Source organism: Pinus tabuliformis, chromosome J, assembly GCF_031772625.1.
Source record: "Pinus tabuliformis cultivar Carrire ecotype Pingquan chromosome J, CPIR1, whole genome shotgun sequence".
Lineage (NCBI taxonomy): Eukaryota > Viridiplantae > Streptophyta > Pinopsida > Pinales > Pinaceae > Pinus > Pinus tabuliformis.
Genome location: NC_142295.1, coordinates 51,338,397 through 51,410,485, shown reverse-complemented (window position 1 = coordinate 51,410,485; position 72,089 = coordinate 51,338,397). Strand labels below are relative to the sequence as shown.

Genomic DNA, 72,089 nt, shown 5'->3' with positions numbered 1-72,089 from the left:
TGTAATTTTAATAAATTAAGTTGAAAAGATTAAAATTACAATAAGATGAATGCATGAAAATGGATTACATTTTTGGGTCAAATATGACAATGAAATTTCAAAATTTTACTATTTTATAGAATTGAAGCTCTCAAAATACATATAAGCACTGTGAATTTTGATTCGGAGTAAAAAAATAATTTTTGGAGAATTATGTTGTTGTACTAATGATATTTTTTTCAAAATATTTTATTTCCGTATAATCTATTAATTTTCCATTAAATGAAATGTTTGTCCTTTCAAATTTTGGCACATCTTAAGAGGTATGTGTGTGTTCGCATAGCATAACTTAGTCTAAAATGTGTAATTTTTAATATATATATATATATATATATATATATAGATATAGATATAGATATAGATATAGATATATGATCTACACGGAGAGAACTAATTTTTTCATATTAAAAATTTATTTTTTATGCAAAATTATATTTTTTAATTATTTTTCGAAGTTGGCAAAGTAATATTTCAATTGCATTTTGTAGAAACGTGTTTGCATAAGATTTTTTTCTACACTTTAAATAAATTCAAAAATCAAGAGTACCTTTTGTATTCTTTAAATAAATTCAAAAACCAAGTGTATGCTTTTGAAGAGGACTCATAAACGAAGATATTTGTATTTTTTGAAATTTTGTCATTTTGTATATTTTGATGTTATTATTTTTTTTATTCATCCCCTTTGAAACTGTCCAAAAAAATTTCAAACATTATGTTTAAAGGAAATTAGATGAAAAATATCATATGAATTCGAAAATGTCAAACTCATATGTCATTGGATAGATGATTCCTTCATGAATCCAACATGATCAGCTTTTCCAAATAAGGAAAACTTATGTTTGAAACCCGCTAGGGTATAAAATGGTGTTGCAGAGAAATCTACAAAAAGGGAGCTAAAACTCCATTTTTAGGCCCTCAAGAGCTCGATTGAGCACTTAAAAAGCTCGATCGAGCACTTATGGTAAAATTTGAAATAACTCGATCGAGCCCTTTAAACCATAACATACCTAGTCTTTTATATATTAACACAGCCTTTTTAATAAGAAAATAGGAATGCCAAAGTAAATTTGGGGATGGTCATCTATGACATGGAAAATAACAATGTATCTTCAGGGCGAATGTAAGTTGATGATGGTCTCTCATGTCTAGTGACTCATTAGTGTTAATGAAAACATAAATAGCAATGTATTAACTTGGAGGAATGATTCTAGTTACTTTCACAATTAATTTGAATATGGTGTGAAAAAATGAAAAATAGGAAAAAGAATTAACTTTATGAATATTTATTTTTTATTTATATAAATCATGTTTTACAATGTGAAATTTGCGTTTTTCTAACATTAATATGTTATTTTTCATGCAAAATATAATACATATGCTTCTACAATTGTTAATATTGAGTATCTAAATAATAGATTTCCCTATAAAATTTTGTAGAATTGTCGAGAATAGATTGTCCTTGTGTACAATTTTTTCAAAATTTATAATCTTTTATATATATATATATATATATAAATTAATTATGAAACACATTATATAATTGAAATTAAAAGGCCTTCTTCTGCTAATGATAAGTAAAAAGTTCTTAACATTATCAAACATTTTTTTAGATTGTAGATTTCAATTTATGGTACTATGTATATATATATATATATATATTCTAAAAATGGCTAAAATAAAAGGAAAATATTATTGCAAAAACAAAAGATATATTTTAATATTTTGATATATTCCAAGAAAAAAATATATTAAGCATCATAAACAATATCATTTTTTAAAATAACTTATATATTTGGATGCACAATCGACTTTTATGTGTCTATAGTTTCATGGATTTGTCTAGCCTATAAAAACATAATGGAAAAATTATAGATATCGAGCGTTATGAAAAATGGATTTTTTCATGTATTTGCAACCCAAACCACTAGGTTTGTCATCTCAAACCTATATTTCTGGAAACCAACTTAGGAAACATGTTTGCGAGAGTTTTCTCTCATGCCCAAAATGAAATTGAATTTAAAATACCATGCATTCCCTCAAGGCATGCACACTCACTCTTGGAATGTGGCAAAATTAGGGAGAGGGGGGAGAGAGAGGATTAGAGAGAGAAGGAGAAAGAGAGAGCGGGAGAGAGAGGAGGAAGGCAAGGAGAGAGTGTATGAGTGAGAGGGAGAGAGAGTGAAGGGTTAGAGAGATAGGTAAATAGGTAAAGTGGGTGGGGGATAGAGGGGGAGGGAGAGTGGGGTAGTGGGGAAAAATGGGGAAGAGAGAGAAAAATGGAGAGAGGAGAAGAGAGGGATGGAGGAGATAGAGAGAGAGAAAGAGAATCAGGGAGATGGAATGAGGTTTAGAGAGAGGGGGATATAGGAGGGAGAAAAGAGAGAGATGGTGGGAAGGAGAGATGGGAAGATGTAGAGAGAGAGAAGAATAGAAGGGTATAGTTGAGAGAGAGGGCATAGATAGAGGGATGGATCGAGGGAGAAAAAGAGAGATGGAGACAGAGAGATCAAGAGAGAGGTGGAATGTGAGAGGGAAGAGAGATATACAGTGGAATGGAGGGAGAGGGAGAGTAGGTGAAGGAGAGGGGAAGATGGAGAGAGAAGGGGGGAAAGCGAGGGAGAGAGATATAAGGATACTGGAAGAGGGGTTATTGTCAAGGAGGGATTGAGAGAGAGAGAGAGAGAGAGAGAGAGAGAGAGAGAGAAGAGAAAGACAGACAGAGAAATATATGGATGGAGGGAGGGATAAAGGGGAAATAGGAGAGAGAGGGAGAGATCTAGGGTAGAGGAGAATGAGGGTGAGCGAGTAAGTGAGTGACTGGGGGGTGGAGTTAGGGGTAGAGAGATGGGTGAGGGTGAGAGATAGGTGAAGGAAGGGTGAGTGAGAGTGGGGAGAGAGGGTAAGAGAGTAAGTGAGTATGTGTGTGTGCTTATGAAAGAGAGGGGAATGGATAGTGGAAATGTGGATGGTGGGAGAGAGTATTAGGGTGCAGGGAGAGATGGGGAAATGGGTGTAGAGTGAGAGTGGGGGGAGATAGGTGTAGAGAGATATGAGAGAGGGAGGGAGGGATATAGGGGTATAGGGATGGAGGAATGTGGGGAGAAAGAGATATGTCAGGTAATATTAAGAGATGGAGAGAGGGAGAGGGAGTGAGTGAATGAGAGGGGGAGAGTGGGGAAAAGGATGGGGTTATATTAAGGAAAGGTGAGAGAGGGAGAGTGGGGATGAGAGAGAGAGGAAAGGGAAGAGAAGGGTAGAGAGTGAGGGAGTGTATTTGTGTGTGTGTGTGGGAGAGAGAGAGAGAGAGAGGAAAAGGAAGAGAAGGGTAGAGAGTGAGGGAGTGTATTTGTGTGTGTGTGTGTGAGAGAGAGAGAGAGAGAGAGATGTAGGGAGCAAGGAAGGAAAGCCTAGAGGAAGACATAAAGGAAGGTTTAGATGGGGGGTAGAGGAGAGAGAGTTGGAGGAGGGATAGAAAGGGAGAGAGTGATGGGGGTAGAGAGAGAGAGGAAACAAATGTATGGAGAGAGAGGTGGAGAGTGAGGGGTAGAGAGATGAAGACAGAAAGAGAGTGGACATATTGGGAACAAGAAAGTGAATGAGTGGGAGAGAGGGATAGAGTGTGGGGAGGGGGAGGGAGAGAAGAAGAGGGGAAGAGAATGGGTGAGCATGAGAAAGAGAGAGAGAGGGAGAAAGTAATGGGGGATATAGGGAAAAAATTATATGGGGTGAAGATGGGGAGAGAGAATGGGAGAGGTTGGGAAGTGAAATAGGGATGGATAGAGGGATAGATGGGTATATGGACATAAAGATATGAGTAGAGAGGTATATAGGGAAGAGTTTGTGAGAGAGAGTGAGAAAGAGAAATAGGAGTGGGGAGATAGGGTAAGAAAGGGAGGGAAGGATAGATGGAAAGAGAGAGAAAGGGGAGTGGAATAGACTAAGAGGGGGAGGATTATAGGGAGAGAGAGTGAGTGAGTGATAGGAAAAGAGTGAGAGGAGGGGGTGGGGGGAAAGAGAGAGGGAGAGAGGGAAAGGGTGGGGATATTAGGGAAGGGGGAGAAAGAGATATTGGGGGAAAAAATGAGAGAGAAATAGCAAGAGGGGAAGAAAGGGAGAGAGTGAGGGAGCATGTTTGTATGTGTATAAGAGAGAGAGAGACTTGTGAGGAAAGGGAGGGATGCTTAGAGAGAGAGAGACTTGGGAGGATATGGAGGGAAGTTTAGGGAGAGAGGAGAGGGGTAGAGATTGGGATAGAGGTGGAGAGTGAGAGGGAGAGATAATTATGGGTGTATAGAGAGATAAAGAATAGTGCACGTGAAAGAGACAAAGACAAAGAGGGGGGTAGAGAAAGAGGGGGTAGGATAGAGGGGAAGATATATAGAGAGAGAGCGAGGTGGGAGAGATAAATCTAAGGGGGTATTTTTAAAGGGGGGAGATAGATCAAGAGGATATGGAGAGAGAGAGAGAGAGAGAGAGAGAGAGAGAGAGTGAATGAGAGGTGGAGAGTGAGGGGGCTGAGGGAGAGGGAGTGTTATACGAAATCTATGATTGTGGACACAAGTATCTTCCCTAGACCTAGTGGCCTGGTTTAGAACAACAAAAGGAAAATACTATAAATTTCTCCTTAGAGAAATTGGAGAATGGAAAGGTGCTTACTTGTGATACATTGCAAGCTCTTCTCTCTTTTTGGCTTGTAAGCTCCAACCATAGCTTTGATTACTATAATTAGAACCTGCACAAACGACCAACACAAGACAAAGATCTATGACATCTATGTAGCATTATCCAATCACTCTATTCAATGATTAGCATAGCATTGAAATATATGCATGTAAATATAACATAATGCATATAAGAAAATCGTATACTCTTTGTATTAATATGAAAGGGAGAGATTTTACAACCAAAAGTGGAAGTTGATCTTGTAGAGATCTCCCCAAGTTGACTTGTCCTTCCTTGTCACAATGCGCACCTCAAGGTCACCCTAATGCATGGAAATGATATCTGATCAAAGCAACATCATAAGGGTATGATTAATATTGAAAATCCAACCCTAATGTTGTAAATGGATGTAGATTTATAGAAGAGTGTGGTAGTTTAGGAATGCTTATCCATTTACCGATATAGGCTTGAGATCCACTTAGGAGGGGAGGATGAACTCATGGGATAAGAGGTGAAATATCCAAGGTAGGATCAAATAGGATTCAAAGTTCTTATCCAAGGTAAATGGTTGTAACAACTCCTAGAAGATCTGGAAGAGGAAGTTTCTATATACTTTTATTTTTCCTAAATTTACAGAATTAGCACACACCAACAAGAGACGACCTACTACTGATCAGAGCAAGTGCATAACTGAGCAACTTGTTGCTGAATGTAGGTCCCTAAAGGGCCAAGGTGTGTTATGCCTTAAAGACACCGAAATGAGGTAGTCAAGTTCAGAAACTCGGGGATTTGGGAGAGTCATTCTTAAGGATTTGTGTAGGCATGATGGCAAAGTCTTCATGGGTGTTGATTGATCTAGTTTGTAGGCCTATTGAATGGATGCAACAAAATGGCCTATAACAGAGAGGAAAAGAGAAAGGTAAGGATGGAAATAGGAGGGGATATCGAGGAAGGGAGAGAGAGGGAGAGTGGGGGAGAGTAGGGAGGAGGGTATAGTGAGGGAGAGAGAAGAAGAGAGAGAGGGGAGAGAGTGAGCAAGTGAGAAAGAATGCATTAGAGAGGGGGAGATAGGGAAGGACAGAGGAAGGATAGAGTGATAGAAATGAAGGGTCAAAGAGAGAGGTGGGGAAGAGATAAATAGGGAGTGAAGGAGAGAATTGAAGTGAGAGAGAGGAAGGCTTAGAAAGAGGGGAAGAGTTGAGGGGAAAGAGAGAGAGAGAGAGAGTGGGGGGGGGGGAATGAGTGATAAAGATAGGGAAAGAAGGGAAATAAATTGTGAGAGAGGTGGAGAGTGAGAGGGGGGAGAGAGAGACAAACAGGGAGGGGAGGGGAGAGAGAAAGAGTGGGGAAGGATAGAGGAGAAGATGGAGAGATAAGGGAGAGAGAAAGGAGGGAGAAGTGAGAGGGGAATATGGAGAGCGAGAGAGAGGGAGTGAAGGGAAGAGAGAAATGGAGTGAGGTAGGTAGGGGAAGAATTAGGGGAGGGAGGGAGGTAGATATGTATCTTGGGGGTGTTATTGTGTAAGGATGATTAAAGGAGGGACGTAGGGAGAGATGGATAGATAAAGAGAGGAAAGGAAGGGTAGAATGGTGGAGAGAGAGAGATAGATAGAGAGAGAGAGAGAATGGCATATGGAAGAGAGGGAGAGATATGGGGGAGGGAGAGAAGGGGTTGAGAGAGATTCATTAGAGAGAGGGGAGGAAAGAGAGCTAGGGGATAAGAGAAGGGAGGTTGAGATAGATAAGAAGGAGAAGAGGAGGGAGAGAGAGATAAATAGAGGAAATGGGAGGGAGTAATGTGGAGAGCGAGAGGGAGAGAGGTTGGGAAGATATAGAGATGGAGTGATAAAGAGAGAGGTAGATGGACACATGAAAAAATAGAGTGGGGGAGAGAGAGAGATGGGGACTAGGGAGTGAGGGAGATAGAGGTGTAGAGGTGAGAGATGTAGAGAAAGAGAGAGACAAAGGAGGTGGAAAGAGAAAGAGAGGGTGAGATAGAGAGGAGGAGGATCGGGAAAGGGAGAGGGGGAGAGAGAGAAATAAAAGGAAAGGAGAGAGAGTGTGTGTGAAGGGAAAGATAAAGGAGATATGCAGGGAGAGAGGGAGGAAGGTTGAGACAAAGTAGGAGAGAGGGGGAGGAAGGAAGGTGGAGAGGTGGGGAAGAGAGAGAGTGGGCATGAAGGAGAGAGAGGAAAATTGACACACACACACACACACACAGGTGGAAAATAGAGGGGGGGAGCAAGGGATGGAGGGGTAAAGGAAAAGAGAAAGAAGTGGGACATAGTGTGAGAGGGGAAGGGAGGAATATAGAAAGTGACAAAGGCAAATAGAAGTAAAGAGAGGGAGTAGGGAAGAGAGGAAGGGGAAAGGAGAGAGGGGAAGATGGATATAGAGAGTGTGTGAAGGATAGAGAAAGAGAGGAAGGGAGAGGGAGAAGGTGAAACATTAATGAAAGTTACAAAATTTACTCACAAAAGTGCACATGTATTCTTAAGAAGATGTGAAACTTTTTGTCAATAATATGTGGATATTGTTTATAGTAATTTTACAAACAACTATCATGCTTTCCATTCACCCAACATTAAAACAACAATATAATAAACATGATCATAACAATGACAACACATAATTGATATGAAATTTTGTGTAATTAGAAAACATGATTTTGTCTTCTTATCTAAATGGGAAACAAGTTTTTGTCTTTTTTGTAATTGGAGGAATTTTTTTGCATTTTCTTGTAATTGGAAGACAATTTTTGTGTCCTCGTATAATTGGAAGGCAATTTCCTTTTTTTTTGTAATTGGAATTTTTTTTCTTTTACTTGTTGGAAGTATCTTTAAATATGTGGATTCAACATATTTAAAAAATAATGCATCTAAGGAAAAATGGCCCATGGTAACTGTCATTAAAGAAAGAGAAAATTCATGGCTAGGTATGACAAGATCTAGGCCTTTTCCCAACCAAAACATGTACTAAAATTGAGAAGAGATTCTATGATCTATGGAACCCACATTAAACATATTAAGAAATGTAACTCTTGGTAGGATAGAATTGTAACACCCTCCTCCCACATTTACCCAAGTTAACAGGTCCGCTAGGGTAAACATGTGATGAGAGGCTACTACAGTCTGATTCAACTCCCCATGTACAGTAAAGGAAGTGGAACTGACACAACACAACCAATTTGACCTTCTGCACATACCACAAAACCTACAAGAGCCAACCAACCCTTCCAGGGGATCAACACCTATGACAACTTGACACTTCATTTCCCTGTAGCCTTAGTCTCTCCCATGACATGGTTATGCATGTGATTGGGGGCCTCCAGTCACTCTCATAGCATGGGCATGCAAATGTCTGGGGTCCTTTTTAGCTAGTTTTGAGACTGCGACCCCATATTTTGTGCCACTTTTTCAGTTCCAGGACTTAGACGACTGGCCATAACTTCATGAAACTTTTAGGAATGAAAAGTAACATAGAAACAATCATAGAAATGCAAATACTTAAACAAATACTTGGCTACACCCCTACTAGACATGACAGGAATTTCGTTAAACCTGTCATAAATATGCATTATACAGGTCATAAAAACATATTTGAGCATAGGGGTCTCATACTTATCTGAGAATCGCTAAGAAGCATTGATGCATTATCACATTAGCTACATTATCATCTATTAGGTCATATATTCATTGTACATTCATTTACAAATCAAAACATGATGAGAGCCATAAATCATCACTCTCATAAAACATGCTCATAACCAACATATAACCAATAGAAATAACGTACATCAGTCATAAATGCCTCATATGAACCAGTACATTTTCTCATAAAATACCAAAGAGAAATGATTTTGATTAATGAATGATTAAGCCAACCAGGTTCGGTACTTCCACATACCACCGGACCATATATTGGTTGTAATAAATCTTTCTTTTAGACAATCACCCCTATGCCATATTCCAAGCATGAATGTGAGACTTATAACCAAAATCAACCAAGGCTTCTTGAGGCTACACCAACTCACCCTCAACAATAGAATCAGGCTTTACCATAATCCTCACTGGATCACTAGGAAAAAAAAAGCATGGATTCCACTGGATCTCTCCACCTACATCGTGAAGAATTTTTCCGTCCCAACCTCTCAGATTTACCGTGTATCCCGCTATTACCAGTCAAGGGATTACTAGGCCTACGAAGTCTCAATCGTCTAGGCTTCACCGTGTATCCCATCCAGGTATTCCTAGGCCCAATCAAGGGTACTCACCACTGAGCTTTACCGTGTATCCCTCCATTCACTAGTCAAGGGATTCCTAGGCTCAATCATGGTGTTCAAATTCAAGCTTTATCATGTATCCCATACGAGGATTCCTAGACCTTGTGAATAATCTTGGGACCACCCCACTCAACTTTGAGTCCATCCTGTAATCCATCTCAACCACATACAAAGAACCCACCATGCCATGGCTATCTGAAAATGGAAAGGCTAGGCTGAAAAACACTATCACACCTGGCAAAATTCATGTCCATGACAACAAGAGAACTAAGAACACACATGCATAACCATGCATGTCAAATCTAGCAAAGGAATCACACATGGACATCAATACCTACAAATAATCATGTTGTAGTTGCTAGATCCTTCTCTTCCTTTCTTGATATTTACTTCCTCTTGCCTTCTTCGTCTCTCTGATCCAATGCTGAAGTGATTTAAGAAAACTCTAAGTGTCCAAGAGTGAGAAAGAGAGAATAGAGAGAGAACTCCAAAAATGAATTGACAAAAGGTATCAACTAATCCTCAGAAGCATTTTTATTAATGAGCCCTCTATTTTCTTCATTTTCCATTATTTTCCTTCATTTTCCTCCTCACATGCAACCTATGACCTTTCACCTTCCTTTTCTCCTAATTTCCATTATTTTTATAAATAAAATGTCAATTAATGCCATTTTCTCTTTCCAAATCCTTTTCCATTTCCTTTGCCAATTTCCTTACCCATAATAAAGCAAATGAACATCCACACTAGGATGTCTTGCCCAATATTCAGTATGGAATAAGTGCCCCATAACTATGGTTATTATTGTGCCTTTATTAACTTTTATTACATTAAATTTTTACCAGGGATGTTACAGAACCCTCCCCCTTGGGGAAACATCGTCTTCGGGGTTCAATGACACCTATAACCAACAAAATTGTTGAAAGCAAAACATACTACCCATGGAGCTTTATAACTTAGCTCGTTGCAAAATTTACAATGATCAACCTACTAAAACGAAAACCAACATGACAACATAACAACATAAGAACCATAATGATATGACACCCATAACACTTATTGGAGCTTTATAACATAGCTCATAGCGGTATTTATATTCATATACATATACATACACATACCAAAAACATCATACCAAGCATATACCAAAAACCTTCGCTCAATCATCGAATAGAGAAGGAGACATAGCCTGCATTTGATAAGAAATCTCCCATGTAGCTTCATCAGGGAAAAAGTGCTTCCACTGCACTTTAACCTACTCGATTTATCAATTCTGGAGCATGAGTGTCTTTCTATAAAATATATAGTGCGATTCCGTTGGAATTCTCCTTCTAACTCCACCTGTAATATAAACTAGACAATTACTTGATCAAAATCTTTAACATACTTCTTAAGAAATGACACATGGAAAAATCATGGACTTTCACTGTCAGAGGCAGTGCAAGTCGATAGGCTACTGGTCTGATCCTTACAAGTATCTTTAAAGGTCAAAAAAACTGAGGTGTCAGCTTGGCACATGATCCAATCCGCAAGGAGCTCTTCTTGGGCTTGATGCACAAGTACATCCATTCCCTAACCTGAAACTCCTTAAACAACATGTTCTAACCTGCATAAATTTTATGTTTTTCATGTGTTGTCTTCAGATTCTTCTTGATTACCTGCATTTCATGTTCCATATCTACCAACATATTCGGTTCAATCAACACCCTGTTCACTGGATCACTCCAACTAATGGGAGTATTGCAACTCCACCCATAGGGTGTCTCAAACAAACTCATCCTCAAAGAATTTTGGAAACCATTATTATAAGCAAACTCGACCAACAAAAGATACTCCTCCCGTCTCCTCTGTTGGTGCATCACATACATCCTCAACATGTCCTCCAATATCCTGTTGATGCTCTATTTTCGTCCATCTGTCTGCAGATGATAAGTTGTGTTGAAGGTCAACTCGGTACCCAAACCTGCAAACAACTCTTTCCATAATCTAAAAGTGAACTTAGCATCCTTGTTTAACACTTCGAAACACCATGCAATCTGACCGCATCTCTGATGAATACTTGTGCTACATCACTGGATGAATAAGTGGACTTCACTAGAATGAAGTGTGTTGCCTTTGTTAACATGTCCACCACAACCATGATGGAATCATGTTGTCTAGATTTCCTCATAAAAACTTTAATGAAATCCATGGAAATGACCTCCTATTTCCACTCTGGAATCAGAATCGGTTGTAGGATTCCACCTGGGTGCTTACACTCTACCTTCACCTATTGGAAATCCAAGTACATAGCCACAAAATCTGCCACATCCTTCTTCAGATTTGGCCAATAATAGAGCTTCTTCATTGTTGTCAATGTCTTTTGATATCTTGGGTGACCTGAATATGGTTTCGCATGAAACTCTCGCAAGATAATCTTCTTGAGCTCACTATTGTTTGGCCCATATATCCTGTCCTTGAATTTGATCAAGCCATTTGCTGAGATATGATAGTCCACATCTTGTGCACCTGTACCACTACTTGTACATGTACCTGTACTATGTTGTAGCCTGTACATGCCTGTAATATCTAATCCTACAGATCTGTCCCATAAGAACTCATAGCTGCAATGTGATTTACATGTACCCGCCTGCTAAGAGAATCTGCAACCATGTTCTCTTTACCCTTGATGTACCTAATCTCAAATTAAAACTCACTAATCGTGGCCAACCATCTAGCTTGCCTAGCATTTAGATTCAGTTGGTTAAATAGGTACCTCAACCCACTATGATCACTCATCAATACAAACCTCCTACCACGCACATAGTGCCTCCACATATTCAACGCATGAATGATCGCTACTAACTCAAGATCATGATTTGGATAGTTATACTCATGCTCATTCAGTTTCTGTGACTCGTAGCAGACTACTTGTCCCTCCTGCATAAGGAATCCACCAAGTCCTCTCTTGCAAGCATGTGTACATACCACAAACTCTTTGTTCGGATCTGTAATCTTTAAGACTGGAGTATTTGTCAATAACTTCTTTAACTTCTTAAAAAAAGTTACATATTCCTATGTCCATTCAAATTTCTTACGTTGCTTCTGCAGTGACATAATAGAATATGTAATCCAAGAGAATTTCCTAATGAACCTCGTATAATAAATAACCTTCTAACCCCATAAATGATCTTACCTCTTCCATATTTCTAGGAGCTTCCCACTTGAAGATAACTCTTATCTTCTTTGGATCTACTGTTATGCCTTCCTTAGAGACCACATGTCCCAAGTAATGCACCTTTATCTGAAAGAAACCACATTTACTGAGCTTCGCATATGACTGATGCTCTCTCAACAATCTCAATACTGCGACTAAATGATCGGCATGCTCTTCCTCATCCTTAGAATATATCAAGAAGTCATCAATGAATATAATAAGAAACTTGTCTAGATAAGGACGCAACACACTATTCATCAAGCACATAAAGGTAGTTAGAGAATTAGTAAAACCAAATGGAACTACAACAAACTCATAATGCCCATACCTGATCTGGAAAGTTGTCTTGTAGATGTCATGTTCTTTAATTCGCACCTAATGATATCCAGATTTCAGATCAATCTTTGAGAACACTGCTACTCCCTTCAAATGATTGAACAAGTCATCAATCCTTGGAAATAGATACATGTTCTTGGTGGTCACCTTATTCAACTACATGTAATCAATGTGTAACTTGAGAGTACCATTCTTCTTCTTCAAAACTAATATCGGTGCACCCCAAGGTGATATACTTGGCCTAATGTATCCCTTGTTAAGCATTTCCTTGAACTGCAACTTCAACTCTACTAACTCTAGAGTGTTCATCCTGTAAGGTGTCTTTGATGTTGGTGTTACCCCTCGTACCAACTCAATAGAAAAGTCCATTTCTCTGTGAGGTGGAAACTTTGAAACCTCTGTTGGAAACACATCCTGGAACTGTTGTAAAACTGGGTATCTCGCTCAATACCTCTGCATCTTCATCATGCTTACCTTTGTCACTAGAGATATGTATTGCAAATAATACACACCCTTTTCTGTGACTGCACTTTTTCTGCATAGTTGTTACCATCCTAACCAATGTCGCTTTCTTCTTACCCTACAATATTCTCTGCTCCCCATTGTCATCCAGTCACTCAATGAATTTTTCCTAAAATTCCACTTTGGTCCTATGAATATATAACCAGTCCATACACAAAAGCATACTATATGATTCCAATGGAAATACATTCAAATGTGTTGATGTAGGCATACTGTTCAACTCAAATGCACAAACTATTACCTAATGATGAACTCTCTTCTTTGTACCTGTTGCCAACTGTACTAACCAAGATTTTGCATGCACTTCTTTATTCAAACCACACTTATCTACCAATTCAGGACTAATATAACTATACTTAAGATCCACGGTCAATAAAAATATAAACAACTTGATCACAAATCTTACCATCCATCTCAATGATAGATGTCTGGTGATCTGCTTGCTTGTTATCCAGCACTGCATAGATACAAGGGATTCTCTGCCCGACGTCCCCAATAGTTTGTGCCTCCTATGCACTATAAATATGAGGCCTACCACCTTGATACCGCAGAAAATCTCTCTTGAGATTCTCTTTAGCACATATCCAAGACTCCAACCATTTGTTACCATCACCTTTATTCTGTTGCTGTGACCCATGTTCCAGTCTAACTACATTGAACTTCTTGTGTGGTGCACCATTCTCTTTCACTTTTTCATTTTCAAGCCTTGTTCTTTTCATATGCCATTTACCTTTAACTTTGGCTCTCCCTTTCCAACCTTGCTGAGATTATGTCTTACGTTTTGACTGCTCATAATAGTGTTTTAGCTTCCCAATAACTTCCTCCAATGACCGAGGCTCATCATACTCAATCTGATCCTTAAATGCTAATGGAAATCCACTAACAAATCTCTGACATTTAGCCTTTTCATCTTTAATATATGGTGCATACCTCAATAGCTCCAGGAACTTAATCATATACACATCATCTGTCATCGATCCCATTTTTACCTCATAGAATTCCTTGGCTTTTTTGTCAATGTACCTCTCTGACATGTACTTATTCCTTAAAACTCTCTTGAATTCATGCCAACCCATCTCTTTTGTCCTAATGTCTTTGACTTGCCTCACATCTTCCCACTAGATGTGCGATTTACCTTTCAGGATGAAGATAACTACTATGGCCTTCATATTATCTGTGTAATTATGCAACTCAAATAATGTCTTGATCCCAAGTAACCAAGCCTATCCATCCTCCGACTTCTTCAAATCTCCATCAAAGGTAGGTGGCTTAGATTTCTTAAACTCATCCGACAAATATCCCCTATCACTCCTCTTGTAAGGATGATAATGATGACGATCATAGTGCCTGTTGGAACCAGAACTAGAATAGTACATGTGTCCATCACCTCTCTAATCCAAAGTATCCAAGAACCTACCATCTCTAATTGTGTCATCCCTATATGACCTGTTCCCACCATGAGATCTATTTCCATATGCCCCATTAGTCTTATTCTCCTTTCCATGGCTGATCTTAAGTGGTCCATGTCTTTGAAATTATGAAAAACTCTAAAGGATTACTACATTGACTTCTTCTTATTTCTCATGTGCCTGCATGATTCTGTCATTATCTTCCTTGCAACTCCTTAATTCTTCCTTCAAGCTTCTCAATGTGTCTGCTAAGTCAAAAGAATGACCAACACCACACTACGCATCTAATCCATGGGGAGAGTCTTGGGTACTATAGTCTACCATCTAGCTAGTCATCTTTGATCTCTTTCCTTCCAAACATACCATGTCAGCTAAACAAAAATATAAACATGATCAACATACCTCAGTATAGTTCAGGGAGGATATCTCATCTGCAAGATCCACCAGATTAGCACAATACATGTATAAACATAATCATAACATCATATATATATCTATATCTATATCTATATATCTATATCTATATAGATATATATATATATATATATATATATATATATATAGATAGATATATATATACATATAGATATAGATATATATATATATATATATATATACATATAGATATAGATATAGATATATCTATATATATATATATATATATATAGATATATATATATATATATATATATATATAGATATATATATATATATATATATATATATATATATATATATATATATATATATATATATATATATATATCATCCTAACCATAGTCTAGTCATCAATGCATGACCATATCAACTACACATCATGACCTCATGCATGAAAACTACACCCATATCAATGTATGCATAATCAACATATGGATGACATGCATGTGTACACGATACATACAAACATTGGCATGCATAACTAGTGCATAACTGACCTATACTCAGGAGAAACACATCCAACAACACACCATCCACTTTCACATGGCGACATCACTGCAACCATGACCAACACCATGCATATGCAACAAGCACATATACCACAAGTATAAGTAACACATATGCAGCAGACATGAATGCATGACCAACACACACTGCCTATTCAGTCCAAGGGGTGAACCATGATTTTATACCGCTTGATAACACCCTCCTCTCACATTTACCCAAATTAACCGGTTTTTTGGGGTAAACATGTGACGAGAGGCTACTACAATTTGATTCAACTCTCTATGTATAGTTAAGGAAGTGGAACTAACACAACACAACCAATCTAAACTTCTGCACATACCTGATAACCTATAGGAGCCAACCAACCCTTCCAGGTGATCAACCCCTGTGACAACTTGACACTTCACTGACCTAGAGCCTCAGTCGCTCCCATGACATGGACATGCATGCGACTGGGTTCCTGCAGGTGCTCTCAAATCATGGGCTTGCAAGCGACTGGGGTATTTTTCAGTTAGTTCTAAGTCCGTGACCTCAGATTTTGTGCCACTTTTTCAAGGCTAGGACTCAAGCCACTGCCCAGAACTTCATGAAACTTTCAAGAATGAAAAGTAACATCGAAACGATGATAGCAATGAAAACACTTAAACAAATACTTGGCTACACCCCTACTAGCCATGATAAGAATTTCATTAAACATGTCACAAATATGGATTCTACAGGTCATAACAACATATCTGAGCATAGCAGTCTCATACTTATCTTAGAATCTCTAACATGCATTGATGCCTTATCACATTAGCTGCATTATGATCTATTAGGTCATATATTCATTGTACATTCATTTACAAATCAAAACATGATGAGATCCATACATCATCATTGTCATAAAACATGCTCATAACCAACATAAATAACAAGGATACATCAACCATAAATGCCTCATATGAACCAATGCATTTTCTAATAAAATACCAAGGATAAATAGTTCTTATTAATGAATTATTAGTCCAACTAGGTTTGGGACTTCCACGTACCACCCAACCATAGATTTGTTGAACCAAAACTTCCGTTCAGCCAATCACCCTCGTGCCATATTCCAAGCATGAATGTGGGAATTATAACCAAAATCAGCTAGGGCTTCTCAAGGCTACACCACCTCACACTCAACAATAGAAACAGACTTTACCACAATCCCCATCGAATCACTAGGCCATAAACAATAAACATACAATACCAGGATTCACTACAATCCTCGCCAAATCACTAAGCCATAAACAAGCATGGATGCCACCAGATCTCTCCACCTACACCGTGAGGAATTTGTCTGTCCCAACTTCTCGACTTTACCGTGTATTCTGCCATTACTAGTCAGGGGATTCTTAGGCTTACGTGGTCTCCACCCTCTGGGTTTTACCGTGTATCCCATCCCTGGATTCCTAGGCCCAATCAAGGGTACTCACCACTGAGCTTTACCGTTTATCCCTCCATTCACCGGTAAATGGATTCGTAGGCTCAATCAAGGTGTTCACATTAAGGCTTTACTATGTATCCCATCCCGGGATTCCTAGGCCTTGTGAATAATCTTGGGACCACCCCACTCAGCTTCGAGTCCATCCAACAATCTAGCTCAACCACATATAAAGAACCCACCACACCATGGCTATCCAGAAATTGCAAGTCTAGGCTAAAAAGATCGTCACACCTGGCAAAATCCATGCCCATGAAAACAAGACAACCAAGAACACACAAGCATAACCATACATGTAAATCTAGCAAGGAAATCACACATGAAAATCGATACCTGCAAATAATCCCGTTGTAGGTGCTAGATCCTTCTCTTCCTTGCTTGATCTTTCTTCCTCTTGCCTTCTTTGCCTTTCTTGATCCAATGATGAAGTGCTCCAAGAAAACTCTAAGTGTCCAAGAGTGTGTGAGAGAGAGAATAGAGAGAGAGCTCCGAAACTAAACTGACAAAAGGTAACAACTGATCCTCATAAACCTTTTTATTAATGAGACATTTTTTTTCTTTGTTTTCTTCATTTTCCTTCATTTACCTCCTCACATGCAACTTGTGACCTTTCACTTTCCTTTTCTCCTAATTTCCATTATTTTCATAAATAAAATGCAAATTAAAGCCATTTTGTCTTTCCAAAGCCTTTTCCAATTTCCTTAGCCATAATAAACCAAATGAACACCCACACTAGGATGTCTTGCCCAACATTCAGCTTGGAATAAGTGTCCCATAACTGTGGCTATTATTTTTCTTTTACTAACTTTGATTACATGGAATTTTTACTAGGGTTCCTACAAAAATAACCATAACACACACCATGTATTGTTGTCAATACCTCAATAAATATTGTTGTTATTATGTCACATATATATGTTTTCATGTATTGCATACCACCTTAATGTAGGAATAGTTAATTATATTTCCTTTAACATCATTTAGAAACTTTAATACTAATAACATCTTGTGTACAAGGCCATAGGGATGTACATTTTATCAAAAAATGTGTTTAGATGGGACATGCCCTATGTGTGGTGAAATTTCACTACCGAGCAAGTGCATCCATGTTTATAATTAATATGAATTTGAGAGGAAGAAGGTTAACTTGAAAAGCATGAAATATATCATGTGCAATATTGAGGAAGGCAACAAAAGAAAAAATGCATAGTTGGTGAATTTTTAGGTTAGTAATAAGTACCCAAATAATATATTTTCTTTTAAATTTCACTTTAAAATGTCATTGGGGGAAGAATTGTAACATTATAGTCTATATATATCTTTATTGTTGTTCCACCAAGTACAAGTCTATGACTTCATCAAGGACTTTTCTAAAAGAACTTATAAAATTGTGGATAGTATGCTCAAATGGACCTTGGCAAAACACACTTGTAGGAGCTTACAAAAATCAGTTATGTTTTTTGGTTGAGATTTTATTTCCACACACTAAATTCACAATGTTTCCCTAAATGGGTTCAAGAAGCAAGTTGCAATTCAGCATAAAACGTTTATTATGACTTAGATGGAAAATATATCAATTAATTTGCATTCCTAACAGTAATTTACAACTAGGGGCACTACTCTCTCACAACTCAATTTCATATAAATTGTTTTATTCAACAATCTCAAGAGCTAAGGTTTTTATAAGTAAGGAATTTCCATAAAGGGATCAATTTTGTAAAACCCTAACTAGAGTGATTGTGAGTAACGTGCTCAAATGGTCCTTGGTGAAACACACTTGAAGCAGATTATGGAACTCAATTGTGATGCTTGATTTGGATTTTATAACCATAGACCAAATTCTCAATGCTTCCCTGAATGGATTTAGGAAGCAAGTAACAACTTGCCATAAAAATATAACTAGGGTTAAAATCAACAAACCATCAAATTCGTTGGATCCCTAACACTAATTTGTAGCTAGGGGAATCCCTGTCCTATGATTCCATTTCCTATAAAAAAAAATATATTCGGTGCTCTAAAGAACTAGGGTTTTTATCAATAAGGAACAATGCAATTTTTGCATTTCCCTTTCTTTAGCACAATGTCTTCAATTATAAGTAGTGAGTATTGGGACTTAAAATGAAGAAACATTCTATAATGAGATGCATGCGACCAATTAAAATCCTCTACATCCATGTTCATGCTAAGGAAAAAGTTATTTTAATACTTGTTTGTAAAGATTTTGAGAGAATTAGGGCCTATTATTGTGATTATTACAGTAGTAAAGTATGAAGGTAGTATCATGCAAAGGGTCCAAAGGTAAATAGATCACTACAAACTTGTCTTTAAAGAAAATGGAAGCAAAACTATGTCAATGTTTTAACCAATGGTGTAAATATGAAGAGGGAGCCTAGAAGCCACCACTTGTTTAGTAGTTGTTTGGATTTGGTGTCAAGTAAGGATGGTAAGGGTGATGACACTTCCAACAATTGATTTCAGACACATCATGACAATTTTCCTTGTGTCAATAGGTTGAAACTCTTAATTTCATTGCAGACACATGATGAAAATTTGAAAGATTCTTTCACCTTAAAAAAAAATGTGCCTTCGATTTAATTATTATAAACTAGAATACCTTGAAGTGGGAAGGGGAATTCCAAAGTGGATTAAGATGATATTGTTGGATCCATGATTAGACTGAGAGGGGGTTTGAATACATACAAAAATCATAAAACATCAATATCACAAACTAAACAAGTAACACAAGATATACATGGAAACCCTTATGAGAGAAAACCACAAAATCTCTTTATATGAAATATCTTGTAGGCACTAAACTACTATTCAATCAATTTGTAGGCACCAACCTATAGAAGACACCAATCCTCTTTGTTGCTTTGGAGGCACCAATCCCCTTTGCTGTTTTTTAGGAACCAACCCATAGGAGACACCAATCCCCTCAACTACTTTGTAGGTACCAGTTTTGTAGGCATTAACCTACTTCATTGGGTTTGCTTACTTTTTCACAATGTATGTTATCTTCTTCTTATTTCACCAAGTTTTCTTTCTACTTTTTCCTTCATAGATTCTACTAATTTCTTATGAATTCACCAATTTAACTTCTCCCAAAACCTATTGCTTTTGGTTTCTTCCTAAGAACAAAATTGGCACAACATTATACATATCAAGTTATGCAATTCTAGTGCTAAAAATTCTATCATATATACCTAAAGATATATTCTCTATCTCCTCCAAATTTCATAGTTTGAAACTTCTCACGAAAAATGTTATGATTCAATGAATTTTATGAGGCTCTCTTTATTACACTTTGTCCTCCATCACGAATACTCTTTTGTTATTTCTGACCACTATTCACTGCACCTTTACTTTCATGTAACATGGTTCATTTATTAATATTTTTAATGCAAGGCTATTGTAAAAATCTTGAAGGGAAATATTTTTATGATTATAATATCGACTTTTTGTTTTTGTTCATATATTATGATTAATTGTGTAGCTCACCTTTGCAGACATGAGTTTCCACTCTCGTTGATCAAGAAGAATGAGTTAAGGAAGAGGAAACATGTCTCATGGTGTGTCAGAAAATGGTGGAAATAAGAAGATTCATTTTTTTGTTTATTTTAATGCAGATTCAAAAGAGTTTTATAAGTTAGCAAACACTAGGAATTTGTTTATGGGATCCCTTAATGTGTCCTTTCAACCTCCAATTTTTCGAAGAATCATTCTTCCCCGTTGCAATCTCATCCTAATGTTCATGAAATACTTGTGCAAAATCTTATACCTAATACTTGGGATAATAATTTAAATGTTGGGTGTAATCCATTACCTAATCCTTCTCATGTACAAAAAAAAATTGGGGACAAATCAGTGCAATCCCTACATGCCAAGTGTCTAATCACCCTCACTCTTCAACAACCCATGCTCAGTCTTCCTCATCAGAAACATCACCCCCTAATTTTGAACCTAAATATGTTGTCTATTGTTACTCCAGTAGCAGATGCTAGTCCTACTACAAATTCAAATGTTGTTGTTAATCCTATTGATCATCCAGTTATTGATCCAATTCCCAAATTTCTTGATCAAGTTAGTACTGGTCTTTGCCAAGCAAGTTATGCCAACCCTAATGTTGAAAATCATATTCATGAACTTGAAGACCTCGATTCAAATCATACTTCTATAGTTTCACCTATTGATGAGGAAGGAAAATTCAATCACTTGATGATTGATCACAATGCAAGCATGTGTATATGGGAGGTACAAGGTGTTTATCATGCATGATGTGGATATTTTGAAAACTATTTTGAAATATGATGATGTGCTAATATGGAAGTGGGCCTTCCCTCCCTCTTGAGTCATGTTTGCCACCTATACGTATAAATAAATCCATCACTTTAGTTGTTTTCCTTATTTTATCTAAAGAGTTTTTCAAATACACTCAATAAAGGACATTTTTCTCTTCTTGACATTTTGTATTATTTTTGTTATTTCTTTTCTTCAAATTTTTCTCTTCTTAACATCTTGTATTATTTTTGTTATTTCTTTTCTTCACTTTTTAATTGTAATATTTTTTTTAATGTTTGTATCTTAAATACATGCCCTAGTAAAAATGTTTTTAAATATTGTTAATGTTATTATAACTGATGTTTTTAAATATTGTTAATGTGATTATAACTATTGTGATCATTTTTAATTGTAGTATTTTTTTTAATGTTTCTATCTTAAATACATGCTGTAGTAAAGATGTTTTTAAGTATTGTTAATGTGATTATAACTATTGTGATAATAAACTACTATGTATTTTACATATTTCATATTTGTGAATATATGTTATAATAGACATTTTGATATATTTTCTTTTGTGATTTCTGACTATAAATTCTAAGTTGCGTTCCTATCTTTCTTGTTTTTTCCCACCAAAAATGTGAAAAATCTTGAACTAATAGGATTTCTATTTCGAACATCAATATATATTCATTACAAATGATTTTTCAGTTAAAAATAATGGAGAAATGGTTATATGGTTGTAACGTATCTCCTTAGTTTAGGATCAGTTCCTAGAGTTTAGGAGGTTGTTTACAACTACCTATTTTTCAGTGATGTATTTAATATTGTAATATTCATTTGATGTAATGCAGAGTGAACGAGAGTGAGAGTCTCCTCTTTGTTTGAGTGCAGTCTCCCAAGTGCCATACACACCTGTGAGCTGCAACTCCTTCATTTAATTCAAAGTGTGATTTTTATCTTGGTATCAGAGCTTAGGGTAGAGATAGCCTCATTTTTTTTAGGGATGTATCATTAGTTACATTTATGTAGTGGTAGGAGTACATGTAAATGTGTCTGTGTGATCAGGTGGAACTGCAGTAACACCTGGAGCGAAGGGTCTCAGATGACTGATCATCTCTGAGCCGGAGAAAGGGTTGAGCAATTGGCGCGGATTTTTTGAAGACAGTCGCGCCAATCCAGAACAAAACAGAAAGGCGCGATTTTTTAAAGAACAGAAGCGCCCATTGGCGCGGGTTTGGGGCTGATAAGCGCGCCAACAAAATTATAACTAAATTGGCGCAGATCCGTGGCTGTTAAGTGCGCCAATTTCTGTGGACACCGTGAATTTTTCTTTTTTGCAATTGGCGCAGATTTGTAGCTGTTCAGAGCACCGTAGAGCCAACCTCTTTCTCTCTGGAAATCTGCAATTTTTGTTGCAGATCAGAGTTTTCCGGTGGTGGCACGTGGAGATTTCGACTCGGTGGTAGCAGATTTGATTTGACCGGTGGTGGCGAATTGAGGTTCCTTGATCCGCTCGGATCAGACCTGCCCGGTGGTGGCGAATTGGGGTTCCGTGATCTGCTCGGAGGTAGCAGATCGGACCTGCCCGGTGGTGGCGAATTAGAGCTCTGTGATCTGCTCAGTGGAAGTAGATCGGTTTTTTGCCCGGTGGTGGCGCAGTGCAGCTCCTTGATCTGTTCGGTGGAAGCAGATCGTCTTTGCCCAGTGGTGGCGTGTTGGAGCTTGCTTGTTGATCTGTTCGGTGGTAGCAGATCGGTTTTGCCTAGTGGTGGCACAGTGAAGTCCCTGATCTGTTCGGTGGCAGTAGATCGGACTTGCCCAGTGGTGGCACAGTGAAGTTCCTGATCTGTTCGGTGGAAGCAGATCGGACTTGCCCGGTGGTGGCCGATTGGAGTGTTCAGTTGGGCGAAAATGAACAACAGTATAAAATCATACCTCCACGAGTCTGGCAAACTCGATGGAACGAATTTCTCCAACTAGAAATTCAAAATGCAAACTTTGCTGGAGAGCGTAAATGCATGGGTGATCGTTGAAGGAAATGAGCCGAGATCTGGAACAGTGACCCAAGAACAAGACAGGGATAAAAGAGAAACGAAAGCAAAAGTTATACTGAAGATGTCTGTTAAGGACAATATTATCCCACATATCAGAGATTCCAAGTCAGCCGTTGATCTAGGACAACGATCAAGAACCTGTACGAGACTCAGAATACAAATCATGTTCTGGCACTCGAGGGAAAATTGTTTGCATTGAAGATGGACGAGAATGAGTCCGTTGGTGGATTCATGGCCAAAGTCAAGGATCTGAGAGACAAACTGGGAGCTATTGGAGAAAAAGTGTCCGACTCAGATCTAGTTACACTCACATTGAACAGAATGACAGATGAATATCAGACATTCATCACAGGACTATTAGAGAGGGAGAAAGCCCCTTCATTTGATGAGCTGACAGCGATTCTGCTCCAGGAGGAGGAGCGAAGATAGAATCTGAAAACTCAGAGCAATGACCTAGCTCTGATGGTGAAGAGGCGACAGTAAAGAGGAAAGCAGCACCAGCACCAGTAACCGTAGCAACAGCAGCAGAAGGGGGCCAACTCTTTTCAAAAGAGACCATTCAGAGGTATGACTGATAATTATGTTAAGAGATGTTTTTATTGTGGAAAACCTGGTCATCAGATTAAAGAATGCTATCAGAGGCAGGCGGATGAAAGAAAAGGCAAACAGAGAAAACATCAGGGTTGTTTTGCTGGAGAAGAGGAGGACCACAGCCATGATCTTCGACTATTCACAGTCGATTGTGCTCTTTCAACATCAAAGGGAGATGAGGACGACATATGGTATGTCGACTCTGGCGCATCCTCTCATATGACCGGTAAGAAGGACTGTTTTGAATTTCTTAAAGAATCTGCATGTGGATCAAAAATTTATCTAGGAGACGACAGTGGGTATGAGATCAAAGGATGTGGAGATATTCCTGTGAAGCTACCTAGTGGCGACATTAAACATCTTAAAAATGTATTATATGTTCCAGGAATTAAGAAAAAATTTATCTCTGTCTCAATGATTACAGACCAGGACATGCAGATGCAATTCTTTAAGAATGGTTGTGTCATTAAGGATAGCCAGATGGAAACAGTTGCAACAGGAGTGCGCGTGGGGAATTTGTACAGACTGGATGCAAAGAGTATGCCACGACAAGCAATGGTTGCAGCTGGATCAACAGTCGAAAATCTCTGGCATCAGAGATTTGGACATCTCAATTTTCAAGACCTCATCTTACTTGAGAAGAAAGGTATGGTCGATGGAATCCCTGTTTTTCGTAATGTCAAGCTGGAATGTGATGGATGTGCATTAGGGAAAATGCATAGAGAAGAATTCCCTTTGCATGTCAACAGAAAGGAAAGAGACATCCTAGAACTAGTGCATACAGATATTTGTGGACCTATGCAAACTAGGTCCTTAGGAGGTGCATATTATTTTCTGCTGTTTACAGATAACTGCACTAGGTTTTCATGGGTGTATTTTTTAAGTAAAAAGAGTCAAGCCTTTTGGTACTTTAAAGAGTTCAAATCTATGATAGAGAACCAAACAGGAATGAGGATAAAGATTCTCTGCTCGGATCAAGGGGGAGAATACAGGTTAGGAGAGTTCATGAACTTCTGCAAGCAGCATGGGATTATGCAGCAAATCACAGTGCCACACACTCCACAGCAGAATGGAGTAGCAGAACACAAGAACAGAACTCTTGTGGAGTGTGCGAGAAGTATGCTTCAAGGTAAAGGTATATCAAATGGTCTTTGGGCAGAAGCCATTAATACTGCTGTTTATTTAAAGAATAGGAGTCCTACTAAATGTCTAGGCTTCAAAACCCCCTTTGAAGCATTGTATGGACTCAAACAAGCAGTTAGTCATCTAAGAATATTTGGATCTAAAGCTTATGCTCATATACCAAAAGCAGATAGAAAGAAGTTAGATCCCAAAACCTTGAAATGTATATTTGTAGGATATTGCACAGAGTATAAGGCATACAAGTTATATAATCCTCTGACTCATAAAGTTTTTGCAAGCATAGATGTTATTTTTCATGAACAGACTAAAGATGGAAAGGAAGACTCTAATAGTGACAGCCACATTCCATTGCTGATAGAGGTGAACAGTGACGAAGATGAAGAGCAGGAGCAGGAGCAGAAACAAGAAGAAGTAGCAGCAGATAGTGTAATAAGTGATGATGCATGCCCGGAATGTGCTGAAATAGATAGAGTTGAGGTAAGTCCTCTACCTAGAAGATCAGGTAGGAAGACTAGACTACCTGAAAGATTGAAAGGCTATGCTTTAATGTCCAAAATTTTAAATATTGTAGAACCTTCAAACTATGAAGAAGCAAGTAAATCAGATGAATGGAGGGCTGCAATGCATGAGGAAATTGAATCAATATATAGAAATCATACTTGGGATTTAGTTGAGTTGCCTGAAGGAAAAACCCCTATAGGTTGTAAGTGGCTGTATAAACCTAAGATAAATGCAGATGGGAGTGTAGAAAAATACAAAACTAGACTGGTAGCAAAGGGTTATTCACAGCAAGAAGGCATAGATTTCGATGACACCTTTGCCCCTGTAGCTAAACTAAATACAATTAGAATGCTAATCTCTTTAGCAACAAAATATAAATGGAAGCTACACTAGCTAGATGTTAAGTTTGCATTTATGAATGGAGAATTAAAGGAAGAAATTTATTTAGTACAGCCTCCTGGTTTTGTGAAAAAGGGGCAGGAGCATTTAGTGTGTAAATTGCATAAGGCACTTTATGGTTTGAAACAATCACCCAGGTCATGGTATGAGAAAATTGATTCATTTTTTATACAGCATGGTTTTCATAGGAGCCTCAATGACCCAAACCTATATACCAAGATAAATAAATAGAGGCAAACCATTTTGATTTCTTTGTATGTGGATGACATGATTATAACAGGAAATGCAAATAATTTGATCAAAGAAATCAAGCAGCAAATGTCACAGGTATTTGAAATGAAAGACCTTGGAGATCTTCATTATTGCCTAGGTTTGGAGGTGTGGAAAGATTCTGGTCAAACTTTTCTAACTCAAGGAAAGTATGCCAGAACCCTGTTGGAAAGATTCAGAATGGAATAGTGTAAAAGGACAGCAACACCATTGCAGCAGAATCTCAAGTTAAGCAGTGATGATGGCACAAAACAGGTGGATGCCACTTTGTATAGACAGCTAGTGGGAATTTCGATATATCTCATGACAACTAGACCTAATCTAGCATATTCTGTTAGTGTGCTGAGCCAGTTTATGTCCAGACCACTTGAAAGTCACTGGATTGCAGCAAAATGTGTGTTGAGGTACCTTAGTGGTACTTGTAATTATGGTATTTTATACACTGACATTTATGATGTTACTTTAGCAGGTTATTCAGATTCTGATTGGGCAGGTGACCTAGATGATCGTAGATCCATCATAGGTTATGCATTTAGTATTGGATCTGGAGTTATTTCGTGGAGTAGAAAAAAGCAAAGTATTGTAGCATTATCATCATGTGAAGCTGAGTACCAGGCGTTGTGTGCAGCAACATGCGAAACCATCTGGTTGAGGAGATTGCTTAGCGATGCAGGCGAAGGGCAGAAAGAAGCAACCAGCATCAAAACTGACAACCAGAGCACAATAAAGCTTGCATACAATCCAGTTTTCCATAAAATACTAAACATATTGACACTCAGTTTCATTTTGTTCGAGAAAAGATACAGTCAAAAGAAATATGTGTGGAGTATTGTAATACTTGTGATAATTTAGCTGATATTTTTACTAAGCCTCTAGGGCGAGTAAAGTTTGAATTATTTAGAGGGATGTTAGGAGTGCAGAATAACCCTTTCTCCATTAAGGGGGGGAGTTAAAAATAATGGAGAAATGGTTATATGGTTGTAACGTATCTCCTTAGTTTAGGATTAGTTCCTAGAGTTTAGGAGGTTGTTTACAACTACCTGTTTTTCAGTGATGTATTTAATATTGTAATATTCATTTGATGTAATGCAGAGTGAACGAGAGTGAGAGTCTCCTCTTTGTTTGAGTTCAGTCTCCCAGGTGTCGTACACACCTGTGAGCTGCAACTCCATTTAATTCAAAGTGTGATTTTTATCTTTTTCATAATAAATACATCGTTCAAATATTAAATCTCACTAGTTTTATAATTTTAATAAATTATTAAATTTATATAGTGGATTCATTGTTGTCACGTATACAATGAATTGCTTGATATAATTTAATATACTTTCTACTATTAAACATGTGTGGAAATGCTAACATTATACCCATTAATGTTTGATATATCTTTCCTTCTCTATGTCCATGAATATCAAAATTATCCATCGGCCTTATCTTTCTTCCACCTATTTACCTGGAAGCATTTGTGATATGGGAATGATGGCAGCTGGGAGGTTCTTTGGTTAGAATGTGTTAATTCCAGTGTTTATGGTCTCCACATCTTATCTTATACATTATCATTAGCTTAACAATATAATAGTTTAAATGAATTATTTTGAGATAATTAATGGAAATTATAATTTGTGAATATTGAAGGTTACTTTTTCTCGTCCAAGGGTCAGTTTAAAATTTAAAGAGGGAAGTTATCTAATGTGGATTTTGGGGGCTAAGATTTGAGAAACTTGGATAATGAGAGAGAAAAAAAAAACTGAAAGAAACTTTTTATTGCAATGAAGAAAAATAGTTACAGTTACATTGTGGTAGGTTAACTTGTTCTTTTACAAAGTGAGGCTGGTTATTTATAGCCTTCCTGAATTACAATGTCATGGGTAAATACCATGGTGGATGCCCCTGTGAATGAACCAAAACCAAGCATTGTTGAAGACAAAGGTTCTCTAAGGAACAACACATTGCTAATGGAACTCAACACATTTATAGAGATCAATGTGTAAATTTTAATATATATATTTTAGAAATTAATTATTATTTTTATTTATTTATTTATTTTGACATATATCAATTTTTAAAAAATAACAATAGGTATTCTATTTCGGAGTTATCTATAATGTGACTTTTTGGAGTTTTCGGTGCCAGAATCCAGTGAAAATTTTGATGTGAAATCTTGATTTGTGTTATTTAAACTAGTTTTTTTACTGTATATATGGATTCAACAACATGAAAACCCTTAGGGCACTTCTATTGTGCAGGGTTTACCCATCAATCTTGTGATTTCAATGAATTCCTGCTGGATTTTAAAGAAATTAGACCGGAAAAATCCACCGGAAAAGCTTCCAAAAAGTCCCACTAAAGACAACTCCTTTTATTTCCACGGTAAATTTTGATTGGTATGTGTATACACCTTGTCATTTTAAGGTTTCATTGTGTTTCTTATAATATATATATATATATATATATATATATATAGAGAGAGAGAGAGAGAGATAAACACTAAAAGTTATTGAGAAATAATTATGCAAAAGATTCATTTGTTACTTAAAATCTTAGAAACTTGTTTCAAAAAAATCCATCATTTACATATCAAACACTGAGCTTAATGTGAAGATATGCATTATGTTTTAGCCAAAAACAACATACCAATCCTAGAAAAACACCATTACACCACTACCTCAAAAGTTATATAAGGAATTCTAATAAAATTTTTTATTGATTAGGTTTTTGTTTTTTCAAATTTACATTGCAACTAACATGTTATAATTGGATTGCATTATCTTACACCAATCCATATATCTTTTTATTTATATAAATATATAAATTTACATACATTTATTTGATTTAAGGTGGACATTGAAATATTCTATTTATCTTTACCATAGGACACTTTCCGAATTTTGAGGGGAGCTTCCGATGAGAGGATGGAGGTAGGGTTTCAGAGATAGTGAGGGTCTGATCAGACTACCCTGTTCGAAGCTTTGGAGCTAAGAATAAACGCAGGGAACCCGAGAACACCTGCGACGGACAAAGTTGGAGAACTACCGCCATCAGTAGAGGAGAGTGCGCAAAAAACAGCGGGAACTGAAGGATTAATGGCAGCAAGTGCGGGGAGGGGAGAGATCCCCTCCTACAAGAGCATGACAGCAAGAGAATCAAGTAGGGATCGAATGAGGAATGGGCCGAGGTCAAACAATGGAGATAACCCAGTAAAGGGAACCAGCTGGAAAACGAGATTAAGCGGAAAATGCCACCCAAGGGCGTCGAAAAAACCCAGGTTCGTAATTCCGAACAATAAACTTGAAGAGTATAGAAGCTACATGAGAGATTATGCCTTAATATGCAAGTTTGTGGGGTTTTGGCCGTCAGAGAAAGATTTATTCAAATGGATACAACAGAGATGGAAACCTAAGGGCCACGTAGAATTAAAACTGGGAGCCAAGGGGTTTTTTACAGTAATTTTCTCTAATATAGAGGATAAGGAAAGAATTTTTGAGGGAGGCCCCTACTTTATGAATAATGCTGGTCTATTCATTCGACATTGGGAAGACTGCTACAATCCAGACAAGGAGAAAATGCTAGCAGCCCCTGTCTGGATCAGACTCTTTGGACTTCCAATGGAGTTTTGGGATCCGGAGATTCTAGAAGGAATAGGTAATGCAATAGGATCATTCGTGAAAGTAGCAGAATCTACCAAAAGAGGGAGATATACGTCCTACGCCAGGATATGTGTGTATATGAATATAACTGAACCCCTCCCAGAATTTATTGAATTGGAGTATCATGATGAGGTCTGGCAACAACCAGTGGATTACGAACACATTCCGTTCCGGTGTAGAAGATGTCATGAATATGGCCATCTTTACAGACAATGCCCTTTAAATAGAATAGAGGAATCAACGGACAGGGAGGAAGAGGAGAGAACCCCAACAGAGGACTCAGGAAGAGAAGAAGAGGGATTTAAAGAAGTGCAGAACAAAAGGAAATCAGGGAAAAGTACGCCTCAGTGACAACTACCCAGTAAAAATATACCTTTGGAGACGCAAAATAAGTTCAAAGCCCTCCAGGAAGAGGAAGCAGAGATGGCAGAGGAGGTTAGCGATGAGGAGCCAATGGAAATATTAAAAGAAACAGAAAAACAGGAAGTAGGGCAAGGAGAAGCAACACAAGGAGGAGTAGAAGAGAAGGGGGAACAGACAAATGAACAAATTCAAATGGAGATAGATCCCCATAAAGATAAAGGAGGAGAAGAGGAGTGCATAATGAGGAAACTGTTGCAGGAATGGAGGTTCCTAGATGAAAGATTCATCCCTGAGGAACAGAAGCAAATATACAAAGAGGCATTTCAAAAATATAAAGAAAAGGCAGGGGTATCTACAGCAAATAAAGTGGAACAGATAGAAACGCAAGGGACTCAGAACTCGGGAATGGGCAGCTCTGGCAAAGGAGGAAGAAAAAGAGGCAGGCGCTCAATGAGCGAAACAATTTAAGAAGTGGGAGAGACGTTGGTGAATTCAGGAAGAGTAATACCTTTATCATAGGTATTTCAACAAACCCCAAAATTATTAAAATGATAATTACAAGCTGGAACATTAGAGGTCTTAACAACAAGGGAAAACAGAGACATCTGAGAGAAAAATTGAAAAAAGACAAACCAAGTATAATGATAGTTCAAGAAACAAATATTAGCATGCAAAAAATGGAAGAAATAATGAGCAGGTGGAATACTCGGTATGAAATAATGGGGCAGGATGCGGCAGGTAGCACAGGAGGATTGGAAATCCTATGGAACCCTGAGGAAATACAATTTGGAAATTGGACTAGCTTCCCGCGGATCCTCTCAGGTATGTTCAAATTGATAGGGTCATCAGAGTGGGTAGTCCTCTCAGGAGTGTATGGTCCACACTCACCAAATGAACGCAAAGGATTCCTACAGAATATGAAATCAATCCGAAGACTATACCCAGAGATGCCATGGATAATAGGCGGTGATTTCAATATGATCACGACCTTAGCAGAAAAGAGAGGAGGATTAAGAAGAACAGACCAAGACATGGAAGCCTTTAGAGACATGATATCGGAGCAAAGAATGGTGGATATTCAAACAATAAATGGTACCCATACATGGAATAATCGTCGAGGCGGATCAAATCAAATAGCTTCGAGATTGGACAGATTCCTAGTGTCAGAGAAAATCATGAATAGAGATGTATACATTGAGGCCATGATCCTTCCAGTAATAGGTTCAGATCACTGGCCAATCAATTTAGAAATTGACCTTAAACAGGGACCTAAAAAGCGACCTTTCAGGTTCGAAGCATTCTGGTTCAGGGATCATCAGTTTATGCGAAAGGTAGAATAATGGTGGACCACAAGCCGTCAAAGCGGGCGAAGTAAGATGCATACTTTCAAATTAAAATTGAAAGAACTCAGGGGGGAAATTAAAAAATGGAACAAAGAAGAATTCAGGGATATTTTCAAAGAACAGCAACACTTAGAGCAAAAAATGAGCGAGTTGCAACAGGCGATTATATCAGAACGCAGGAACGAGGAGAGAAGTAGAGAAGAGGGTATAGTAATAGGCCAACTGGAGGAGCGCAGAAAACATGAAGAGATTTTATGGAAACAGAAGTCCCGTGTAAAGTGGATCAGAGAAGGAGAAAGAAATATGAAATTCTTCCATCAAGCCATGATCCAGCACCGACAAAGAAATAGGATTTTTTCAATTAAAAATGAGGGAGGTCAACGCATAACCCAGCACGAGGAAATGGAACAGGAGTTGGTATGACATTTTGAAGATATTCTCACTGAACCTAAAAGGAACAGGACAGAGGCTATAGGCAGGATAAGCAAGGAAATCCCAAAGATGGTCACTAGAGATCAAAACTTAGCCCTGATGAGGGCAGCAACCCTGGAGGAAGTGGAGGAAGTAGTGAAAGGGCTAAAAAGAAACAAAGCCCCAGGTCCAGATGGATTCACAGCAGAATTCTACCAAGCAAGCTGGAAATTCCTAGGACAAGATATCTTAGAAGTGGTTGAGGAATCACGCAGACACCAAAAGGTATGGCCAGGCTTAAACTCTACTCTTTTAACTCTTATTCCAAAAACTGCCCATTCGGAAACAGCTCAGGGTTTCCGCCCAATTGCTCTTTGTAATGTAATATATAAGATTATTGCCACTTTAATGGTCAAAAGACTAAAGCCAATCCTCTCTAGTATAATCTCCCCAGAACAAACAGGGTTTGTGGAAGGGAGACAAATCTTAGATGGTCTGGTAGTTTCTCAGGAAGTAATCCATACACTGAAACAAAAAAAGGAACCAGGAATGATGATAAAACTTGATCTCTCAAAAGCCTATGATCGCTTAAACTGGAACTACTTGGATTCAATATTACAGGCTTATGGGTTTTGCAACAGATGGGTGAAATGGATCCATAGCATGATCTCTACACCAAATTTCTCCATCCTTTTGAATGGCACACCAACCTCAGTCTTTAATGCCACAAGAGGATTACGCCAAGGTGACCCCTTGTCACCATTTCTATTTATTATAGCGGCTGAAGGATTGGGAAGATACTTCAAAAAAGAGCTGAGAGAGAGGAAAATAAAAGACCTGAGACCTTGGGGGAACAACCATCCTGTCACCCACCAACAGTTCGTGGATGATATTATGCTATTCTGTACCATCTCTCTGAGAGAAGTCAAAAGGGTGAAAGGAATCCTTGAGTTATTTATGGAAGCTTCAGGCACAGAAATTAACAAGGACAAATCGAGCACTTTCATCTTCAATGCACCTGAAACGGTTAAAGCCCACTTGACTAGAACTTTGGGGTTTAGAATGGGAGAATTACCTACAAAATACTTGGGCACTTTACTAGCGGCAAATCCTCTGAGGTTAGCTAACTGGCAGCCCACCATAGAGAAACTCAAGAATAGATTAGCTAACTGGTCATTCAGGTCTCTGAATATAGCAGCAAGACTTGTGCTCCTCAAATCGATTCTCCAATCAATCCCTATTTACCCTCTATCGGTAATGGCTGTTCCTAAAGGCGTGTGTACCAAAATGATTGAAATCTTTAGAAAATTCTTATGGGGAGGACCAAAACAACAGAAGAAATGGGCCTTACTATCATGGAATAGTCTAACAAAAGCTAAAGAGGCAGGGGGATTAGGTCTTAGAGATCCGCTTACCCTGAACCAAGTCCTAGGAGTGAAACTATGGTGGCACTGGATGAAAGGGGGCAAGGATTTATGGAAAAAAATATGGACTCAAAAATACAACATGCCTACAACAGCTGAAGAAATTTTGAGAAGGGAAGAGGTGCCAAAAGGCTCTACGATATGGGATCTGGCAAGTCAGAACAGAGATATCATAAATAAGCATGCGTTTTGGGAGATAAGAAATGGAAAGACAGCTAAATTTTGGGAGGAAGCCTGGCAGCAAAGGGGAAGAATGGTGGAGATTCAGGACATGCTAAACACATACAGGGAAGCCAAAGCTAAAGGCCTAAATTTTGTCAGCGACTACTGGAAGGAAGGAAGAGATAATGAGACTTGGAGAGAATGGAAGGAACCAGAAGAATGGGATAATAACATCAATGATGATCTAAAGGCAATGCTAGTAAAAGAGATGGACTCAAGAAGGATTAAAAACATAACAGGGCCAAACATTCTTAGATGGGGCGGATCTAAAGTCCAAACAGGAGCAAGGAGAACATCTTCAAGAATGGAACCAATTATGGAAGAACAGGTGGTGGCCAAAGGTCACCATGTTCACCTGGCTAGTAGGAAGGGGACGCATCCTGACTTGGGATCAAATTCAGAGACGAGGGTTCCTTGGACCACCCAGATGCAGCTTATGTAAACAAGACATAGAGACCCAGGAACATATTTTAAACTCTTGCCTGGTAGCTCAGCAACAGTGGGAAGAGACCAGAAACCTATTTGGAAAGACAAACCGTGATCCTCAGGACATAAAACAAACCATTTTCCAATGGGGGAAAGGCCAATTTCTAAGCCCAGTGGTGAGGAGAGCATGGAGTCTGGTAGTAGGATTCAACATATGGCTTATCTGGAAAGAGAGAAATAGAAGGATATTCCAAAATAAAACCAACTCCCAGGAGTCGATATGGAAGAGAACCCAAAGTCTTATAAGGGAAACAATTCTATCGGAAGCATGGGACCAAGAGGATTGGAAAACCACTGCGGAAGAAAACTGAATCTTAATAAGGTTAAATCTGGAACAAGGAATGGTGCATACACAGAAGCAAAAAACTCAGAGCATACAGATCCAAAGCCCAGCAGTGTTCATTCGCCCCTAGGATGGCTTTATCAAACTAAACTTTGACGGGGATTCCAAAGGAAACCCGGGACCAGCAGGATACAAAGGGATTTTCAGAGATAGCCAAGGTCATACCCGGTGGATTTATGCAGATACAGGAGGTATAATGAGCAATAACGAAGCAGAATTTATGGCTGCTTACCAAGGAATCAGAATTGCAATAGGAAACGGATATACAAAGCTGGAAATAGAAGGTGATTCAAATTTAGTTATTGAGACGATCAGAAAATTTAATAATGGAAAGGAATGGGAACAGGTGGCAAAGAGCTAGAGGACGGCAGGTCTGATCCAGGACCTGGCAGAAATTATGAAGAGCATAGAATACAAGATTACCCACCATGTTAGGAGAGAAGGCAACAAAGCTGCAAATTTCCTAGCAAACTGGGGCTGTAATGAAGAGGAAGGGAAAGTGGACAGTATATGGCCGACTCACCTGGCAGGAACACGATGGGAGAACCTAAATCTAATCATCAAGAAAGACAATAATGACACAACACATTCATGATCAAAGTTACAGTCGGACCTCGATCGGGGTGGAGAAAAATAATCTGTGTGAAGAAATGATGGAGGCCAGTACGTTGAAGCACAAGCCACCTCCTAAGCAAATCATACTCTGGTATGCAGAGCCAGCATGCAGGTGTTTTCGAGACCCAAGACGAGGAGGTGGAAGAATAATGGAAAAGGCAGGGGAAAAAGACGACAGAGTTTGGTCGATGGAGCGTAGGAGAGGTGTCAATAAATCAATAAGAGCTGGTGAAGGCAAAGTAACTGACAATCCGAGGTTCAGTAAGGTGGCGAAGATAGAGAGTATTAGGCAAAGAAACCTTGGTAACTGGCTTAGAAGAGGGCAGAAGGCAATGGCGAAGAGAAGAAGGAGGTCAGGGGAAAATACTGAAGAGGAAGGAAGATGGATGAGCCACGATAAGGATAAGCAGGGAGTTCAGAATGTAAGAGAGAGTGATAAGAAGAGGGCCAAGGAGAGAGAAAGCCCCTAGGAGGCCAAAAAGCATCTGTTATCCAAAGGAAGAACGGTGAGGGTTAACAAGCTGGAGAAGGAGCAGTTGGAAGAGGAAGATATTCGAGGGGAGGAGGACATGGAGGTTTGTAGGAAGGAGTTCACAGAGGAGGTGACTTTCGAGGTTGGTCAGGGCAGCCGGGGTACCATCAGAGGAAGACCCTCCCGAAGAAGAAAAGGCAAAAGGCGCACGGGTGGTGAGAGAGCTAGGCAAACTGACAGTCATGAAGCGGAGACGCCTTCACCAACACAACATGAAAGAGGTCGAAGAACAGCGGATCAGAGAGCTCAGGAAGCAGAAAGGACATATAGAGAAGGGACTAATGTGGAGATCAGAAGAATCATCCAGGAGTTGGAAAATAATGTACTGCAGGAGGCCTAAGACTCAGAAATGGAGGACTGGGTCATTCTATTACCGGACCCAGGAAACACAAGGGGACATTTATCATTGTACAAACAAGCTCTGCATCTCTATTGGGTGATGAAACGGTTATTAGCAAAAGCCATGGAACAGGTTGCTGAGGAGATGACTGAAAAGGCTCAAGGAATCCCAACATTAAAAAGGGAGATGAAAAACCTCCAACTCACTCTTCTGATGCAGGATAGCAGGCTAGAGGAAATTCAAATTCTGTTGAAAAAGATAACAAAGGCGCAGAACGAGGAGAATACCAAGCCAGAAACTATGGTAAACTGAACCTTACAGTTCTATTTTCAAATGATACTTCTGTTAGGCCTATGAGATTCAGTTTTTTGGAAATGTTTTTGGAACTGTTATTGATGATAGGAACCTAGAGTAGTTTGTTGATAGGGTATGCCATATGATATAGTCTCGGTGGTTAATTTTCATATGTTATGGTTGACATATACAGACTTATGGGGACCAACAGACCCGGTTTCCCTCCGGGGCGGGTTGAGGTCACCAACTGATTGTACATATTAATATTGTTGAATATAATAGAGAAAATCCTACACTACCATACAAAAAAAAAGAAATATTCTATTTATCTTTAACATTAAAATCTCTCTCTCTCTCATTTAAAAACATGTAACAAGATCCTTAACTACGGATATTTAACCCCATTTCATCATAGAGATTCTAATATCGTATATAAATTTTTATTTTTTATTTTTTATATAACATTTTTTTATTAAATTGAAAAGAAAAAATGGTAGGGCTACTTCTGAAATAAATCCAACCCTCTATGTGTGATTGCTATTATGGACTATATAGCTAAATTCATACCATCCACTTATTAATTTGAAAATTGTGGAAACTCTTTCTCAAAATAAACATGCCATTTTGAAAAGTGAAAATATAATTTATTTATTCATTTTTTTTAAACTATCAATTTCTTTCTCTTTATATAAAAATAATGTAAAATTATGTTACTTAATATGGATAGTAAAATATTTTGTTTATGATTATCATTTTTTTTGTTGATATATTTTTTTTGAAATAGCATGTAAACTTTACGTTGAACAAGTAATGAATTGTACTTTCTAGATATCTTTTAAAGATTCAATTGTCAAAATTATATATTAATATATATAATTAGAATATTCCAAAATAATCAATAATAAACATATAATTTACTATATATATAAAATCAATATTATTTTTAAGAAAATTGGTTAAATTTCAACTTTGAAAAATTCCTTATATATTTTCCTTCTTATTTAAGTGTAATATCTATATTATTAGTTTATAGTGCACTTATCAAATCCATATTAAATAATGAAAAAATAACACATTTCTTATATTAAAAAAATTAAAAACAATTACATATAAATTAAAGATTTTTTTATGATTAATTATTTTATTTATATAAAAATGATGTAACCTTTAAAATGTATTAAAACATTTTTTAATTAATATTTATAATGAATATTAAAAAAAATCATCACTAATATTTTATAATTCATTAATATAAATATTATTTATTTTTAATCAACTAAACAAATGAAAAAAACCTCAATAAACTATTATTTTTTATCAATATCATTATCATCGTAAAAAAATTATCCACTCATGTTCCCATCTTATGAAAGTTTGTTCATGTTCCCATCTTATGAAAGTTTGTGTTACATATTCTCCATAATAAGCCCATGTTATGGAAGTTGGTATAAATATTATTATGAAAGTTTGTGTTACATATTCTCCATAATAAGCCCATGTTATGGAAGTTGGTATAAATATTATAATAAATGTCGGATTAACCCATACTTGACTTTAATAATTGAAAGAAGATTGACTCCAAAGATCTGCATACATCAACCTCTGGCTGCAATGCTATATATATATATATATTAAATCAATATTATTTTTAAGAAAATTGGCTAAATTTAAACTTTCAAAAATTCTTTATATATTTTCTTTCATATTTAAGTGTAATATCTATATTATTAGTTTATAGTGCACTTATCAAATCCATATTAAATAATGAAAAAATAACACATTTCTTATATTAAAAAAATAAAAAACAATTATATATAAATTAAATAATTTTTATGATTAATTATTTTACTTATATAAAAATGATGTAACCTTTAAAATGTGTTAAAACATTTTTTAATTAATATTTATAATGAATATTAAAAAAAATCATCACTAATATTTTATAATTCATTAATATAAATATTATTTATTTTTAATCAACTAAACAAATGAACAAAACCTCAATAAACTACTATTTTTTACTCAATAAACTACTATTTTTTATCAATATCATTATCATTGTATAAAAAATTATCTACTCATGTTCTCATGTTATGAAAGTTTGTGTTATATATTCCCCATAATAAGCCCCTGTTATGGAAGTTGGTATAAATATTATAATAAATGCGGTATTAACCCATACTTGACTTTAGTAATTGAAAGAAGATTGACTCAAATGATCTGTATACATCAACCTCTCGCTGCAATGCTATATATATATATATAAAATAAATTAATATTATTTTTAAGAAAATTGGTTAAATTTCAACTTTGAAAAATTCCTTATATATTTTCCTTTTTATTTAAGTGTAATATCTATATTATTAGTTTATAGTGTACTTATCAAATCCATATTAAATAATAAAAAAATAACACATTTCTTATATTAAAAACAATTAAAAACAATTATATATAAATTAAAGATTTTTTATGATTAATTATTTTATTTATATAAAAATGATGTAACCTTTAAAATGTATTAAAACATTTTTTAAAACATTCGGATTTGTGTGTTATTAATGACTCGCCGTGGTTCCTCCTGCCACCTCGCCCTTTTCATCATTTTACCGTGCTTCCCCATCTCCTCCACCCCGATTGGGGGCTATAATAAATGTCGTATTAACCCATACTTGACTTTAGTAATTGAAAGAAGATTGACTCAAAAGATCTGCATACATTAACCTATGGCTGCAATGCTTTTTCCTATTTGCAATGGGCTGCAATGCCAACAAAAGTGTTGCAAGCAAGCATTTTACACATGGAGAATTATAACCTCTTCTCACAAAACAATTAATAAAATCAACCAATGGAAACCATGTTGGTTGTTGGTTTTAATCATTATAACCTCTTGTCACAGATCAGTTAAGAAATCAATCAATGGAAACCATGCTGGCTGTTAGTTTTAATCATGAAGGTGTATCAAAAAATACTATTACAAAGCAGTATGCGGGATTCGAACCGAGATCTCACTTACCACGAACGGAAAATAAATTCCAGGGCATGATTACATAAACAAAAGGAACAAGCAACATCATGGGAGACATCAAGTATCTATTAACTAGAAATAGTGCTTTTAAATGGATAAATGGATAGTAATATTATTATTATTTAATTTTAAAGTCACGGTTTAAGACACCAAATTAATGTATGAGACTTTTTTGTTTGAGGGATAAGGGATCTTAGGCCAGACACCAAATTAGGGTATGAGATCTTTTTGTTTTTGGGACAAGGGGTCCATCTCCTTGTAGAGGTTTGACTGCTAAATCTACAAAGGCATACATACTCTACCCCCTCTAATTTTGAACCCATGAATTCTTAGGAGGAAACACATGTTCTTAACCATTAGGCCCACTCAAGTTCACCCTATTATGTTTAAATAGGTGAACTCTCATATTTGAAAATTGGTTTTGCTTGGTTAAGAGCTCATCTTTTTTGGACGTTAAGGAAACATGTTAACTGCCCAAGATCTAGAGGCATCTAGTAGAAGTGACAGCATAATCCTTATTATCTGCGTGGCATGGTTTTCCTTGAATAATAGGGATGACTTAGCCTGCATCTAGTGATGGTAAGTTATGACAGGTTTTCCCACTGTTTATAAAAGAATCAACTTACATTTTGAGCTTCAAGTATTTCTTAAAATTGTCTCTGTTTGGCTAAAAGGTTATGATAGGTTTTCCCACTGTTTATAAAAGAATCAACTTACATGTTGAGCTTAAGTATTTGTTAAAATTGTCTCTGTTTGGCTAAAAGTTTGTCATTCTCATACCTAGGAAATAGGTTCATTGCATAAAACCTAAATGTACTTGGTAGGAGGAAAAGCCTCCCCCTTATGACCATTCTCATAAGTAAGGGAATAGGTTAACCGCTTAAAACCTAAATTTATTTTGCAGGAGTAAAATTTTGCACCTTATGGAATAGGATCATTCCAAGTGGCATGGTTTTAGTGGATAATTCGAGGTGGCATGGTTTTTGTTAAATAAAGAGATGAATAAACCTGCAAAACAATGGTAAAAAAATTCATTATAATTGGATAAAATTTGTTTTTGCCATTACTTTTTTAAAAGATCACATAACAATGATCAAGAATAAAAACTAGTATTTTCAACGTAATGAAAAAAATATCTTCAAAAACTAAATTCACAAATAGTGGACCCTAACAAGTCTGCATGGCAGATGGAATACCTGCCCACTCTAGCATAAAATGTTACTGAGAAAGAAGTTGGGAAAAGCAAGGATGCCACCACTCGTAATGTGTCCTTCAGTATCAACCAACTCTGTATCAATTCTTCACCTGTATCATTGCAACAAATAACCAAATCAATAACTAAATTATACCATATATCTGTGGTAAATTAAAACAATTCTTACATTTCAATCATTTTATGACAGTGTAGGCTACTAAATCCAATGTCAAAAACATTGTGTTCATTTTTATATTGAAATTACGTTGAGAATGGAAAACCTGAAAAGTCCTTAAACAATGACACCAAAATCTGATGCAATATCATAGAGAATCCACCACACAAGTAATGTGTATCATGAGTTGGTGTTAAATTATCTTGCCAGGATGACATCATCGTTGATCCTTGAAACGACTTCAAGACTAGCGAAACATTGTTTCTACATATTCAATTATATATAACTATAATTTATGAGAAATATAATTGTTTCTACATATTGAGTTATATATAATGGTAACTTATGGAGAAATATAAGTTTCAAATGGGTAACACAAGGAGAAATAAGTTTGCTAACAATAAAAATAATGTGAGTCATTGAGGGTATGTTAATTGAAGTGGACTACAGAGTCTTGAAAGTATTAATTCTGCAGTCAAATTCCCTTAGGATGAATTTAATGCGTACCTCTTTTCCTATTCAAGTATGGGGAACAATCGTTCTATGGTTAATCTCATTTTTGTAATCAAGGTTTATCTTTGAATGGGGAAAAAGGATCTTCAAGCAATAATGTCTCCTTTATTGTTGTAGCTTTGATGTTTCTCAGCTCCAAACTATGAGGAGGAACAACCCTTTACTATACACTTGGAAGGAAATCACCCATGATGTTGGGGTAAGGGGCAGCTTGTATTGTCAAAATATTTGTGGTCATGGCTATCCCTGCATTGATTAGGATTAAATTATGCATCTATAGAGCTAACCATTTAAACTCTTAACAAATATGAGACTTTTTACTTTATTTGAACAATTCACTGAATTTTAATTTGAATTCTGGCAGGTCACTTCCTTCATCTATTTCAACCTTTCTTTTTGCCCGAGAGATTGCCCATAAGAAAAAGATTAAATAAACTCACAATCCAACAAAAAAATGCAATGGATAAATCAGATGAATGTATGCTAGACTTGCTAAATACCTAACAGCAGCTACTATAACGCCCATCCAGGTGAAGTCACGTAAATAATGAATTAATTGTGAGAGTAAAATCAGTTGAGTTATACATGTATTGTTAACTATAGTGAGTAAGATCAAGTCGGTCAAGATAAAGGATTGATTTCCAAGGAAACGAAAGACAATGAATCATTGTATTGATTCCATAAAGTTACGGGGCAAAGCTAGAGATGGTAATATTATTCGATAGTTCAGGTGACCCATACGATCCCTATTCAATCGATTCAAGGAACATGTATACTTCACATATGCACATATACTAACAAATATAACCTCATTAATAAGTTGAGGCATATGTATAGGTTTACATGTAATTCGCTGGGTGTAGCAGCAAGCCATGCATAGGAAGTGATGTAAATCTTTATACATACGAACTTTATCCATATTTCTAAGTATGAAATTTGATCCAAAGAATTTTGTAAAAGTAAAAGTTTTATTTCATAAAGTTTTCTTGTTATATATAAATAAATATTATTTACTACCCCAAGTTTGACCTAATGTATAGATCATAATTCAATTCCATTGGTCATTAAGAACTCCAACCAATATTCCTTAAGTTTTTGTAAGGTAGAAGAATAAGTACGAAACAATCTTTGTTTCTTATTGCGATTTGAAAATTAAATTTATGCTAGTTATGTTCAGGAATGCAATTCTAATGCATCATTATGATATCGATGTGCTTGATAAGTAAATATATGTAGGAAATGGATTGATTGTACCTCAAAAACTTATATGTGTGGGGAATGTGCCATGTTCTATCGATTCTGATACACAAAAAAAGAAAAAAATCCTCATGGTATTAGACACATGACACATATACAATGTAACTAATTTTTCAAGGGATAATTATTTTTTATTTCTTTAGAAGGAAACTATTAAGAGAAGTTAGATTAGTTATCGTAAAGAGAGTCGGCACCAGTGGTAGAGAAGAATCCTTAGTGGGTTTTCTCTCTACAATATTTTTCCCTGGAAACTCTTTAATTTGCCTTTGTTTCACAACGCTAATAACCTGGGGAACCAAAACATTTTGATCCACTTTCTTGAGCATAATCACTCCAATATGTCATGGAAATTGATTACGTATTATATGTAAGCCTGGGAATTTTTGTACGACATATATTTCTCACTCAGTAATAAGTGTACCACACATATTTCTCATATAGTTTGTCTTATATACGCAAGTAATCCAATTTGAGCTCATGACACTTCAGTTTCTAAGAAATCTTAGATGCTAGAACAAATATGGCCTAACTTAAGTTATCAATAAACATTTAAGCACATTGTGTAACTGTCTAAATATTTAAACACACTGTCTAACTATATCCATGTCGTTTCAGACCTTGCCTCCAAGGAAAATTTTAGGGGCTAATATTCGTAGGTGGGATAACTTTTCATGATTTTTCCAAAAAATATGATTCGCCAATTTCCATTTTTTTATAAAAATGATTTGCTCAATTTTTATAATATAAAATTATTTTACTTCAAAAGTTGCCAACATTATATATAAAGTATATATAAAATCATTATAAATTTGAATAATTTTACAAATACATCAACAAACATTTTATAGTATCCATATTAAGGACTAGTGAGATTCGCTAATGTTTTTAAACTTCAATATAATTTCCATCCTTAAATTTTCCCCACTTGCCTCATAGAAGATTGGCACATATGGTGACAAAAGGTCCTTAAGGTATCCTTAGAATGGTTGGCATTATGCATGGGTTCAAAGTCACTAGCATGGTTAGTGACAATTTCTCGTTCAAATTCCTCAGCTGCACAACTTGAGCACCCACGAGATGTTTCACCAAAATCTAACATATGATCAAATAATAGAACATCTATAACACATGGATGATGTAACTTCGAGTTGGAAATTTTGATATTAAGCTCGTGCTTAGCTTTCCAATAAGATAAATATCTCTCAAAAAGTATTAAATCTAACTGACCCTAAATAACTGATGGAGAATTTTTCTTTATAAATCTCCCCAATACCCCAACCTTGAAGTACAAAATCAGCGAGTCACTAAAACAATTAGCAAAGATGTATGTTGAAAAATAATTGAGACAACTATATGTTTGTTTATTTTTTCTATTGCATAGATTCTATGCCAACACTTTTTCGAGTTCCTAGTGGTTTCCAAATTCATTAATTTGAATATGTTCTTCTGCTCGGGGTTCAATGATAGATACAAGAGCTTTATGTTTATTTACCTTTTATATTACATAGATTCTAGGCCAGCACTATTTCGAGTTTGTAGTGGTTTTCAAATTCATTACTTTGAATATGTTCTTTTGCTCGGGGTTCAATGATAGATATGAGACCCTAGCTAGTATAGATACCAACTATTCAATGTAGTTAACATGATACCCTTTCCAATTTGGAGCCTTTATCAACAAATATTGAATAACTCCACTTGTAAACGGAAAACCCATAGGTTTATTTTAGGCTTTTAGATTTATCTTACAGAGATGTGCTTAAAACAAAATTAATGGCCAAAGCCCTTGGAAGAAAATAGATATTGTGGCAATATTAAAAGCAAGAGCAACACCTTTTCCAAATGGAATTGACCCAACAATTCTAGAGGAAGAAGTAAGTGTAGCATGAGCAAAGAGAAAGGTAGCTCTTGACCTTGAACCATATATTTGTGAACCAGAAAGGGATTTTTTTTAGTTCTCACTTGATTGTTTGTGCTTCATTTTCTAAGGTGTTTCTTAATTTGTAAAGGTTGACAATGCATCCCTTAATGACCTCATATGTGCACTTGTTTAATGATCTAATTTGTGTTGTCTACGAGATACAACAATGTCCTATAGTTAGAAGTGATTACCCCAGAAACTTTAAACAAGCAGTTTCCCTTAACCCATAAGTAAGGGACAAAGATGGCACTGACCTAAATCCCTTTGGTCAATCAATTATATCGGCACCCTGAGTAGCTTCCGACTTTCAGCTTTCACAATCCATCCTGCTTCTAGCTTGTAGAATTGATCTGGATTTAAACAGGAACACAACAAAATACAGAGATAACCATAAACACAGAGATGCAGTGGAAATAATACTTCATTTCATTAATGTAAAATACTGAAATATGCTTACAAACAGAAATGGAAATAAACCAATTAGGGTGATGGTAGCTTATCTCTGAGAAGAGATGTGGCGGCTACATGCCTCTAAATTGTGTTACAATGAGGCTCGAAGGCCTATTTATTGTTGAAAAACAATGGAAAACCATTAACATCCCAAAACCTAACCCTAGAAGATGAAACGCCAAATTGTGGGCCCCGTTTTGGGTAAGTTGGTACATCAACTTCCCGAGGTTGTAACTTTGGCACCCGATCTTCGTTTGACGCGTACAATAGCTCGTTAGAAATATCTATCCGAGCACTACAACTTTGGGAAGAGCAACATCGGTCCATGGACCCATGTTGCTCCCAAATTTCCCAAAAAACGTCGTTTAGGGCCTCAAAATGGCTCTGGAAGTTTAGGACCTGAAAAACTGCTAAAAATAGTAAATTGTGCTACAATTATGGAAACTGAAAAACTGAAAGAGACAATTCTGGGGGTCCAAATGGGATAGGTGGGTGGCCACCAACATCCCCTGGATCATTCCTCCCCCTTAGGAAGAAATGGTACCCATTGCATTGAGTTCCTCTATCTGTTGAACTTGGTCCCTAGTGAGCTATTTTGCAATCTCTGATGTGTCCAGTAATGGTGGGAAGCATGGTCGATGGTGGTACACATTGAACACTTGGTGCAAGAAAAGGAATGAGGGAATATTATGCTCCAAAGCATTGTTTCCCACAACCTTGGTAATGCTATAAGGACCATGTCAGAATGGTCTGAGCTTCTGATGGACTCTTGTAAGGTGTTCTTTCCGCAGATGTAACCAAACTTTGTCACCCACCTAAAACTTGTGTGGTACCCCTGTGGGTGAGAAGAAGTTGTTCATGTGTTCTATCATCACTGTATCCCTTTGTTGTTGCTACTGCGTGGAGGAACCCTTCACGAGGGTCATGGATGTGGCAATGATCTTCCCCTTACTTTGGGAGTGAACCAGATAGAAAATAAATTTCCTAGTATGTGAGATGAGCTTGCTACCTTTCTTAGCAGCGATCAAAGAGGTGGCGTTAAGTGGGGCTACCTCCGGTATCCGATATAATGAATTACCCAAAGAAATAATAACAACGCGAGGCCTTGACTCATACACAGCATGTCGCCTCCACAAGTATGGCTGGTCTAATAATACATCACAAACATCCAAAGGTGTAACATCACACAATACCTCGTCTGTGAAGGGTTTGATGCTGTAGGGAAGATGAAACTGCTGGCGAACTCGAAGATCTCGTCCTTGGTGAAGCCACCCGATACTGTACGGCTGCAAGTGTGGTGTTGTTGGTAGGCCTAGCTGCTTCACGACCTCTGCTGAAATGAGGTTCTTTTTGCTGCCGCTGTCGACAATGAATTACAGCGGCAAACCCTTCACCCACATCTTTGAGTGGAAAAGACGCTCCCCCTCCTTTGGATCTGCTTCCCTTTGCCATTCCCCTTGTTGGGTTTTGACTCAGGGTCGGAACATGCATCTGATTCGGAAGCCGTCAACTCGGCCACGAGCCACTGCTTGGTCCGACACTCACTTGTGTTATGAGTGGGGCTCTTATGGAACTCACACCACTTTCTCGTGTCCTTATTCAACTTCGTGGTGTTGTTCTTTTTTTGCAGCTTCGACGGGTTGCCTTGGGTCACCCCACCTTGGCTTTGTCCTTTGGTCTTCTGATTTGCAAATCCAAAGTCTCACTTCTTTTGTTTTAACTTCTGCGCGATTTTGACAGCGTATCGGTATGTCGTGCCAAGTGAGGAGATGTTGAGGAACTCCATCTCTTCCTGGATGTACTTGTGTAGGCAGCCACGGTATTTGAGTACCAAATGCAGCTCAGAGTCCTTGATACCCAACTGTGTGCAAAGGGTATGAAAAATGTTTTGTGAACTCCGACACATCTTGATCCCTTCCCTGTCGCAGCGTGGTCCACTTTATGTATTTGTCCTCATAGCTTTTGACAGGGTAGCACTGCTCCTTGATGGCATCCTAGAATGAATTCTAAGTGGGTGGGGCTGAAAATAGTGAGCTTGTACTTTCATCCTTCTGCTCACAGTAGGTTTCCCACCGGTCCTTGATGTGGGGGGCTGCTTTGAGAAGAGAGAAAATAATCTTTTCCCGACTGGAAAATTCATGAACAGAAAAATACCCATCTAGCAGATTTAACCATTTATCTATGGCATCTGCGTTTGTTTGACCCTCGAAGATGGGGATTTCAAAATTAACTTGTACCTTAAAGGGTGTGACGTTTCCAATGTAGCTGTTGGAAGTCGATGCGTTGCCTCTAGGTAACTGCTGAAGGATCTGGGCAAAGTTTTCCATCATCACGTTCCTTTATTGCTCAAGGGCTTCTTCGAGCAAGATTTTGATAGGATCTCCTGCCCCCTCGTCTTTCTTTTCATTCGCCATGGGAGGCTGTCGGGATTTGCGAGGCTTGTCTTGCAAAGGTTCGACCAGTTCAAGCCCTAACTCCTTATATCCCGACCTCGTTGGGGACATGCAAAGAAAAACAGAGAAAAAGCAAACCGCTCCGATACCACTGATCTGGATTTAAACAGGAACGCAACAAATTACAGAGATAACCATAAACACAGAGATGCAGCGGAAATAATACTTCATTTCATTAATGTAAAATACTGAAATACGCTTACAAACAGAAATGGAAATAAACCAGTCAGGGCAATGGTAACTCATCTCTGAGAAGAGATGTGGTGGCTACATGCCTTTGAACTGTGTTACAATGAGGCTCAAAGGCCTATTTATTGTTGAGAAACACTGGAAAATCCTTAACATCCCAAAGCCTAACCTTAGAAGATGAAACGTTAAATTGTGGGCCCTGTTTTGGGTAAGTTGGTACATCAACTTCTTGAGGTCGTAACTTTGGCCCCCGATCTTCGTTTGACACGTACAATAGCTTGTTAGAAATAACTATCCGAGCACCACAATTTTGGAAGAACAACATGGGTCGTCCATAGCATCATGGGTCCATGGACGACCCATGTTGCTCCCAGATTTCCCAAAAAACGTCGTTTAGGGCCTCAAAACGGCTCCGGAAGTTTAGAACCTGAAAAACTGCTAAAAATAGTAAATTATGCTACAATGATGGAAATTGAAAAACTGAAAGAGACAGTTGTGGGGGTCCAAGTGAGATAGGTGGGTGGCCACCAACATCCACCTAGATCAACAACACAGTCCAAATTTGACAATCTATCTTGCTTCCAGCTTGCATATTGCAACCCAACTCAACTAGCATAAAGGCTTTTTAACCCGTTGCATTCAACCTAACAATGTGTTAGATCCTTGGTAGCATACCTCTATAAGTCATTGAAATATGCAGAAACAATAATGATGACATTCTTTATTATGACACCAAAGTAAGCCTCTACAATCTCCTCTCCTTATCTTGAACAACACCATGGATGAGCCTTTACAATCTCCTTCATCTTCATTAACACTCATTAACACCATGAATGAGATCTCTTCTGCAAGAAATTCCTTCCCGTGGACTTTGTAATTAACGATAATCATGGCCTTGTCACTAGTCCTTGGCCTCCTAACATGCGAACAACCACATGCACGGGGCAGATGGCAACAATAAGTCATCATGTTGCAAAGCATACATGCGAACAACCACATACACATGCGGGGGTAGAAGGCAACAATACGTCATCCTGTTGCAAAGCATACCAATTGATTACTACACACAAACGACGAAAATTTGAAAGAGGCCTTCCTTTAAAACAACGCCTTTGGCTGAAAAAATAATATACTTTTAACCCTAAGTAATCTCATAGACTCTTTCCCTCAGAGAACGGGCTTCGGCTTGGAAATAATAGCTCCGCACCCCAGGCAATTTCATCTGGTCAAACATGTTGCAATGACGTCTCATTGAACGTATTGTAATCATGGCAACCCGTTAAACGCGTGGTAATGACGACAATAAGTTGCTGTCAATGACGGCACGACCGACATTTTGGAGTTCCGTTCTTCAGATTGCAGATACCGCATGATGCATCCCACGGGCGAGCATCAAAGTCAACCATGCCCTTTGGGATCCCGGAATCTGCAATGTAATCGAGATGAGGATTCCCGTCATCTTAAAGGTTATAAAACTTTGCGCAGATCGGTTATTGGAAGACACCCTTGCATACGAATTTCCATGGCGATTCCGTTTGGATTCAATTTGTTTCTCCAGGCTCTTCTGCTTCTCGTAATTTCCTTAATCTTCCTCCGACTGGTTTCCTGGAGGGTCTGGCGCTATAGGAAGATGCCGCCAGGCCCGCTAGCATTGCCGATTGTAGGGAACCTCCTCCAGATTGGATTTTCCCTCGGTGGGTTCGAGAGGTCAGTGAAGAAATTCCATGAGAGATACGGTCCAATATTCATCCTGTGGATCGGTTCCCGCCCTGTCGTGATGATCACCGACCGCGAGCTTGCCCACGAGGCGCTCATACAGAAGGGCTCCGTCTTCGCTGACCGGCCAGCCGCCCGCGGGACACACAAAATCAGCAGTGCCAACCAGCACAACATCAGTTCGGCCGCATACGGGCAGCTGTGGCGGAGCCTTCGCAGGAATCTGGTTAGCGAAGCCCTGAGCCCTTCGGCGATGAAGGCCTTCGGGGAGGCGAGGGAATGGGGCATCGGCCGCCTGGTGGAAAACCTGAGGAATGAAGCGGCTCGGAACGGGGGAGCAGTGAGCGTCGTGGAGGAGCTGCGAACCGCGGTCTTCGGCATCCTCCTGTGGATGTGCTTCGGCAGCAAACCGGACGACGAGACGGTCATATCCGTGCAGAGCGTCATGCGGGAGTTCCTCCGGACAGGTGGAGGTCTGGACAACGCCTTAGCGATTGCGGTGTTCTTCCACCGGCGGCGCCGGGCGCGGGTGGCGGAGATCATTCAGAGGCAGCGGGGAGCCCTGCTCACCCTCATAAACCAGCGCCGCGATACCCCACCTCCGGTAAGCGGCGGGTATGTGGACACGCTGTTCAATCTGATTGTGGACGGTGGCCGAAGCCTCCATGACGACGAGTTGGTGAGCCTCTGTTCAGAATTCATCAACGGGGGCACCGACGCGACCACGACATCTCTGCAGTGGCTGATGGCAAATCTAGTTATTCATCAAGATATACAGGCGAGATTATACGACGAGATAGTTAGCGTCACTGGTAGGGAGAAACCAGTGGAGAAAGACGACCTGCGGCAGATGCCTTATCTCGAGGCCGTGGTCAAGGAAACCCTGAGACGTCACCCTCCTGGGCACTTTGTCCTTAGCCACGCCGTCAGCCGGTCCTGCGAACTTGCCGGCTACGAGGTCCCCGCCGACGCGTCCGTCAATTTCTACGTTGCGGGCATAGGAATGGATCCCCGAGTGTGGCAGAACCCGTCGGAATTCAACCCCGAGCGGTTTCTTGATGAGGGTATGGAAGTGGATTTGACGGGAACGAAGGACATAAAGATGATGCCGTTCGGTGCAGGACGGAGGGTGTGTCCTGGCGTAGGGATGGCTATGTTCCATTTAAATCTCATCGTCGCCCGACTTGTTCAGGAATTCACGTGGGAATGCAAGCCGGGGGAGACGGTCGATCTGTCTGAGACGCTGGACTTCACAACGGTTATGAAATACCCTCTGGAAGCCGTCATAAAGGAGAGGGAGAAAGGCGGCCATAATTAAAGTGGTGGAAGCTTACAAGAGGTAACGGGGTCGATTCTTAGCGCAGTCTGTACCGTAAATTTAACTTTGGGAGCTGTTGGTTGGCAAAAGCAAAAGTAGTGGCAGTTACTGTGTAAATAGATCATTAATAATAATAAATCGAGTTAAAGTATCCGTTTTATAAAGAATTTTCTTTTTTCTCTCTGACACGAATTATTGTCTTACTCCCGGGCCCATTTTAGTGGGTATAACATGAATTATTAGCTGGTCTGTCATAGGGCATTAAATACCTAGTTATATGTAGGCTGGATAACCGGATAATACGGGCACACCCATTTCTTATTTATTTAGTCATCCATTTCTTATTTATTTAGTCACCTATTTCTTATTTATTTAGTCTCCGGGCGAGTGCGTTATCAGGTTCTCCAGCCTCCATATAACTGGACATTTAATGCTCTATGGTAGACTAGTTAGCTCTTGCTTGAATTATCCGCATATAGCCATGATAATGCTCAATAGGTATAAATCAATAGTTTTTTAATAAATTGCAGTATGTGTAATGATTTTAATAATAAGCTCATTTACTAATTCTTTTTACACAACTTAAATATTTTATAAATAAAATAAAATAAATTCATTTACAGCATCCAAATAATTTTATAATTTTTATAATGAAAACAAATTTTAAAATAAGATAAAAGTTTAAACCAAAAAGGCAAAATCCAAATTATTTGGACAAATATATTTACACAATCTACATAATTTTATAAAAATTTTAAAATAAAACAAATTGTAGTTTACAAAATAAAATAGAAATTCAAATAAAACTGCAAAATTTATATTTATCTTTTTCTATTGCATTTAAAGAAACAAATTATTTAGTTTGATTTAAGATTTTATTCCTATTCTCAAAAAGCTTGGAGAGAAGCTTCACGAGTTCATTGTAATTTTGACAACCTAAAAGGCTAGGAAGGTCAGTGTTGCAACAAAGATTTTGACATTGAGATCTAATGCGGTTGTACTCGGGGGACTCTAAGAAGGAGTGATTTTCATCCTGGATGTTGGTATTCTCACAGAGATTGCAGAACCTTTCCATCCATGGTGTTTTAAGAACTGCCCAACTACCTGTTTCACTATGGAGCTCATGACAGTTCATTTTATTCTTGGCTATATTAATTTTCTTCTTTAAACTAGTTAAAATAAAAAAATACTATTGATTTTTTAGAATGAGATTAATGACTTATTTATAATATATTTTATATACAATCACAAAAATAAATATAGTTGATATACAAAATTTATAATAAAAACTTAATAATAAGCTTAATATTAATATTATAAACTTTACTATTATAAATCTTAAAATTAATATTTAACATCAATAACAATATTATAAATTATAAAGTTAATATAATATTCATGTAACATATGAATTTTATATTGTGCACATCCAAGAACGAGCTGTAACAGTGCCCCATATACATGATATGTGTGTCATCCTTTTTAAAGGCATCAATGGAAAAGGGGTGCTTACAGTGCCACAGTTCCCCGATTTGTGTCAGCTAATAAATCGGCGCTGACCTCTGTTTATGGTATATTTCGAACACCTAGGAATTTAGATATGGATTTCTTTATAAAAGATCTTTGTTAATTGTATATTTCGAACACCTAGGAATTTAGATTTGGATTTTTTTATAAAAGATCTTTGTTAATTGTATATTTCGAACACGTAGGAATTTAGATTTGAAATTTTATAAAATCTTTTATAATGTTAATAACTCATAAATCTATGTGCAAGTTCTGAGCATTTAATAGATTTATTAGCTTTTTTTTGCCCCTTTTTTAAGTACAGAAGAAGCATAGGATAGTACTATAGAATCTATTTTTCAGGTTTGTCACCATATTTGTGTCATGGGGATTGAACCCACGTGGGGAGGTTATCATTACATGATAAAAGCCAATCGTTAAGCAGAGTTAAATACTAGAGCATATCTACAAAAACAATATTCGTACACCCAAAGTGAAAGAAATAGAAAGGATTACTGTGGCTCTAATCTAACACAATAACAGTATGGAAAAATGTAAGGGAAAAATGTGTTTTATTGCCTTTAAAATACTTCCAAGAGTTATGAAGGTAAAATATTTATATATGAGTTAAAGTTAATGAAGAAGGTTTGTGTGTCTTAGTTCAGATTTAGTTCTTATTTTTTAGGAGATAGTTTTGATTTCTCTAAATTGAATGTAAATTTATTTATTTCTGATTTTATGATCAATGGAATAGAGTAGTATTGTTTGGATAGCCTTCAAGTGTAGCTTGGCTCACTTGTGAGCTATTAGTTTCAGTTTGTAAGTTTCATTTTAATTTGTCTTTTCATTTGTTATCATGGTATCACGGAAGGGGAAAATGTGTTTTATTGGTTTCAAAATACCTCGAAAGAGCCATGAAGGCAAATTTTTTATATATGAGTTGAAATTAATGGAGAAAGTTTGTTTCACGGTTGTGTGTGTGTCTTAGTTTAGACTTAGTTCCTATTTTCTAGGAGATAGTTTTGATCTCCCTAAATTGAATGTGAAATTATTTATTTCTGATTTTATGATCAATGGAATAGAGTGGTACTACTTGGACAGTATCCAAGTGTAGCTTGGCTCACCTGTGAACTGTTAGTTTTAGTTTGCAAGTTTCATTCTAGTTTGTCTTTCCATTTTTTTCATGGTATCAAAGTGCAGAGAAGGAGCTCTGTGGTGAGTGGAGTCTTTGTGGCTGAGATTGGAGAGCGAGTAAGCCTCCTTTGCTAGTGAGTGCAGGTGAAGTTGGAGGCGAAAGAGGATCGCAAGAGGAATTGCTTAGGGAGAGGTACACTGGTACAATTTGTTTCTTTGTGTGTGTGATAGAGTCCTAATTTTTCTGAATAACCCTAATCAGCATGCCCCCATCAAAGAGAGGTCATGCTGATCAGCGCTGGCAGTACACAAGGAAGGTGTGTTGATCAACTGGCAATACATGAGGAAAGTGTGATGATTAGCGCTGATGGTCAGTGCTACTCCCGTGCTGATGCCGAAAACTTATAGAAATTTTTGGCAGCGCAACTTGTAGCTAGGTGAACTAGTGGTAGTGTTTTTTGCATGTTAGAGGCGGCCCGAGACCATATCTACTTGTGTTAGTGGTCTTGTCCAACATTTTTTTGTATATTGAAGGTCATCTGTCTGGTGTTGGATCCGTAGCACCCGGATCTGGAGCTGTTGGGGGATCTGGAGGTGGAACCAGAGATTAGATGTTGGAGGATTTGGTGGTAGATTCATAGATCAATTGTTGGAGGATCTAGAGTTAGATCCGTAGATCGATTGTTGGAGGATCTGGTGTTGGATCCATAGATCAGTTGATGGATTACTAGATCTGTAGATTGGAGTCGTGGATCTGTGATTGGAGTCGTGGATCTATTGATTAGGAAAGCTACTAGTGGTGCTTGTGAATTAAAAGCAGGGCACTGTTGAAATTGTTCTGTCACAATGAATAATCACATTGCATAGACATAACTTAATGAGAGCAATAAGTTCGATGGGTCAAATTACGCGAATTGGAAGTTCAAGTTGCAGACATTGCTCGAGGGTTCTAGTGCGTGGACAATTGCAAATAGAGACGAAGAAAAGCCGATTGCAGTCGGAGGTGCCATAACGCATCAGTTCAATATTGGGAGAAGAGGGAAAATAAAGCAAATGTGTTGTTGAAGATGTCAGTAAAAGACAACATAATCCCTCATATCCTAGAATGCAAAATCGTCAATGAGATTTGGGTGACACTAAAGAATTTGTATGAAACAAAAAATACAGATCACGTGTTGTTTCTAAAGAGTAAGATTCTCTCCATTAGAATGGAAGAGAATGAATCTGTTGCTACATTCATCTCATGGATTAAAGAATTGAGAGACAACTTGTGCGACATAGGGGAGAAAGTGTCCAACATTGATCTCGTCACGATTACCTTAAATGACATGACAAAGGATTATCAAATGTTCATTACAGGGCTTGCAACAACGGAGAAAACTCCCACCTTTGAAGACTTGACAAGGATTTTGATGCAAGAAGAAGAGAGACATAAGAATATGAAGCCTTAGAATGTAGATCATGCATTGATGGCAAAGAAAAAGTTCCTCAAAGGGAAACCAGGAGGAGGACATAAAAGCAATGATCCATCTTAGACAAAGCCATTTCAAGGTATGTCATCCGCTAAAAATGATTCAGGAATTAAGTGTTTTTACTGTGGCAGAACTGGTCATATTGCTAGAGATTGTTATAAAAAGAAGAATGATGAAAACAAACATAGACATGAGGCATACACAACATTTTGCTGGCGAAAATCTGAATCATGATCTTAAATTATTTGTGTCTGATGTTGCTCTTTCTGCTAAGACCAATGAGGATGGAACTTGGTTTGTGGATTCTAGAGCATCCACTCATATGACATGTAATAAACACTAGTATGAAAATTTAAAGGAGACTAGCAACGGTTCTAACATCTACTTGGGAGATGACAGAGCATATCATATTAAAGGATATGGTGATATTCCTATGATATTTCCTAGTGGTAATATCAGGCACATCTAGAATGTCATGTATGTGTCTAGTATTAAAAAGAATTTTATCTTTGTCTCCATGATTACAGATCAAAATTTAAAGGTCGAATTTTTTCAAAACTTACTGTGTTGTAAAAGATTTGCTGGATCATAAGAAGTCAGTTGCATTAGGAGTAAGAGTTGGAGGCATATATAAGCTGAATTTTACAAGCATGCCACATCAAGCTTTAAATTCAACGACTATGATAGCAGAGAATCTTTTGGCATCAAAGGTTTGGTCACATCAAGCTTCATGACTTATTATTGATGTAGAAACAAGGTATTGTTGATGGACTTCCTATTTTAAGAAATGAACATATTTATTGTGGAGGTTGTGCACTTGGAAAAATGCACAGGGATGAATTTTCATCTAGCTTAAATTGGAGAAAGAAAGATATAATTGAACTTGTGCATACTGATATTTGTGGACCTATGTAGACAAAGTCCTTAGGCAGAGCTTACTATTTCTTGTTATTTATTGATGACTGCACAAGGTATACATGGGTATGCTTGCTTTTTTCACCTATGTCTTTCCTTTCTTCTTCCTCTTGTAGATCCTCATCGTCTTTATCAATTCCCTCCTTAACATCCTCCTCTGTTTCTTCATTATCCTCCTTCTCTTTCTCCTCCTCTTCTTCATCTTCCTCATTTTCTTTTGTTTCATCTTCTCTTCCTCCATCTTATCTTCATCTCCTTATGTTTCTTCTTCTTCCTGCTCTACTTCTTCTTCCTCTAATTCAGTATCTTCCTCTTCCTCTTCACTGGTAGTAGTACTAACACCATATGTGAGAGCCTTGATGTCTTCCTCTGCCTGCATGTCTCTGAAAACTGACCATTGTATAGGAATTCTGAGGTTTTGGAGGGCATCTTCTATAAGGATTCTAATTAACCCATGGTGAGCTAACTGTTGGGAATTTCCCTCTTGCACTTTGATGCTTGAGTCTATTAGTGATTGCAGCAGGAAGTATGGTATGTTGAGCCTGTGGTGAGGGGGTGTTTCTGCTCCAAATCTCAATTCTTCAAGAAGCCTAAAATGATAGCCATAGACCACACTATACCTACCCTCACATGAAATTTATTTGATAAGTTGGTAGCTTACCTCGTTCCAGGGATATGGCAGACTTGCTCTCCTTACTCCATTTTTGTCCTCAGTGGGTTCCTCACCTTCTAAAAAGAATTTCCTTTTGGCAACTTGGCTATCTCCTTTGTCTTCCTTCCTCCATGGTACTCCTAGGGGAAGTGTGGTAACTCTGCTGATGAGTTTAGGGGTGAGTTCTATGGAGATGCCTCTTACCACAACAGAGGCATGGACTCTGGTGAGTGGAATGAGGGAGAGAGAAAAATCTCGTGCCACCTCATCATCATACCCCCTTAATTTTTTGAAAAATCCCATCCAGTTATTCCTTGTGAATATTTCTAGTACCTGAGGGTGTTGTTAGATTCTCACAGTGTTAATGGGCTCCCTCTTATTAAACCCTCCTGTCATCTTGGTTGGTGAGGTTTTGAGGAGATGAGATGGTTGATACAATTTTCAAATGCAGAAGTAAAAAACTGAGATGACTGTGTGGACAATTCTCTTGCACAGTTGCCAAATTCACTCAAACTAGAGGATTTTTTGTTCAATTTACTTGGAAAGAGGAATGTAATTACAGAGCCTACCTCTTCATAATGTTTGTTGTGGTCAACCCCCGATTTTTCCCCTCTGAAACTCCTCTCGACCTATCCTGTAGACTGTCTCTATGTATCTTGTAGGAATCCTGTGTGCAATCTTGTAGGAATTCCTGTGCAGAAAAACGATGGTGTCTTCTTTGCTGTAGGTTACCTGGGTATGAGAGCGACTTGTGAGAGCAAGCCTCAAGGAAGTGAATGCATGAAAGCATGGGGACGACGATTATTTCCTCTTATGGTCATTTGGGTTGAGGTGGTGTGACGATGGTCTGGGTACAGGCAGGAGTGTTAATCTCCCAAATTGTGAAATTATATCTTCTACTTCCATTTGCAAGTGTAATTTTTGGTTCAATGGGCTCTCTGTCATCCACTGACAACTTTAGAGCTTCCACTAAGTTAGCATACCTCTCCAAAAGTCGCAGAGTTCTGCTAAACTTCCACTAGACCGGACCCGATGGTAATATAAGCCATAGTTTAATACAATTTGAAATCCACCTTCTAAAAGCTCATTGGCACTTCTTCACCGTTGATCTATTCAAGATCCAACGGTCACAAAACTCCCTGACCTCGAACTTGCTCCATGTCTGTCAATCGTCGATCTCGCTCCACAAGATCTAACAGCTCACACACATATCACCCATTAACTTGCGCACTCCAAATCCGCCCGATAAGCGGTTTCCCTCTCTCTCCTCGCTGCTACATGTCGTTGTGTGTATGGAATCGGAGCCAATGGGGGGATTACCACTTACAGCGTTTCCTCTACCTGAAATCCACTTGTGGTTTTCTCCAACCGCTCTTACTTGTTAACTGTCGGGTAACTTCCTTGCTCGAACACCATTGATCTGTCTCAACCGAGGTCTAACAATGCAAATTAAATCTTCACGCCACCGCGTCTTTGGTCTTCCTCCGCTGATCTTGATCGTTCGCTCCACATACTCAAAATTCACGAGAAACTCAGTTAAAAAGAAAACACAGAATTTAACACAGTCAACACAATTTCATTCAATCTCATAGAACACCAATTAAACTTCAAATTTCACAATAACACATAGATTTCAAAGGAGATTATCCTTCGGGATTTGACAGGGAATTTCTCATTCACATACATAGAAACTAAATTTTCCCAATTTACTGAATTCGCTCCAGGAAAGCCAAATTTCTTCAACAGTCAAAATCCCTTTACAATAGTGTGAAAATTACATAAGTATTGGTTCATCCTAACAACCAGATCCTAATTCAAAGGCTAAAATTTATTAACCCTATCTATCCTGTAAGGCATTCTCCTCAAGAATCTCCACTATAGATAACTAACTAAAACTTATTACATCATGATCAAATCATATATTCTAGCTCTATGCTCAACTAGAAAAACATGGAAATTGATGGCTAAAGGATCCCACTCCTTTGCTTGTAAATTTTTTTTGTATTTTTGGAATAATTCTTCAAATTTTTCTTCAAGCCTTATGCTCTTGCATCAGACTCTTGAGGAAAAAATTCTTCATGGGCTCCTATCCATGAGCTCTTCTACACGCGGGTATAGTATTATGGGACCCACATATGTGTATGGGAAGAGTTGCGTATGGATTTTAAAATACTATTTTTTAATATAAGGCCAAGTCTGCATGGGAAAAGGGACTGCCCAGGACCATGAATGATGCTATAACAACATTACCCAAATGAAGCAGTCATGCAAATGCTTGCATAGAATGTGGGCAAGGATTTTAGGGTCGAAGAGGGTATCATTGTGTATTGTATCTCTAATCATACTCTTTGCTCTTGGGTATGTTTGTTGTCAGCTTATTTACCCCGATAATATGATTTGTGTCTACATCAATATATTAGTGTAATAGATTAGTTAACATTCATATGATTAGGACGTCCCTTTGGTGTGGAGGTGAAAATTATTTCTAAGTGCGGAGTTAGATAACTTTTGTGCACACAACGAAGGTATATGAATGTGGAGGTGCTGATGGTGCCAATTCTCCCGCACATATGTAATTGTACCAAGTGACAATGGTTAATAAGATGAAGGGGATATTGATAGTCAGTCGCACAGTTCAAGTATTTCAATGAAAATCTCTACACTTATTGGATTAGGTGAGTGGATTGAAATGAGAAGATAAATGACCCACAAATAATCTATTTTTCTAAATTTTGTGCACACAGTGGACATACAGGAGTGTGAAAGAGGAAGTATGTGTGGGGGGAACAAGCACCTTCCACACCTCCAAACATAATTTTCTTCTCAACTGTGATTTTCCAATTCTAATTGCATTACTTATCCATTTGTATAGTGCCAACATATGTAAATTCAAAGAGAAGAAAACTATTCAAATTCCATTATGACACAATGCAAGAATATCTTTCCACCCTAGCGATAAATGATGGATCTAGTATCTCCATTGTCTAACGCAAAACGTTTGATTCCTACTAGAATTTGTAACTGAGCATAACGATAATTACTAAACTAGCTAAATGTGATAATATATACCATGTTCTGGATAATATGAATGCCTTGAAAATATGCATTCAACCATTGATAATCAATACATAACCTTGACAAGATAGACCATGGAAATCTACCCTCAACTATGGTTGCGTGCCATGCTTCAAAAAAGTGGATTTACACGTAAAATTCACCCCCATTTGTGAAAGCCAAATTGACTAGGTAGGTGTAGGAGAAAGTTGGAGTACCAATAGGCATAAAGAATGAGAGGGTATTTGAATATGATTATTATATAATTTTCTCTTTCAATATAAATGAGCCAACACGTTCTTCACTAAACCTTCTTCACCCAAGGTTTTATGATAGAAGTTAGATATCGCAAGAGCTAAGGAGGACATGTCTCTGGCTAATGTTAGCGTTATGTTCATCAACATCATATTTGAAGAAATGAGTGTTTGAAACTACACTTTAATTTTGCATATGATTTAGTTTATTTACAAAAGGGTTTTTATTTTTCTACCAGCGAATTATGTAACGAGGAGTCCATCTTGTCATGCCACAATTGTGAATAGAAGTTAGTCTCTACTCCTTGAATTCGGTCTCATCCATTACACCAAAGAATAAACGCTAATCAAATAGATATTTATTTTTAATTCAAGCAAAAATATATATTTGTATTGTGATTCTTAAAGATTATACATAGCCCATTGTACGAAACAATAATTTTTTATCAAAAAAACTGCAATATAATTAGTTTTTTCTACATACATAATTTTTAATGAATTCATGTGGGAGTGTGAAGGAAGCACAATGAAAGCTTCTTCTTCACCTCCACATTCTACGCAGTCACTATGGCTTTGTTATTTTAATTTTAATTTGTTTTGTCGGTTGAGCAATTCAATGTTGTGGTAATTAGATTGATTTTATCAACCAATAACGTTGATGTTGGTGTTGATGCAAATAGTTTAATGGACCATGAAGAAGGATGGGAGACGCCCAAGTTTGACGAGCATAGAATACCAAATATTTTAACATGCCCACCAACGCCGAGGAAACCTAGGCTGATAACAAGGAGAAAAACAAAGTTAGGCAATTGTGCATTAAGATTTGTTTGTTAATCTTAGTGTAATGAATTTGCTTTTTGGTTTGCAATCAGAGAAACCTTAGGTCACATGAAAACTAGATGTCTACAAATCTGAATTTTAGAATCCATTTTTGGTCATCATATACATATTGTTTTTATCGGGATATGCTTAAAAACTTTCTCAACGTTAGTTTTTCATATTTTAATGTGGAAGGAATGTGAAGTGTACATACAATATATATACTCTCTCCATCATCCATAAAATTATGGGGTATTGATACTCTTCTATTCATTAGTTTATTACTATATCCATACAGTTCATGATTTCATGCTTGAGAGGTCGAGGCAATAGGTACCTAGAAATTGTTCTAGAACTCATTCTTTCTTTCTTCAAGTTTTGCGTTGACAAAAGTAATATATCAATTGTTACTAATTGTTACTAGTGCAGAGGAAGAAAGCTTCGTTTTCCTCTGGACTTCTGCACTCCACACAATGTTTTAAATGGAGATTTGTTCAACTTCACTTCTTTTTCCGCTTTCTCGTTTTTTCCTCCGCACTCTGTCCAGAGTTGCACACGGAAGACGTGAAATGACAAACAAACACAAGAGGAGTGTTAGGACTCCATATTGTCCCTTTTTGTTCACACATTTTGTTATCTTCCATCCTCTTTCAAACTATAATTAAAGCCCATGTTATTACTTTAATCTATTTTCCAAGGTATATAACATGTCTTCTCATTAATATACGTTTGATTTATTTTACATCTAATTTTACATTTCCTTCATGGTTAATCGTTGATCGGATAGTTGCTGAAATAGTTTTGAAGACTGCAGATATTATTGCGGACTACGTTGCTGAAATAGTTTTGTCATTTTGGATTACGTTGCTGAAACAGCCGTGATTTGCATTTTTAGAACTAACAGCAACAGAAGAGGATCATCGAAGGAGCTGTTACATGGGACATACAACTGCATTCCAAAGTCAGACATTGTCATAACCATTGTAACAATATTTTGTTAATGGAAGACTTGGTTATCCTATTTTAGCATTTCAGGTCAAAAGAGGATTGACAATGTAATTAATTGTAATTGATGTCTCCTCTTTAAAAGGAGGAGACATCAACATTAGAAGGATATAGAGAGATCACATGAAGGTCTAGCTAGGAGCAAGGAACTTTAATCTTTTTGTAATACGAACTTTGATAGATGAATAAAAGACTGTTCTGAGCATTTTCTCTTAAGTTTCATTGTTTGGGGAATCTTGTGCGAAGGATAGGGCCCACCTTCTTCACAAGATTCACCCCTTAAATTCTGTAGTGTGTTAAGTATTACATTACATTCATGTCTTGTTAATTCCTGTTTGCTGAATTTACTTATGCGTTATTGAAACTTTGTATTTACTGTTGAAACTCTATTTCTGCTCAGTTATTGCATTGTTTCCATAATTTCGTTCATAGGTAATCAATGATTATTTTGATTGGTTTCCTAGAGTGAGTTTGTGAAGCATAGTAATCAGAAACAGGTGCTGAAGATTCTTGCTTGGGGAAGAGGGTCATATTCTCTGTTAGAGCACAACTAGTCTTTTCCTTTGCAGATTGATTTCCTTTCCAGATTGTTCTTTTTAACTGTAATCCAGGATTCCTTTGATCATTGTCTGCAATAGAGAGATCGCTTTTGCTGTAACTCAAAGTAGAACTTTAGTTTTTTAAATCAAGGTGTGATTAGAATAAATTATACTGCAACTTTTTACTGCTTTTGCAATTGAGCATATATAGTGTGTAATTGCCTTTAAAATAAACAGACTTCCCTGGGTTGACAATTCATGTAGCACTGGTTGTTTAGATTAATAAGCAATTAAAGTGACCAACAAGGAGTTCACAGGTGCGGATCACCAGGAGCTCCTACAAGAAAAATGCCACACATGCTTCACATTAATCTCCAATAACAAATTGATACAATTTGTTAGGGACAGCAAATCATATCCCTGAATAATAGAAACTGAATGACTAAGAAAAGTAGAATGCATAACTACGTAACAAGAATAATTTATTCTCCATTAATTCTAACGCTCCCCCTTAATGGAGAAAGGTTTCTTAAACACACCTAATATGTCCCTAAACAATTCAAACTTCAATCTTCCCAGAGGCTTAGTAAATATATCATCCATATTATCACAAGAATTGCAATATTCAACAAAAATCTCTTTGGACTACACTTTTTTCCTAACAAAATGAAATTGAGTGTCTATGTGCTTAGTGTTTTTATGAAACACAGGATTGTAAGCCAGTTTGATGGAACTTTGATTATCGCAATTGATAACCGTAGCTTCTGTCTGTTCTTCCCCTGCATCTTGGAGAAGTCTGCGCAACCAAACTGCCTCACATGCTGCTGCACACATAGCTTGATATTCTGCTTCTGCTGAGGATAAGGCTACAGTATGTTGCTTCTTGCTGCACCAAGAGATGACCCCGGACCCAATGCTAAAGGCGTAACCTGTAATTGATCTTCTATCATCTAAATTTCCTGCCCAATCAGAGTCTGTATAACTTGTCAAGCTAACATCAAATGAGTCAGAATACAAAATACCAAAGTCTGAAGTTCCTTGCAAATACCTCAGTACTCCTTTTGCTGCAATCCAATGGTTCTCATGAGGTTGAGTCATGAACTGACTCAAAACACTCACTGCATAAGCTAGATTTGGTCTCGTTGTAGTCAAATAGATAAGACTACCAACCAACTGTCTGTACAATGTTGCATCTGCATATTTTGAACCATAATTCACCTAAAGTTTGTTGTTCTACTGTAAAGGCACAAATGCAGCCTTGCACTCATCCATTTTGAAGTTAGTCAACAAACTCTTAGCATACTTACCCCGAGACAAGAAAGTTTGGCTTGAATCTCTCCAAACTTCTAGACCCAAAAATTAATGCATTTCTCCAAGGTCCTTCATCTCAAATTTTTGTGATAACTGCTACTTGATTTTTTCAATGAGATTGTCTGCACTCCTTGTCATGATCAGATCATCTACATATAAATAAATCAACATTATCTTCCACTTATCATTAAAAACAGTATACAAATTAGGATCATTTTTGCTCTGCTTATAACCATGCATGAGGAAAAATGAATCAATTTTTTAGTACCAGGATCTAGGAGCCTGCTTTAAACCATATAAAGCTTTCTTTAATCTACATACTAAATGCTCTTCTCACTTCTTAACAAACCCCTCAGGCTGCACTAAGTATACTTCTTTTTTTAAATCACCATTTAAGAAAGCAGATTTAACATCTAATTGATGTATTTTCCAATGATTCTTAGTGGCTAAAGCAATAATCAATCTAATGGTATTTAATTTTGAAACAAGGGAAAATGTTTCCTCAAAGTCAATACCTTCTTTCTGGGAATACCCCTTTGCAACCAACCTTGCTTTATGCTTATCAATGGACCCATCTGCTTTAAATTTCAACTTAAATAACCATCTGCAACCTATGGGTTGTTTATCACGAGGAAGCTTTGCTAGATCCCAAGTATTATTCTTAATAATAAATTCATATTCCTCCATTGCTTCCTTTCAAAACTCTTGCTTCATAATAATTTGAAGGTTCTGCAATGTTTAACATACCAGTCATGAGCGCACAATCCCTATACCGAGTTGGTAACTGTTTCGGCCTGCTAGATCTCCTGAGTGGTGGGGTCTCAACTATTCTGCTATGTTCTTCTCTTTGTGGACTGAACTCAATTTACTCCTCTTTATCCTACTGCTACTGTTGTTTTTGCTGTTGCTGTTGATTGATCCTTGTTTCAACATCCTCATCTGAAAGTAACGGTACATGCCATTCTTCATTACCTTGAACAGGTGTTTCATCATCAACCTGTTCATGGAATACTACGTCTCTACAAAAAAACACCTTGTGAGTAGAAGGATCAAACAAATTATAAGCCTTGTACTCACTGCAATATGCAATGAAGGTACATTTAATGGCCTTTGAATCCAACTTCTTCCTGTTTTCATTGGGAACATGCGCAAAAGCTTTACAGCCAAATACTATAAGATGACTTACTGCAGGCTTGAAGCCAAACAACGCTTCAAAAGGAGTTTTATAATCAAGACTTTTAGTGGGACTCCTATTCTTCAAATACACTGCAGTATTGACAACTTCTACCTAAAAACCATTAGTTAGATTCTTACCTTTCAACACACTGCGAGCACACTCCACTAGTGTTTTTTTTTTCCTCTCAGCTACTCCATTATACTGAGGAGTGTAAGGTGTTGTAAACTGCTGTTGTATCCCATTCTCTTTACAATATTTGTTGAAATCCCCTTTCTTGAATTCTCTGCCTTGATCTGATCAAAGAATCCTGATGAACTTTCCTGTCTGCTTCTCGATCATGTTCCTGAATTGCTTGAAATACTCAAAGGCATGACTCTTCTGTCTAAGAAAATACACCCATGTGAATCTTGTACAATTATCAACAAAGATTAGAAAGTAGTAGGCCCCACCTAATGATCTTGTCTACATAGGGCCACATAAATCAGTGTGTACAATTTTGAGTGTATCCCTCTGTTTCCTATCTTTAACAGCAGGAAATTCATCTCTATGTTGTTTACCGAATGCACATGCTTCACAATCAATATGCAACTTTTTCAAAACAGGAAGACCATCTACCATACCTTTGTTCTGCAACAGAAGGTCATTGAAATTGATGTGCCCAAGTCGTCGATGCTACAAATTTCCAGCAGACTTATCTGATGACATCAATGCTTGTTGTGGCGTACTCTTCACATCCAGTTTGTAGAGTTCTCCTATACGAATACCTATAGCAATAGGCTTCATCTGGTCCAACAAGTCTTTAATAATACAATGAGATTTAAATAATTCTACCTTGAGATCTTAATCTATAATTTTTGATACAGAAATCAGGTTCTTCTTAATACTAGGAACATACCACACATCAGATATATTTCCGATCTTTCCATCAGGCAGAGTGACAAGGACGTCTCCATGTCCTTTGATCTCATACCCTCTATTATCTCCAATATATACTTTTACTCCAGTTCTGGATTCTCTAAAATTTCTAAACCATTTCTTTTTACCTGTCATATGTGAGGAGACTCCAGAATCTATGAACCAAATATCTGATTTATCCTCCTCAGTAGCTAGTGTAGTTTCAGCCATAAATAATCTGACATCCTGGTTCTGAACTGCATCAGCCAGATGATCTGCATGTCTTCTCTGCTTTTACCTCTCCCCATCTGCCTTTTTCTTATGGAAAAATTTAGCAATATGGCCTATCTTACCACAATAAAAGCATTTAGGAGTACAGTCATGTTTATGCGAGGTCATACCTTGTGGTGTCCTTTTTTGTGATGTGTTTCCCTTCCTATGATCAACCACTTCTTTCCCCTTTGGCTTGAACTTTGTCATCAATGAAAGATCTGGATTTTGAGGTTTGAGAGACAACCTCCTTTCCTCTTCTTGTAGCAAAATCCCAGTGAGCTCTTCAAAGCTTGGAGGCTCTTCTCTTACATTCAATCCCGTTATAAACATCTGATAGTCATCCGTCATGCCGTTCATGGTAATTGTCACCAGATCATCATTTGGCACGGTCTGACCGATATCAGTTAGTTTATCTTTAGCCTCCTTTATCCGGGATATGAATGAAGAAACAAACTCATTCTCCTCCATCTTGATTGAGAGAATATTCTTCCTGAGGTACAAATTTCGACTGGTGTTTTTGATGTCGTACATTTCTTTGAGAATTGTCCATAAGTCATTCGCTGTCTTGCAATCTCGAATGTGAGGGATGATGCAATCTTTGACTGATAACTTGAGGAGAAACTTTGCCTTCATCTCCCTTTTCTCCCAGTCTTGAATCGTGTTGAGAATGCAACAAGATGATGGAGCTTAGTGGAAAGGAGTCGCCTTCACTAAGTGGGCCCGCAGGCTATTTTTGGCGCAAAGTCTATTTTTAGATTATGTCTATTTTTAGACATATTTTTAGTTGCAGGATGTTATTTGTGGATGATTGGTCATGTTGGTAAAAATAGATGGACTTCTATTTTTAGACATATGGGCAGTTTCTATTTTTAGACCGCTAGGCTAAAAATAGAACTGTCGAATATTATTAGCTCATAATAATATTTGGACTATAAACATTATCTTATCCTCTTGGAGCACTTCAGTTTGAGCTAAAGATGTGGCACATGTAGCTATCAGAAGGAAATACGCTTTTCTTGTGGGTCAATTGAGCTATTTCATGCAAGACTTCAGTTAGAACTCATGTGGTTGAGTTTCGGTGGAGTTGATGGAGTTGTGTTCAGTTGACTTGGTTAAACTAGTTGTATTTAGTCTAACTACAAATACACTAGTGATGAGTGATGTGAATTAATTGTTAAACTAATTCACTAATTATTAACTCATAAAGCAACTAAAGAATACATCAGTTAACTCAGTGCATGGGCAGTTCAGTGGAGATAGGTATTAGAGGTTGAGATTGCTGTCAGTTGTGACTATAGTTGTGCATAAGATTTTGCACATGCATGGATTGAGTATTGCCAATGAGGATTGCGTGGTTCAGCCAAGGAAATACGAGTTTGCTTCAGCCATTCATCATCTATTCTCATGCAGGATTGTGCAGTGGAGGCAGGCAAGCAGTGGAGGAGATTTGAACCTATGATTGATTCAGATATGAGCTAATTTGTGTGTAGCAGGTGGAGATAGTACTGAGTACTTGTGAGGAATATTGTACTATGTATTGTTACATGTTCCCAATCATTATAATATACATATATTTGGGGGGTTTTCAGCTGTATGCTTTCCCCGGTTACATATTGTGTTAATGTGCACATGCGATTGATGTTTCATTGTTTTTAATTCCGCAAAATTGATGATCAACGTAGAGGAGGTTATGTATTATGCATGTATTCCGCAATAGTGTATAATTAGGATAAACTCTGTGAATAAGTGTTATATTATTCAAAATTTCTACATGGTATCAGAGCAGAGTTGATCATCAGATCTATTATTCAAAAAGTGGTTACATTTTATTTCTTCAGGCAGAGTCTGTAATCGGGCCAGGTAGCCTCTGGATTCATCCTTCTTTTGGAAGGTGAGATATCCGGTAAAAGCCCATACAGTCAATCTCTGTACGAGAAATACTTTGTTCTCATGAATTTTAGATCAGAAGTGGTTGAGTTTTTGAGCTGGTGGAATTTGAATTTGCAGCAGTGTTTTCTTGGTGTCAAAGTTGAAATTTATTTCAACGGATTGCGATTGGAGTATGCTCTTGAAGGCAGCTTGAACTATATTTCATGGAAAGACAGGATGGAGGTGGTGTTAGATGACAATGGGCTGAAGGAGTTCATAGAGGCTGAGGTCCCAAAGCCTACTGATGTTGCTCACGTTGAGGTTTGGCAAAAGAAGACAGCAAAGTGTCGAAGGATTCTGTTGGAGGGCGTGGAGGATCACATTGTGTCCAGCCTGCATGGAAAGGCTTCTCCATACTTGATGTGGAAATCGTTGACAGATCTATTCTAAAGCAAGAGCGGCCAGAGGAAGTTGGCGCTCAAGGATAAACTCAGAAACATTAAGTGTGAGAATGGAGACAGTATGCCCGAGTATCTCACGAAGTTCACCCAATGTCGGGATGAGCTGGGAAGTGTGGGGGTGACTGTCGATGATGAGGACTTGGTGAGCTTGGCTCTCCTTGGTCTGTCGAAGAGTTGGCATTCCTATCAGGACTTTGTCAATGGTCGGGAGAAATTGCCAGGATGGGAGAGACTTTGGTCGAATCTTGTGCAAGAGGAGATCAGACGGAGCACCAAAGACAGTTCTTCATCTATGCATGATGAGGAGAACTGTGCCTTAGTGAGTAAGGTGAAGAAGGGGAAGGTGAAGGGTTCTCTTTCCAAATCTAGTTATTCCAATGATGGGAAGAAGGTGGACAAATCGAAAGTGTGATGCTTTCGTTGTCATGAGGTGGGCCATTATGCTTCAAATTGTCCACGGAGGAAATCCAAGAAGGGATCCGGGGAAGGATTTGAAGGTGAGGCACTTGCTTCACAGTTTGAGTTGGATTTCACACTATTCGCATGCATGGTTTCATCCATGGTGGGAAGTGGTTGGTTTCTTGATAGTGGAGCTTCTTTCCACATGACCTGACAAGAGTTTGTTCAGTACTTTGGAGGAGAAATATCTCCAAATACTCATAGCGATGGGTAATGATGAGAAGTATAGTGTCTCAGGTGTAGGCACGATTATTTTTCAGAGGGAGCATGGAGCTCGCCTTACCTTGATCGATGTCAAGTATATACTAGGACTGAAGAGAAACTTGGTGTCGATCGCGATGCTGGAAGACAGAGGCTATGATGTAGTCTTCAGTAAGGGAAAGGTTTTCCTTAGACACATCATCACTAGACAAGTGAAGCAGATTGGTTCACGGGTCAAGAACCTGTATGCTCTTGAGGTTCAAGATGCACGCAAAGCCTTGAGCAGCGAGGCAACTGATGGAGACTTGGTGGTTGAGAGAGAGCGTATATTACCTCTCGACATGCAGAGCCAGAAGAAGTCTCAGACGATTGTGGAGGAGCCACGATTGGTGCAGCAGCTTCAGGAGGTTGTGGAGAAGCCACAACAAGGGAAGCTGAGAGGAGATCGAGTAGAGACATCTACTCATGCAGAGACCTCCAGTAGGGGGGAACTTCGAGCCAGATGGGCTGAGGAATCACATGCAGCCATACCTCCAGGTAGGAGGTGGGGTGATGTGGATTGATCGTCCCAAGGAGGAGGGGCATGATCCTTGAGGTACCCAACCTCTTGGATGAGACCTTGATATGGGAGCCCCAATGTGGAGTAGTAAGAACTAACTGATTGGGTAGAGACAGATGCGGATGGAGCAGCAGAGAGAGCGACAGTGCAGGGAATCCCAGGACAGCGCATAGCTAGCAGGCTACATCAATGCGAGAGGCACAAGTGTTTTGCACAGTGCTAGGTGGCACAGAGAAGTGTGCAATGGTGTGATATGCATGGAGATGTTGCAGTAGCGCAGATGTTAGAGAGGGAGCACTTGTCAGCAACAGGTAGAGCTTCAGCATTAGAGTATATTCCTAGCTCAACAGAGTGGTCAGTTGGGAGTGTTTTTGTTCCAAGTGTTGTTGGAGCAAGTGGACCGGGAAAATGTGTTGCATGCAGAACATTCCATAGTTGCAGGATAGGGGTTGCAGATAATCCATATCTTATTGAGAGGGAGTGTTGAGAATGAAACAAGATGATGGAGCTTAGTGGAAAGGAGTCGCCTTCACTAAGTGGGCCCGCAGGCTCTTTTTGGCGCAAAGTCTATTTTTAGACATATGGATCATGGTCTATGAGTTGCAGGATGCTATTTGTGCATGATTGGTCATGTCGGTAAAAATAGATGGACTTTTATTTTTAGACATATGGGTGGTTTCTATTTTTAGACTGCCGGGCTAAAAATAGAACAGTCGAATATTATTAGCTCATAGTAAGATTTGGACTATAAACATTATCTTATCCTCTTAAAGCACTTCAGTTTGAGCTACAGATGTGGCACATGCAGCTGTCAGAAGGAAAGATGCTTTTCTTGTGGGTCAGTTGAGCTATTGCATGTAGGACTTCAGTTAGAACTCATTTGGTTGAGTTTCGGTGGAGTTGATTGTGGAGTTGATGGAGTTGTGTTCAGTTTGACTTGGTTAAACTAGTTGTATTTAGTCTAACTGCAAATACACTAGTGATGAGTGATGTGAATTAACTTTTAAAATAATTCACTAATTATTAACTCACAAAGCAACTAAAGAATACATCAGTTAAATCAGTGCATGGACAATTCAGTGGAGACAGGTGTTAGAGGTTGAGATTGTTGTCAGTTGTGACTATAGTTGTGCATGAGATTTTGCACATGCATGGATTGAGTATTTCCAATGAGGATTGCGTGGTTCAGCCAAGGAAATATGAGTTTGCTTCAGCCATTCATCATCTATTCTCATGCAGGATTGCACAGTGGAGGTAGGCAAGCAGTGGAGGAGATTTGAACTGGTGATTGATTCAAATCTGAGCTAGTTTATGTGTAGCAGGTGGAGATAGTATTGATTACTTGTGAGGGGTATTGTACTATGTATTGTTACATGTTCTCAATCATTATAATATACAGATATTTTTGGGTTTTCAGATGTATGCTTTCCCTGGTTACATACTGTGTTAATGTGCGCATGCGATTGATGTTTCATTGTTTTTAATTCCGCAAAATTGATGATCAACATAGAGGAGGTTATGTATTATGCATGTATTCCGCAATAGTGTATAATCAGGATAATCACTGTGAATAAGTGTTATATTATTCAAAATTTCTACAAATCGTTGTGTTCGATCCACCAGTTGCAGTGGTCGGATTGACCTCATCATCGGTGGCAATTCCATAGGCATTCTGTCCCTCAAGCAAGGTCTGGAGCTTAAACTTCCAATTTGTGAAATTGGAACCATCAAGCTTATTACTCTCATTGAGATAAGCTTCAACAATTTGATTATTCATCTTGAATGAATAAAAACTTCAATAATTCCAACAAACCCGAGATCTTCTTTACAAAAAAAAATTGCCGACCCCAAATTCCTTAAAAAAAAAAAAACACCCCCTTAATATCAGAGAATAATCCCTTCAAATAAAAGAACTCAATTTTTTTTAATTAAAGCTTTGAAAAAAACTTCAATTAAAAATTCTTTAATTATCTGACCACCGCAATTTAAGGGACCACACCAGCAAGTAAAAAAATGGCACGTTCAGTTTTCACCAACCAAAATGGTTAATCCATAGCACTAGACCTTTAAGACGTAGGACATTTGATACCATCACCAAGACGGACAATCTGTCCAATTCAACCGATCCTCAACACTGCATCATTGCACCTTTGATCTACACACACCGATTCTTCCACGATACTACTCCGAGGATGATAATCTCCAGAAAGCAAAGAATAGAAACAGGTGGCTATCCTCTCCACGCGGTCTCCGTAGCTGTTCTCTCCAGTTTGACATGCAACCAGATTTCCTCCACGGCCTTGAGTGGTCTCGGCCTCCTCACCTTGTCCCTGCGGCTCTGCTTGTGATCCGGCCTCCTCACCTTGTCCTCGTAGCTCTGCTTGCGATTCGGCCTCCTCACCTTGTCCTCGCAGCTCTGCTTGCGATCCGGCCTCCTCCTCGACGCAGATCCAGCCTGAACACCTCACGTCCACACTTCTCCCTCAGCCAGACAGTGGGTGACTCCTCCACGCGACCTCCTGAATGAGGATCATGTTGCTCCAAACTCTATCACGCTTTCAAAGGAGAAAAAAAAACGTGTAGCTTTAGCCACCACGTAGCCCTTTAGCCGACTTTGTCTTCTAATCTACTTGGCACTTTTATACACCACAGTATCGTGAATATCTTCGCCAAAAAACAAAATTTATCCATGAAGGTCTATCCATCACTTGCGTCAATTTATTATAAGGGTGTTGAGGACAAGGATCACAGGGTGGTCGTCGCACTTTTCCACACAAGACTCGCGACGATTTTGCTACAGTAGCTCCCTTCACTCAACCTATAGGATTAATAGTCCTGCAGCTCTGATACCATGTCAAGAGTTGCACATGGAAGATGTGAAATGACAAACCAACACAAGAGGAGCTCACAGGTGCGGATCACCAGGAGCTCCTACAAGCAAAACGCCACACAGGCTTCACATTAATCTCCAATAATAAATAGATACAATTTGTTAGGGACAAAAAATCATATCCCTGAATAATAGAAACTAAATGACTAAGAAAAGTAGAATGCATAACTATGTAACAAGAATAACGTATTCTCCATTAATTCTAATGCACTCTGCACAATTATGGAGTTTTGTTCAACCCTCTGTTCCTGCGTCCTTCCCACCCCCTACCCATTGCTTAGGTAAGGGATTTGAAACCATATCACTTATGGCATCAT

The 72,089-nt window shown here is 37.9% G+C and overlaps 2 protein-coding genes across 2 annotated transcripts; both read left to right on the top strand.

Moving 5' to 3' along the window:
- Window positions 1-30,828: 30,828 nt before the first annotated feature.
- On the top strand, window positions 30,829-31,449 carry LOC149225438 (uncharacterized). The gene has a single exon (XM_089379935.1). It carries the CDS (start codon window positions 30,829-30,831, stop codon window positions 31,447-31,449), a length of 621 nt encoding a protein of 206 aa, XP_089236061.1.
- Window positions 31,450-48,667: 17,218 nt separating this feature from the next.
- On the top strand, window positions 48,668-50,478 carry LOC149225437 (cytochrome P450 77A1-like). Its single transcript, XM_089375087.1, has one exon. It carries the CDS (start codon window positions 48,817-48,819, stop codon window positions 50,326-50,328), a length of 1,512 nt encoding a protein of 503 aa, XP_089231213.1. The 5' UTR covers window positions 48,668-48,816; the 3' UTR covers window positions 50,329-50,478.
- The last annotated feature ends 21,611 nt before the right edge of the window (window positions 50,479-72,089 follow it).

Coding starts and splice junctions, on each gene's coding strand:
- LOC149225438 (XM_089379935.1), top strand. CDS start 30,829: ATGGGGCAGGATGCGGCAGGTAGCACAGGAGGATTGGAAATCCTATGG.
- LOC149225437 (XM_089375087.1), top strand. CDS start 48,817: ATGGCGATTCCGTTTGGATTCAATTTGTTTCTCCAGGCTCTTCTGCTT.